This window comes from Bidens hawaiensis, unplaced genomic scaffold (assembly GCF_021521415.1).
Source record: "Bidens hawaiensis isolate Kalapana, Puna unplaced genomic scaffold, B.hawaiensis_p1.1 tig00063714_1, whole genome shotgun sequence".
Lineage (NCBI taxonomy): Eukaryota > Viridiplantae > Streptophyta > Magnoliopsida > Asterales > Asteraceae > Bidens > Bidens hawaiensis.
In genome coordinates, this window is record NW_027506539.1 from 1 (window position 1) to 68,575 (window position 68,575).

Here is a 68,575-nt window from a genome sequence, read left to right on the forward strand (position 1 = left end):
AGTAATTATGTAATTACATCATAGATAATTACTCTACTTGTATACATAATTACTCTACTTGATTATCACGTTTAGCACGTTAATTTCATTTGTACGTTAACCTCCCCCCCTAATACATAACGGTAAAGTTTATATCATTGTTTTGAACATTTGAATATACAATATACTTTCCCAAGCTACACAAAATATCGTGCTAGTAATATATAGTTTCATTATTGAAGTCTAATTTTATGCTATTTGCCTATTATCCAATGTTAGAATCTTGCATAATCTAAAACCTACATAAAAAAATCTAATATGTCAAAACTTAAGCAGTTTTACTTGGTTTTGATGTGGCAATGGCTGAAAGTCAAACACATGACTTCCCATGTGTGCATATGGTGGATGAGATTGAGATTGTCAAACAATATGATGTTTTAAGTTTTAACTACACAAGCAAATAAAGTTCGATATAATTCACAAATTAAATATGTCGGGCTGCATTGCCATGAAGCCATGAAGACAATTCCCCACCCCCCCCCCCCCCCCCCTCTTCTCCTGATGCAGCCAAATGAACTAGAATGCTACCCGGGAAAATGACACGTGAAATAAACAATTAAAATTTTTAAACATGTAGAGAGGCTTTTTAAGAGGGTCAAACGGTTAAGTAGCGGGCCATAGTCGGTATTTTGGTATGGCTGGTGAAAAATATTGAGATTAAAGATATTGTCCATATATTGAAATATCGAGTCTGGTGAATATTGAGATCAAACATCCAAATTACATATTAACTGGTCGATGTCATATACATCATGCAATTATTATATCCAAGAAACTTTGAGAAAAGCTTAAAATATTTTTATTGATAAAATAAATAAATTTAAAATGTTTAACCAACGTAAACTTTTTGTATGCATTCTTGAATTCTGCCTCTATACATTTATTTTTCAACCTCGAAATTTCATTAAAATATGTTTGATTTTTAACCACAGGCGTCGCTACCATCTTGACGTCGGAGTGCGGCTTTTCATGAAACCAAAAACATGAAGTTATCATGAGTCAAACATCATTTTACAGGAACAATGAAGATGAAGTTAAAAATAAAATGAACAACTTACATTCAAGACATCCAATTACATCCATAATCAATTAATCTTCAAATATTTTATCAAAGATTTGAGTGTTGATGTCTACAAGCGAAATCGAGTATAAATCAAATGTAAAGTGAGTGTAAAATCTATGAATTATGCTAATGAGATTGCTTTTGCCGTCAATAGTAAAAATTTCATTTTTATCAGTTAAACTATTATTGTCCCGTATGTCATAGTTTGAATTATTAATATCAAATTTATCCATTTATATATTATGAAGAGGTTAAAGGTAAATAAAATAAGCGAGAAAAATGTAAGTTAGACTTACATAAATATAACAAGTGACATTGAATAGTTATATATTAGGTTGGGATGTATAATTTTATGAGTTATCCTCACATATTAGCAATGACAATTTAATTAGATTATCTTCTCAAAAACTTTGTTTGTAATTAAATAATAAGACATCACACATTTCACACATGGGGTGTAAATAAACATCCAAAATACTATCATTAACCGTACATAATTTATTTTTAAATATATATCATGTGATATTTTAATACAATGTCTCCTAGTAAATTTATTAAAAACATATATATTATTTAATGTTACCCACCCTAGATAATAGCCATTGATGAACTACATAAAACAATTTTTACCAAAGTCGTATCCCACAATGGTTATCATTGGAGTTTGGTATTTTGTAAATAATCAAACAATTACGCATGGTATGACTTGTTAACTGGTCATCTCAAGTTTAATTAAACTTGGTTTCCTTGTCTTAGGAGGGTATTCAAACTAAAAAGAAAGTCAAAGTAAATATATAATACGAATAAATTCAAATTATTTTATTTTGGTTTAGTATAAAGGTAAAATCAATCAAATTTTAACAATTTACCTTAACGATTTCATCAAGTTAAAAAAATTAAAGTAGAAAAAAGTCAAAAAACAATCAACTTCTTCGTCTCTATAACTTAACTTGGCTAAAAACATTTTAATTTTTAAAATTTAACTATCGTTTAAAAGTTTTCCTCATTTTATTCTTCATATTAACATAATAATTTTTCCTAATTTCTTTTTAATTATTTTTTCTCCTCACTACAATCAAATCAACTTACAAAAAAGTATTATTTTCCTAATTCTTTTTAATTATTTTTTCTCCTCATTACAATCAAATCAACTTACAAAAGTATTAAAAAGATTTAGAGAAAATGAATAGTATATCGTTATAGCTTCTCTATAATTATCTATTATATAGATTATGATATAGTTGTAATTTTACAGTTTTACTAAATACTTCTTTAAAATCGAGGCATGATAGATATATAGAGTCTATTGCGAATACTCTTAGGTACCTACAAGTATTAACAAAACTATCTAAATGTTAAAATAGAATTGACTGTTACAGATTTGAAATAGTTGAGTTTTCATTCTAACAATATTAGAGTCTAAAGTTGACATTCGTTATAAACATAAATAGATTTGTAGAGCCCAATCGACGAAGGGAGACAAGTGACCTAGTTAGGGATGGCAATGGGTCGGATTTGGTACGGGTTTATGTATTCCCAAACCAAACACGTCCCAAACCCGTCGGGTTTTTATCAGGTAATTACCCCGTCGGGTTTCGGGTTTCCTATCGGGTTTTGTCAAAAAAAACCCGTCGGGTATACCCGGCCAAATCTCGTCATAGCTAAACAATGCTTGCCATAAAAAGTAAATATTTCAAATAATTGACATAACCAAGTTTCGACAAATAAGTATTTCTCAAAAGTTCCATGAAAGGAAACACAATTCAACTAAAAAAAAGTAGCATGCTAGCTACTATCAAAAAATTTATGGCGTAACTTCATTCATCATTTGGGCTTTAAGTGCACTCATTCCTTCATACTCTTTTCTTATAATTAATTAAAAAATATATATACATTAATTAAAAAATATATACATAAAGAATTGTACCCGATTTTTGATAGACACAGAAGATCGGAGCCAGCGTGATTTTTGAGAGACACAAGTTTTGATAATGGAAACTTAAAAGTCTTCCTTTTTTTATTAATTTGAATAAGTATGGTAATTACAAATTGCAATATAAGTAATTATATAACTTACGTGTGTGTGTGTGTGTGTATATAATACATATATAAAAAATTTATGTCGGGTATATAATCGGGTAAACGGGTAAATGCTATCGGGTAATCGGGTCGGGTAATCGGGAATTTTGGAATTTCCAAACCCGTTCCAAACCCGCGAAAAATTTAAAACTAATACGAAACCCGTCCCAAACCTTAATGGGTCAGGTATTACCCGTCCCAATTATGTCGGGTTTCGGGTTTTCCCAACGAATTCGGGTTTCACTGCCATCCCTAGACCTAGTGTTATTGAGGTCCACACCATTGAACCCTCCTGAATCGCCCCCACACAAATACTGGCCACTTCCCTTCATAGCCACTCGTAGTATGTGATATGCAAATTAGCCCAACTTCGTCATTGAAATTGGCCAATACTTCCCTTGATGTTTTCACTAATGCATCCAAGTTCTCTTTCTAGAAACTCCCCTTGTAGCCTCCTCAACCAAAAATCCCTTAAAAATTATTATCAAACACCTATCTAAGTCCTACTTGTTATGACCTTCAACTATCAGGTAATTGCAACCTCAATAACGATCTACCACCTCTCCTAGTTGATAGGCCAACACTAGTTTGTTAGGATTCCCCTCGAAAAATTCGATATGTTAAACGATTTCTATGTTAAGGATGATTCATCACATGGTTTCAATTTTTATGTTTTCCATATCCGACTCGCGTTTGTTTGGCATTTTTGTATGAAATTGAGCACACCTAGAATTTGACACTTCTAATATGAATCAAGATCTAAATATCTAACTTTAGAATTGTCACAATTGTTCATTGTCTTCCAGTAATACCATATCTTGACTAAATTCATCATCATAATCTTAAATTCTTAACGAATGACGCCTCTGAACAAGTATCATTGTTGAATAAGTAAAATTTTGAGTAAGAGATTTTGCTGATCGCTTTTCATAAACTAAACATAAGATATTTCTGTACCATTGTTCTTATATGATTTCAGATGTGAAGGTCTTTATGTAAGCAACAATTCCATAAGAGCTTTGTTATTTATGCGGTTTTACGGTATATGATTGTTGTTGTAACCTTACGTGTTTAATGTATTTTTTTACGTCTCACAACTCACACATTCCATAAAACATCGGATAAACTAGATAACCCGAGGTGTAATTAATTTAAAATTGAAATACAAAGTAATGAAGATTCTGACGTCAGCATCTAATTAATTTATCCCAATAATACCCCTATCATTATATGACCTTTTAATTAAATGCTGCCCCCATCTCTACCTGACCACAAATTATTCTTTTGAAAGAATCCACCGCACCCTTCACATATGAGGAAGCTCTACAACCACAATAAAGGCAAAATACACCCATCACCACCACCACCACCAACAACCACCACCACCGACCACCTATCTCTTCTGCCGCTAGCCATCGCCACCCTCGCCGCCTCCTTATCACCGGAGGACAAAGAAGTCTTAGCTTACCTTCTCTCATGCTCCTTAACCACCACCGGCGTTAAAAGATTCTCCGGTGACACCAAACCCACCACCGGCACCGCCGGAAGCCACCCTCCGAGGTTCAACTGCTACTGCTTTTCATGCTATACTAGTTACTGGGTCCGGTGGGATGGTTCGGTTAATCGACAGCTGATTCATGAAATCATTGATGCTTATGAAGATGAGTTAATTAACAATAATAATAATAATAATAATAATAGTAATAGTAATAAGAAGAATGGGAAGAATAAAAAGGATAGGAAGAAGAATAAAGTTTCTCCAACTCCAAATTCTCCACACGCGCCGCCGTGTGTAGCGGAGGAAGTGTTTCACGCGCCCCCGCAGGTTGAGGAAAATATGGTCAACAGTGATGACGATGACGATGACGGTGACGTTGACGGTCAAGATGGGTTGAATATTGCCACGTCATCATCGGAGAAAGGGTCGGTGAGAAAGTTTGTAAGTTTTATAGGGGATAGGATTTGGGGTGTTTGGGGGATTTGAAGTTTTATTGTTTTTTTTTTATTTTATAAAATTTAGATTTTGAAGAACAGGAGACAGATTTTCCATTTTGTAAATTCAAGAAATGGTTTTTTGTGTGTTGCTATTTTTGTATTATTTCTCCAAGCATGCTTACATTGGGAATAGGTACAAATATTTAGGTTGATGATTCTTCATTATCTTGTCGGTAAATTGGGGGATACGATAACATTTTTTAACCGTAATTGAAAAACTTATGTAACTTTTCACTATCTACCATGTTATAGGTTAGTATGTTAATCATATTATAGTTTGTAGCAGGTTAACGGGTTGAATTTTTCTATCATAACACATTTTAGCGTAACTTTATCAAGTTTATAAATGCGTTAACCAGAATAAAATCGGTTAAATGAGTTATAAACGGGTTAGCTGTTTTGTTGTTTGATTAAATAGGTTGACATGTTGAGATGAATAATTACATAGTTGCCTGGTAGACATAGGGTTAAACACACCCTTAGGCCATTACTTATTTTATCTTTAGAGAGAATACATATATAAAAATTTGATAGAAATTTGTGATTTTGTTGGGTTTTGGTAAAATTTGTGTAATTATTTTCTTATGTATATTTAAGTTGTAAAAATGAAAAGGTTTGAATATCATTGGTTTTTTTTATAAAGGAATAGTGTTTCCTCCAAGAATTTCTCTGACCAGAAAGCAGAAGTTGGTGGGTATTTTCCTCAATTTTATCCTCTTAAAGTCTTAACTATATTTATTTTTTATCTTCATATATAGAAAGAAAAAAGGTATCTTTCTAGAATATTCTTTTCTTTAAAATTTCTCATTATTAACCAAATATTACAAATTTGTTTTTTACTTTGCTAATTCATCTTTATATAACATTTAGTTTAAGATAATATGATAAGTTTAGATTTTAATAGTTTAAGCTATGATCAAGTGTTTGATAATAATAGGATGTGATGATGAGTTAACATTTACTTTTGGCAATGCAGTTTGAAGGAAAGGTAGCTTTTTGTGCAAATAATGCACAATTGATTTTTTTTAATCAAAATTTGATAAATTGTTGTGTGACTACTTATAATAAAATCAAACTAATGCGTAGTTACTTTTTCGTTAAAAGTGAAATTACTATTGGCAACGCAAGTGAAAAAACTAAGAGTGTTGTTCGTCATATTGTCGGGATTATTAACACTTTGTTTGACTTAATTTAATTAGATCTTTATTTTTCGATATAGTTATTTGTATAGCATTAACCATATCCAGTTTTTTTAAATCGAAGTAACTATTTTCCACGTAATAAAATTGATGGTTATCTATATAATTTAAAAGTCAAAATTGTGCTATGACTAGAACCGTCTAGCCTACGACACGGTTAGGTGCCAAGACTTTTGACCTTTTCAATATGACCACAAGTCCATTTTTTTAAAATGACCGATTGGATAAATTAAAACGAAAAACAGTCCTCAATTATTGATTCAAGAAAATGTTATTTTTATTTAATTCTTTACGGTCTAGTAGGATCTTAGAAGTGACCAACAATATTTTCTTGGTTTTATCTAGTTTCTGAACACGTTTTTCATGTGGTTATATGAAGTGTAAACCATTCATCAAAAGTATTCGAATAATAAGAAAAGAGAACATAACAAGAGATTCATAAATAGTCGATGAATTCAATACATAATGGATACAAGAATATATACAATTTGCTATAAAGAATTGAGTTAAATAACATCAAGCGTCATTGTTTATGTCATTAAACCTTGGAGGTAATCGTCGATTAAGATGCTTACTAATGTTGATGATACAAATGTAACTTAAATATTATTTTAATATTAACACACATTTAAATGTTTCTCTTTTGATAAATGAAATTCGAATTTTCAACTAAGATATCAAACTAATATGAAATTTTATCAAGCACGAACAATAAAAAATGTGCTATTGTATTTGTGATGCAAATGGTTTTCAAATCATTCTAGACAATAAACTTAGCTCATGAATGGGAGATAGCAACCATTGATTACACAAGCAAATCATTTATTTTTTTTTGTTATCTTTCGTAAAAATTTGTTTGAACTCACTTTGCAAATGCAATCTCATCATATCTGCCCTCTTCGTAAGATACAATTGTAAGGTAATAAATTATAAAGAGACAGGTATTCGAAATTCAAATAACTGGATACGAACACTAATAGGGGTTTCTACATCCTTTCGTGATTTCATCTTTTGATAAGTTAAAAATGTCGTATAACACTACTTGCATGGTTAGTTGGTCCATAGATACGAATCAACCACAAGTAATGATTGATCTTGTGATTCTGAATGCCTCTTGTATGCTTGAATCACCGTTATCGCAAAAAAAATAACCAGACAATTAAATTTGTTTAATTACGTGTTAGTGATTTTGTGACCTTGATTATCCAACGGAAGTGCGGTGTTGTCATTTTCATTCACAATATGTGTAGAAAAGGGTGTTGCGTCAAAAGTTGATACACAATATGTAAAGTTGAAATTATTGATTCAACTTACTTAAGAAGCAAGAAAAAGCCCATGCATAGTGGTGTCTTTTCTTTGGCATGCTTACTTCTATTAGTTACTCATAGTTATATGGTATATACACCCATAATGTTGTCCTATAATAAAATGCTTTCAAAATCCGACTTAAGGAAACATATTAACACCTAGATTTATATATGCACAATATATTTTTTCTTGTATTTGCTATATTACAACCACTCAAACACCATCCAAATTATATCTACAGTTAACCATACAAACTTTACATACCATAAAGAACACAATTAAAGTTAGTAGAGGTATTTATGTTCACCCTGGAAAGTTTAGGAACCAAAAAGAAACACTTTTAAAAATATGTTCATAGTTATATGTAAGACAATTGCACCTATCTTAGATGCAACAATAAATAAATAAACAAAATTTTCATAACCATCACTCATCTTTCAAATTTCAAGCAGGATTTGCTTCACTTGGATTATGAGCCATTGGAGTCGATACCTCCACAGTTTCGGATGCTTTGACCGTACCATTTGACTTTTTTAGTCACATTATCGGACGCTTCAAAAACTTCAGTTGCCACCTTTTCGGTCTAACTTGACCCAAAAGCTTCATCTGTTCCCTTTTGAATTTACGAGTTGTGTACCATCGACCGCCTCTCCAACCCAACCCGTATCTGCAAATTACATAAATACAAAACTAGAAATTTTGAAGATTATATACAATCAGGAATTCAGAATCATTTCATAACTTCCAAATAACTTAAAGACTCTTAACAACCAATCATTTTATATATTTATAATTTATATTATATATTTAGTATTATCTGAGAGTAGTCTTTTCATTCGTTTTATTTAAGTTTATGGTTACACATATGTAATCTGGTTATTACACATACGATTATATATACGTAATCACAAATTGCATATAATAAATGACAAAACTACCCTCAAATAATGTTAAATATACAGAATAAACTAATAAATAAAATGATTGGCTGTTAAGAATTCTAAGTTCTTAAATATTTTGAGTGACAATTTCAACACATTGATATGACAAGGGTGAATTCGGGTTGTGTCTGTTTGATCATGGTTAAAACTAGTCAACTATAAAGAAGCAGCCGAAACTGAAATGGGCTAAACGGGTCCAAGTCATCTGATGTTTATTTAAAAGAAAATATACTATTTTCATGATGTTAATTTTCCAATTACTTTAATAGATAAACTATTTACAAAATAAAAAAAAAAGAACAAAAACTGTTGACGGGTCAGCCCAACCCATTTGACCAGTTAGACAAGTCAACCCACCCATTTTGCATCATCTAGTAAATACGATTAAGGATCATGACTTTAATTAAGATAACTTGTAGAAATTTGATGTGCCATTGGGGGACTTTTATGCAATTAATAAAAGTTAAACAAGCAAAAATTTACAAACCCGACAATTAATGAAACCCCAGCGGTGGCAATACATGCTGCAGTGGTAGAATTACCGGTTCCAACCAACTTTTTAAACTCTTTACCTTCAATGTCATAATTTTTTTTCATCTGCACCAAAGTTAATAAATCACATCTTAAAATGCTACATATTTGAAAAATACATTAATGAAAACATCAAGATGAGTTCTTATGGTTTAGAAGAAGAGAAAATACTAACAGCGTTCTCAATTGACTCAAGCCTTCGTTCAACTTTTGTCTCGTGAAGGTGGCGTAACGTATAGCCTGCACGAGTTACAATTATTAATTTTCATTGAGATTATAAAAAATAAAAAACAAAGACAAAAAGGTACTTCTTTTCTTGTTTTTGCAAATGTTTATGCCGTAGTAGTCAAAGTGTGCACTCAAGACTCAAAAAAAGTACACAGTCGAAACAAAAAGGCACAATAAAAGAAAAACTATATAACTGTAAAAGGCAAATGAGATTAAAAAATATTATATTTTTATTTTCTAAGCGATTAAAAACGTGCAATATTCTCCTGACTGTCTCATGTGGTTCAGATTTATATTCCATGTTATGCTCTATGTTCAACTGAATTATGGTGAATTAACAATATGAGGATACTTGTTGTCCCATTTTCTGTAGTCACATAGAGCTGTTCAAAAAGCTTGCAGCTCGAGGCTCCCTCGAAACCGGCTCATTTGTAAACGAGCCAAGACAAGCTCAGTCGTTAGCTGGCTCGTTGGCTCAGTTGTTAGGTCGTTTAAACTAAAGCCCAAATTATAACCCCAAATTAAATTACAAACTTGGTAGCTAAATTCAGCTACACTTAAGCTTTAACACTTTGCTTTTATATGTATCAACAGATGTACAAAATACAAAATTAGAAAAAACTTTAAAAAAATAAACGAGCTGACTCGGCTCATATATAGCCCTAAACCAGACTGGATAAAGGCGACACACAAGATCCGAGCTCCTAGATTACAACTCTAGGGTATAGTCTCAGCCTATTTCAAATGCTTAAAAATAACAATTTTACAGCAAGCTATCTAGTAATCAGAAGCATGGTTGTAAAAATCCCGACTAGGCGCCGATTAATCCTAGTTAATCTCAATTATTCGCTAGTCCCGCCCCACCGACCCACTAGCGATTACTGGTAATGAGCAGAAGTAACTTGTGATTGTCTTAAAGATTCAAGACTACCATTATTATTCTATTTTATAACTTCACTTTAATACAAATGTAGTTTACTATTTGCCCCAGCATTAAAAAAATAAAAACCCTAATCACATAACATAACATAACATAACATACCAGCCCAAGCAGTGGCAACAGATGCGATTGATGTCAATATTGTAAAGACAACTTTATGCCTCTCAAATGTATCCTACAAATTCAAAATCATTCAATACGCGTACAAAACCCTAATTAATCAGATATTAAGAACAAATACAATGTAATACCTTGGTTGATAGGAAAGTGTCTTCAACGGCAGACCATGAATTGGAAACTTTGTTTCTGATGTGAGGGACTGAGAAGGCAGATGAGCCCCTCTTCAAACTCTGCATACTGATTCGCACCATACATACAGGAAGGAAATTGATATAATATATTTAGGTTATTATGGATTTTGATCTATATTCGTATTTGTTGGCCTAGAAACAAAGAGGAACTGCGTTGAGGTTACTTCGATTTTTAGCTTCCGGGATTTTCTTTTTTTCTGATTAAATTTGTTATTAAATCCAAAATACCTTTTTTTTGTTTGAATAATTTATAAGTGAATTGTTATTTTGGTTAAACTTCTCCAACTCATTCGACCCAAAATTAAAATTTTGGATGAATAAACCCTTAGGTAAATTTTTGTTAACGGTTTTGACCCCGAGGTTGTAAGTTTGTTATTATCTTTTGATGTTTGTTTTAGAATATGTTTAGGTTTGAGGTGTTTTGATCATGGTTTTAAAAAAGCTCGACTTCGCACCATTTAATCCCTGATTATCGTTAGTCGCTGCCTCACCGACTTGTCACTGATGCCCAAAATCGGCCAAAACTGACACTTTATATATAAAATTTGGAATATATATGTGTATATTTGAGTATTTACATATAAATTCTAATCCGATTAATCCCTATTAATCTTAATTAATTATTAGTCCCTAACCCACATCTCGACTAGCGCCAAACGATTTCTACAACCGTGGTTTTGATAAATGTTCGGGTTTGTGAATTGTTATTTGTTTGGGTTAAAGTTGGATTAACAATGTTTTTTTTTCAATCAAGTGTTAAAGCATATGACCATGAGCATAAACCTATTTTTAGAGGCAAATTGGATGGTAACAAATTGCGACTTCATGTACTTTGAAATGTCCTTCGATTTTATTAATAGACAAGCGACACTAGTAAGCAGAAGCTAGGAGCAACCCACATAAAGAAAGGAAGGATTACCCCGAAACAAAAGAAGAAAAATTACACCATCTAACGAACTTCAAAGTACACATTTTTTACCAAAGAAGTGACACGGTCTTCACATCTTCTAGGACTTTGTCTCATGTGATGGATTTTCTTCAAAAAAAAAATTAATTCATTCCTCGCGTTTCAAAAACACTAACTTAAACTAAAAATTGTGTGATCTCTTCTTGTAACGTTCATCACCCAAAGGGTGACTATGGTAGTCCAAGATATCTTGGCAGGGAAAAGGCAAAGGTAGGCTGGTGGGATCTAACACTAACAACCTATAAATACCTAACTTCTTGAGCAAACGCCCTCCAACTATAGGCATTTATCTTTAACGATATTCATTTACTCTATCGTCGATTCTTTTCTAGATTGATTTGGCAGAGAAAATTTGCGATAAATCTGCGGACCATACCTAAGAGTTATCTTCACGAAAAAACACCAGTTGATCAAAATATAAACAAAATTGATTAAAGCGTTAACTCATTTAGTTCATCCAAATTGGATGGTTCATGGTTCTCTCTTCCAACCCCACCACACCTTATTACCAACCCATATATATTTTATCCTCCATAAGGCCCATTTTGCTTGCTTGTCTCTAAATTAGTAGATTTTAATATTGTATAGGCAATGGAGCATTTTTAATAATTCTTCCATTTCTCACTTTACCAACAAATGAATTATGCAGATCAAAATTAGAAGTACTCAAGACAAAACTAATCCTGGCTATAATATTCTAAGTACCTGGTATTGCAAATGATAGTATAATGATCGTTACATATACATGCCCATGGCCCTTTAGTTTAGAACATAGCTAGCTCAATATAGTTTTTTTAACATAACAAGCAGATTATACCAAATGGCATTATAGGCTTCTTAAGCTGACACCATTTTAGTTCTATATTTCGTAAAAATGTTACATTTTTTATGATAAAACGCAGGGCCGGCTCCGAAAAGACGAAAAAAGTTTTGGGCCAAAGACGAACATTTTTTTTTTGCCTTAAGTAAAAGAAACATTTTGTTGGGTTTAAACAATTTAATTATAAATGGGCTTATTTGATTATGATTTAAGTTATGTAAAAAACTTTTGTATAAAAATAAGCTTAAAATTGTCTCAAATAAGACTTAAACCTACAACCTTTTGGTTAGATGTCATACCCCTTTACCATTAGACCAAGCTAGTGGTTATGTAATTGTGTTGAAATATTGATTATACACATGTTTTTTTATAAAAACACATAATTTTTTTTTGAAAAAAAAAATTTCGAGCCTAGCGGGGTGTCGGGCCTGTGGCCGTCGAATACCCTGCCATGCCTCAAAGACGGCCCTGATAAAACGTTCTCAGTGTTAAGATTGTAAACCATATATATTGTTTTAGATGCAACTAGACACTACGGATACTCGACACCAAATACTGGTTATGGTCTCTTTAGAACATTGATGCTGTTACGTTATCGCTTATGCTATGACCAAATTTAGTTTTAATTTTTAAACTAATTATGACGGTTTCTGTAACTGGTTATCAACGATACCAAAAGATTAACCGCTAAGATCTTGTATAGTAAACCACATTTATCAACATATCCGGATCATCCAGATACAAACAGGACCAATAAGATTTCATTATTGAACAAAAATTCATTATTTTTATGGTTTATTTCGTCATGAATTTCAAATCAAACTATATCAAAGAACCCTAAAAACAATGAATTAAACAAGAAAAACAACAATTCAAATCAATCATCTTCCAATTCTTTAAATAAGTTTTAATTTCCCACCACTCATACAACAATTTCATGCTGAAATTCAACATCAACATGATACACTAATCTACAACCATCACAATTAATCCAAACAAATTCATATTATTCAACACAAACTCATAACCGAAGGGTTGTGATTATATCATCCTGGTCAACGTCTGACCAACCACCAATCTCATCAACCGGTGGAGGCAGATTCAGATCAAACGGCAACGGTTTCCGATTACAATTCAACGACACAACCTCGCCGGAACACTCATCCACAACCGTGGAAGACGAATCGCAATTACTCCGGCAATCGGAACTAGCCTCCGGCAGCTTTACCGGCATGTCCGGTGCCGGATTCGAAAGCCTTGACCAGCTGGCCGACTCAACGGTGCTGCTGAGACTGCTAGTCGTCGGCCGGATTTGACAAACGGTGGCACGATCGTAATCATCCTGCACCGGTAAGGGTAAAATCGGAAAATTGGTTTTGGCTTTAGCGCCTGTGAAGGCACGTGCGGCGGTGTCGTAGGCACGTGCGGCGTCTTCTGCGGTGTTGAACGTACCTAACCAAACCCTAGCTTTTTTAACCGGATCTGTGATCTCCGCGGCGAACCGGCCCCACGGCCGCTTACGCACGCCGCGGTAGCGTGGCTCGTGGGTGTCTTGCGGCGGAGCGGTTGATTCTCCGGCGGTGGGTTTGGGTTTGGTTCTTTGACGCATGATGGTGATGGTGATAATAATATTATTCCGGTGGAGGATGAAATAGGTTATAACGACGTCGTTTGTTGGATTAATATTTAGGGGGTGATCTAATCTGATCTTCTTGGGACTCCATATTATTATTTTTCAAGATTTGTTGAATTTCCGAAATGAAATATAATCTGTATTGTATCTCTCTGTTGTATATTAGCTTTACGTGTTTTGTTTATTGTTTTCTCTCTCTAAAATGTATTCTTTCTTCTTATCATTAATTATTTCACTTTTATTTTTATATTGAAATTCATTTTTTTAAGTAATTGGAAAGTTTTGAAATATAGTAATTAGTTTTATTAGCAGCCAAGTTATTTAATTGGAAACTTTAATAACATGTTTGAAATATATTATTGTTCTATATAATAAACAAACAAAATTTCAATATATTATTATTTGGAGAAAGGGTAACTTAGGTGAACGGTAAATGTGAGGGGGTGATGGTATGATTTTTGTTTCAAGTTTTGAATATATAGTTTTGATTATTAAAGGGTTAAAGTTAGTCGGCTTCAACATATTAGGTCATGTTCACGTACACATCGACACCCACCACTATCATCTCCTTTGAAAAATTTATTGGAATGTTTGAAACCAGTCAAGGGGTTTCTCCTTGCAATCGACCGATTTGGATAATGATGGTTCTATGATGAATAGTCGTAGTCCAAGATTTTATTGTTATAAATTTATTTAATGAAACGATTTTTATGTATATGAATAGGCGGTGTTTGAAGCAAATCATTCAGATTTAAATATGTTCATATTTACATCTCAGAGCTCAGGTAGCACAAACGATTAGATGTCATTAGATGTCTTCAATGATTGTATCACCATGTTCTTTATTTAATGTTGTTTTACTTCATTAAATATGCATGGAAGTCGACAATGTCATGAAACTAATAGGTCGTGATGTTGTTTCCCTTGGATCAAGTTATATATGTTTCAGAAGTTATCATTTGGCTAAACGTTGATCACTTCAAAAAAGCAAATGTTTTACGTTGTAAATAACATCGAAGAATATTAGAGTAATATCTAAAATTTTATGCTCAGACTATATTATGATCTTACTAAAGGGACTAGGACTGTTTGTTTAACTAACTCTTGAAGGAAAACTAAATTAGGTATTTATTAAGATATATTATATACTCTTAAAATTGTTAGAAGGTATTAATTAATGAATTATCATTCTTTTTTTTTCTTTTTTGAATCGCAGATAATATAATCATGAGAGAGGAATGAGCAAACAGTAATAGTACCGATATCGAACAAATACCATATCATATTGGGTAACTTGGGTATTAATACGGTACCAACTTTTTATAGTATACTGGGATAAGCTCTTTCAGCACCGTATCTATATATTTAGTTGATTAGTCTTAGATTACCGTACCACATTGAGCACTTTTGATACCAAAACCTGATGATTTTCATACTCGAATTGTTCGATACTAGTATTTTGGTATTGTACCAGACTACCAATCATCTCTGGCATGAGATACATCAATCCACGATTATGTATTCACCTTTTCTTAAATAATAATAATAAAATAAATAAATAAACCATTGCTAAGGAAGAAATTTTTTTTCTTTACATACAAAAAGAAATTGTTAACAAACCTAAAACGATACTATATTTTTACACAAAAATACATTAGTATATAAAGTTGTTTATTTGAATTATCAAACTTACAATTAAATAAGCCACAAAGATTAATGCATTGAGTAAACGCATATTATTGAAATATTTAGTCCATAAAAAGATTATAAAATGAAGTTTTTCATGGTAAACGAATCCTTTAAAAAGGCAACTGATTAACAACACACCTAGACGTGCACAAATCGGGTTCAACTGAAAAACCCGAACCGGTTCGAAACCGGTTTTTTCACACCGGGTTGTAAAATGGAACCGGTTCCAATCAAGAACCGGTTCGGTTCCCGACCCAAACCGATGCCCAATATGCTAACTTTTAAGAACCGGGTAGGGTATAAACCGGAACCGGTTTTTACGTAAAAACCGGTTCCACCGGTTTTTTTTGAAATTTAAATATTATAGCCGTTAGGAACCAGTTCCAACGGCTATATAGTCGTTTTTGACCGTTGGAACCGGTTTTTTAACTACAAATAGGTTATTTTCTTACTATAAATAGCAAGGTTTGTTTGTGTACTTGTTAAACCAATTCCAAAACTATAAAACACACTCCAAACCACAATTAACCTTAAACCGACAACAAATGGCAACTAATGATGACGTTGTTATGGTGATCGAAACAACAAGATGCCCCGATGTTTGGGTTCATTACGATTTGTGTCTCATGACCGACTCACATGAGTTGGCACGTTGCAAATATTGCTCGAAGTTTCTTAAAGCAAGGTCCAACTCGACATTACGAAAACATACGATTAAGTATTGTCGAGAGAAAAGAAGGTTGGAAGCTAAAAAAACGGAAGTGGGAGAGTCGTCCGGCTCTACAACCCAAAAATAAGTATTCCCGGATTAAAACGACGGACTTTGTTTTTTATGTTTTAGTTGTTATGTTTAGTATCGTTTATGTTTTAATAATGTTTGTAATAGTTATTTTTTAAATAAATAAAATGTTCGTCGTTATTAAAAAAGTAACAAAAATTAATCATGAGTAACAAAAGTAATTATAATAAAACAAATCAAAACTAAATATTAGTTGAACAAGTTACAAATAATTTTACCAAAACAAATAATTACAACTCTTCTTCGTCTTCATTCTCGTCTTCACCCTCGTCTTCGTTATCGGAAGAAACCCCGTACTCCGCCTCCTCATCATGAATATGACGCTCTATTGGTATTTTGTCTTCAAAGTTCGCCTTGTGTTGTAGATGATCCACCGCATCCAAATGGTCCTTTAGGCAAATGCAAACCTCTAGAGACTCGGGAGTTAGTTTTGTTCTTCACATAGATAACACCCTCCCACTAAGAGAAAAAACCGATTCGGAAGCAACCGTTGAGGCTTGTACGGCAAGCAAATCATGAGCCATGGCGGATAGAATGGGAAATTCGTTTTGTTTACCTTTCCACCAAGCCAACAAATCAATATTGCGAATTTCGTCGACCGTTGCACCCTCAACATAGTTTGCTCCACTATATCGACCAAGTTCGCTACTTGGTGTGTTTCCTTTTTGCCTCTTAGATGCCGATTCACGAATCCCATTCATCAAGTTTATAAGTGGTCATTGCACGGCCTACTAGTTGTTTTTTTTTCACAAAAGACGATCTCATGCTTGGACCATACATTTGAAAATAATGGTCATAAAGGTCTTGAAGGTTTTTGTTGAACTTGTCCTTCGCTTCCATCGACAACTTCGGGTCAATCTCGTGCATACCTAAGTTGTCGAATATTTCCTCAATCGTTGTTTCAACCCCATTAACATTCCAATAGGGGTTTAATGCGACGGCACAAGTAAAGACCGGCGGTATGTTTTCAAAATATTTTATGAACTTTTCTTTCATCACCGCAACAATATTTTCGAAGAGTTTGTTCTTCTCCGTAAAGCTTTTAAAAACACAAGACATATAGTACAATTCTTGCAAAACCCAACAACTAGTAGGGTAATAGACTCCCGATAATTTTGTTGTTGACTTTTTGAACATGTCAAGATACTCCAACAAATAACCGACTTGGACCCAAACACTTTCCGGAAACATATCGGCCTCGGGTTCTTCAACAAGATTGTTATGAAAACCTTGTAAAGTTTGGCGTTGGGCAAAAGCACACTTTAACATATGACAAGTTGAGTTCCAACGGGTTGGAACGTCCCAATTCGGCCCCAAATACTTTCTTTCAACCGACTTGCAATAGTTCTTATATTCAAGATGTCTTCTTTTACCACTTTTAAAGACATCTTGTAACATAAGTCTAAAGTATTTTAAATCATCACAAATGTTTTCATTGTCAAGACCTATTTGAACAACCAAGTTGATGATACGTGCAACACATCGGACATGAAAAAAATCCCCGAAACAAGGTGGTGAATATTTAATGATAAATTTTTCAGCCGCCTTAGTATTGTTTGAAGCGTTGTCAAACGAAATCGAAAATATTTTATTTCTCAAGTTGTAAGTCGTTATAACCTTATCAAGTAATTCAAACAATTTTTCGGCGGTATGTGGGAACGGGAAGTTTTCAAAAGCGATGGTGCGTTTCATCAATTGCCATGTCACCGGATCAACCCAATGAGCGGTGACACATATGTATGATTCGGGCAACCCGTGTGGTGCCGACCAAACATCGGTAGTTAAACTAACCATGGCTTCTAAAGAATGAAAAGACTCGATTAACTCTTTTTTAGCACACTCCCACAACCTGATACAATGACGTCTTAAGGTAGTACGACTTACATGTGTGTATCTCGGTTGTAGAGTTTCGCGAATCAACGACGTCAACTCCGGGTCATCAAAGTGGTTAAATGGCAAACCTCGTTGAATAACGAACTTTGCCATTCTATCTTGAACTTGAGTCGTGTTGTAACGAAATAGTGTACCATCTTTACCTAAGTCAATTTGATCGATCATGCCAATCGCTTTCAGTGCCTTGCAATATGGCTTCTCGATGTGCTTTCTCAAAGTAGAGTTGGAATCGTGCTTTAATATTGAACCACATAGTTTGCAACGAGCCTTTTGATAACCTTCGTCATCCACAATCAAATCCCAATTCTTCCATATGTCTTGGTTGCGGTTATGGTTGACTACCGTAACAACCCTTGGGTCCTCCGTAACAGGAACGGGGGCAATAAAAGCACTCTTCTTAGCCTTCTTGTTAGTTTTTTTGATGGGTGCCATAATAATATTTAGTTGGATGGTCGGGTAAAGGAACGGGTTTGCTAAAGGAGTAGTATTTTAGTTTGTTTTTGAGTTTGGTGGTGAAACAAGTGGTGGAAACAAATTATATATAGGTTTGGGCATCAAAAACCGGTTCCAACGGCTATATTACCGTTTGAACCGGTTCCAACGGATCTATTGTCTCAAAAACCGGTTCCAACGGCTATATTACCGTTGGAACCGGTTCCAACGGCTAATTGGTGTCTAAAAAACCGGTTCCAACGGCTATATTACCGTTGGAACCGGTTCCAACGGCTAGTTTGACTTTTGTTTGACCCTTCAAAAAAAACCCGTACGAACCGGTTTTTCCAGGTACGAACCGACCCGGTTCCAATTAAGAACCGGGTAGGAACCGGGTTGGAACTGATACTGACATACAAATAGGATAACCGGGTACGATTTTCGGGTACAAAAATACCCAAACCGGGTATTGTACCAACCGGGTTGGAACTGGAACCGGTTCCGGTTCGGTTCCACCAGTTAGTTTCCGGAACCGGTTTTTTTGTGCACGTCTAAACACACCGATACACTCGTCTTTTGATCCGGAGAAAACCCCTCACATAAGCCCAACAATCGTGAACACTCATTTGAAGGCATGATAGTGTGTGAGATAAAACTCATTTGGTTAAGACTTAAGAGATCCACTTGGCGAACAACACAACCTCGCTTGGGCTCGACAAAACTAAATGACAGGGGCATTAATTAAACCCGGGTCACATGAAACACCAACTCTTTCAACTATCACTTAGTTATGATGTGAAATTATTCAGAATTGGATAAATGCACATTTTAGGTGATATTAATTTTAAATTATATCCACAAAACTGGATGGTCTAGTTTAATTAACTTTTCATTAACTTTATAAAACAATTTAAACCATCCACTTTAATTATCATTTTTTGAATTAAAAAATATTTTTCCTTGTTTGTTTTTAGTTTAAAGGGTATTGCTTTATATGTACTTTAAAAAAAATCAATCATTTTATTGTGTGTGTGTTTGCATGCGGTTGTTTTATTCAATGTTTATGCAATTTTAGATTATAGAAACAAAAAATAAGATAAAATATAGAATTGGGTGATTATTTGGAATACAAAGATGTTTAAAAGTGAATTTTTATGTATGAAAGCGAATGAATGAAAGTCTGATTTGACAAAAAAGTATCTTACATTTAGTTTTTTTTACTCATCTACTATTTGGTCATTAATAGTTAAAACAAAAGGCTTTCAGTTCACACTATTTGAGTATGAATATATGCACGGGTGCATAGATGACAGTGGTATGACATGGGTTGAAAGGTCCCCTAGGACCCCAACCCCTTTAAAGAGGCTAATGTTACGAAATAAAAGTTTGGGCAAACAAACATTTGGCAAAGGAAGACACATAAGACCAAAATACAAACTCTAAGTAGTGCAATTAGTTGGTCCAAAAATAAGCAGAATAACACTAAATATCCGCGGAATACATGCCATGGGATAAAGAGTGAAAGAAAAGTGATGAATAAAATTCAATTTTACATCCTCCTCTTTTAACCAAATTCTTGACTCAATGAACTTTGAACCAATAAATCCATAAATTACATGTTCGATTGTTTATCTTGTAACAATTTTTACCTAACAACCAAAACATAACGTCAACTCTCATTCCGGTTTATTTGTCCCAAAATCATGTTTGTTTCTATTATTTAGATAAACGGGCAGCAAATAACACGTCTTACAAGTTCATCGCAAATTACATTTGCGTCTTCGGTAACTCATCTATGAAGTGACAACTAAAAACTCAAACTAATTGTCCGGTGAATCTCTCATCAAAATACACAAACGCATCACCTCGTCAATAATGCTTCACGATACCAATCCAACATATCCAACTAACACTGCCTATACAGTATATTATAAACAACATAATACGTAGTGTCTTCATTCAAGCATTATGTTTTTAGTTGTAAATAAGCTTCGTAAAACAATTCATAAAAGTAATACAAAATTTACACCATACATAAGTATGCATAGAAAATATGCCAGAGGAAGGCTTAGCCTAGACTAGTAACAGTCACAAAATCAAGGCATTTTAACACCCTCACAATGAACCTATTTATGCCTCTAGAACAAAGCCAGCAAGAATTAACTTGATAATTAAACCAATCAACTTGCAGCCGAAAGAGGAGGCAAATTAGCTAATTCAATTATTTCAACATTCAATAAGTATTAACAACAAATTATTATTATTATAAATTTTTGCAAAATAAGAGTAGTTATAAAATAGCCTCAGATAGTCGATCTGTCATCAATACGATATCAGTCGGTAATTCCAACATTTAAATTAAATCATCATAGGCTAAAAAAACCAAATCGAATTAACATATTAAAAGCAAAAAATGTAATCGCATAAAACGGCTCTGTGAATGAACGGAATAAAAGCAGTTCACAGGTTCCTATAAAATGCGAAACACACAAAAGTTTGTTATGGGTTCAATCATAGCATCGTCGGTCAATACACTTTTGGCTACCGTCGACGTGGCATCGAACCTAATAATAATAATAATAATAATAATAATATGAAATTATAATTGAAGAGACCTCAGAGACCCGTTCCAAATCACACACACAGCGGAAGAGGCTAAACAACGAGTCCAGGCCAACGAACAGAGCACGGAGATCGTGTTAATTGGGGGGTGGAAACGCGCCGCCGTGGTACGCTGCGGTTTAAAGTGTCATACGGCACTTCCTATACTTATTGGGGATTTCTACCTCATTGGAAACTTCACTATTCATTAACGAAATAGAAATAAATGGAACAAAATGAAAATGAACAGAAATCTAGAAGATGAGATTGATGAAGCTGTGAGAATGAATAATGGAGTAGCAGATAATAGGTTATATAGAACAGAGACTGCTGTGTAAACCCTAATTTATGTGGAGTTAGGGATAACGTGGCCCATGAATGGCTGTTCTTAGCCCAATTTTTATTTAGCTTGCATTATGAACTTGGGCTTGGGCTAACAAGTGGAGTGACTAATACACGTGTAAACTTGCTTGAGTTAATTAATTAGTTGTACAAAGTAAAAACATGAGGGTGAAATGGTGAATATATTGTTTTAAATGTTTTAAAAATTAATTACTAATGTTTGTTTAATTTTTATCAATTTTAAATATCATTGTTAATAGTATTATAGTTTTGGAATTTGTATTGTAGAGGATGAAATAAAATAGAAATCGAAAAAAAACACGATAGTGGTTTGGATAGATGTTAACAAACTCACAATACACCTCGGTATACACGATTATAACTCTACTTGAAAACTTCTTGCTAAGCAAGGTGATTACCACATTTATATGGGTGGCAAAAGTGATGCGGCATGATAACATGCTTAACATCGCATCGGGGTGTTAAGGTTTCAGCGGTAAACAAGGAAATGGTAATAGGGCAGCAAGACATTTAACAAGGAAATGGTAACATGAAAAAATCCCATGCTTACGTGGTAGTGACGTGACGTGACGCTTTAGTTTGACGTTTAAAACCCCACCACAACAAGTTGCCTAATGACTTAAACTTCTCACCAAATTGATAGTGACCACCCTTACAAAAGTATCCCTAAGATGGGCAATGTTGCCATGAAAACTCTTGCAATCTATCTATGATGCACCCCTCCTTTATATAAATGTTGTGTATGATAATACAAATATTGGTACAATAACTCAGAGAATTATAAAAATATTTAAATTTCTAAATGTGTTGTTAAGTCAGAATGTTAAGAGCCAAGCAACGAGCAAAGGTCTGCTTGGTTCGGTTCGGCTCGAATATTTTTAATTTATTTTATATATAATTATATATTAACAAATATATAAATATATAGACAAAACACATAAATATAAGCTTACAATTTTTTAACCCCTTTAAATTTTTCTTATTCGGTCAATTTTATAATTTTATTTGTTCGTTTCAAGTTTTTAAGACTCGTGAACAACCCTACTTACAATATTCATCAAGGTTGGGCCTCAAGCCACACATGGGCCCTTAAGTTCGTAACCCAAATACTGAACATGGATCATTGATTGGAGTACATATAATGAAATGTTTTATGTAGCCCACAACAATAACAATGTAAGCCATAGCCACGTAGAGTAGATCAAATAAAATCGATATTCGATGTAACTACTAACTAGCCGATACTAAATCGAGTTTCAGATCAGTCATGTTTATCAATTACTAGAATATTCAAATCTCGGCCCACAACAAAAATAATGTAAGCCGGAGCCTTAGCCACGTACTCTACCGAATAAAATCGATATTTGATGTAACTAGCTGACACTGAACCGAGTTTCAGATCAGTCATGTTTATCAATTACTAGAATATTCAAATCTCGGTCTCGACCTGGTCCTCGGGTATGGGTTGATGAAAAGTGAGAAAAAACTACCATGAAAGTTTTGAGCGACTTTTAATAACTAGTGGCCTAATAATTTTAAACCTACTCATCCAATTCCCACATAATATAAAATAATGACTTACACCAAGGATCATGCACCTCACGAATTCATACTCAAGAACCAACCGAAAGTACAACTACCATGAATCATACATCTCATGAATTCATATGGTAGCAAGGATCATGCATCATCAAGAATTCATGCACCACATGAATTTATTAAGCTGCATCACATCTATATGTCATGATCGATCAAAGAGACTAAAGATCAGACACAACACGTATTGAGGAATTTACAATACAAATTTCAAAATCTATTTATCAACATTGCAATATGGTTCTGCGAAAGAATGTAGTTTGCATTGAGGGAATGATAATCCTCTTTAGCCTCGGTCTTTGAGTAATACCCGAAGTGGTGAGAACCGATCATACCCAAAACATGCATCGCCTTCCTTAGAGCGGTCTTTGGTCATGTTTTATGTAATTGATGGTTTAGGTTAATATTGGGTTTGATCTGAATAAATGGTGCCTTAAAAAATCTGGTTATAAGATAACCATGATTTGGAAAACTATAAACACTTCTTTGGTTTCCATCAAATGGTTTTATTGGTTCACTTCTTCCGGTTAACATGTTATTTGCATTATGTAATAGAATCATAACCCTTTAATGACTCTCATCACAAATTCCTTAATAACCTTACTGGTATCATATCGTAAAATCATAAATTCCTTAAGGACCTCACAGATTACATGCAGGATGATATTCGAAAGAACACCTATAAGATAAAAATATACTTCTTTAATGTGTCAACATGATACAATATAAGCTGTCATTTATCACATAACCTAATTAGTACAATATAAGACTATTGTTAGGCCATGCTTCACGGATTCCACTCTCGGCACTTTCCCCTCTATGTCCATGGTTTATCTACCACATAGGAAAACAATGTAGTTAAGCCAAAATGCAACAAGAACACAATAATCTGATCATATCATATGTCAAACTTTTTAATTTTTTTGCTTTCTCACATATAAAAATCGATTACTGTTTCTACTTTCTTTATTAATTTATTATTGTTGTTGTTACATGATAATATTTTATTTATCTAATTATTGTTTAGTGTATTAGGACCATATATCCTTATTCAAATATAACTACTTGTATGTTCAAATCTAATGGTATCAACTAGAGACAAGAAAAGACAAAAAATATCCAAAAGCAAAACAAAGTAAAAGGGAACTTCAAGGAATATAACAAGAGAATCTGGTAAGGGCCAAGTAATCATATGATTTCTAGTTAATTTCGCTTTATGTTCGAATAATAAGGTCAAAAGGTTATTTATCAAAAAAAAAATTAATAATTTATATTTAAAAGTTTTAATAAACAATTACCAAAAAACAAATGCCCCCTAACCACAAGCAAGAGAATTAGATATTTGGCTATTTTTCCTTAGCTACTTAAAGAATAAAACCAAATATTATTCAAGTTTATATGGCCAAACTCATCTAAATTGGATATGTATAAAAAGACAAAAAAATAAATAAATAAATACCCTTGTGTTTTCCTCTTAGAAAACCCAACTGCTAGTGATGCTGTTTCCACAATTCATGGAGAATGTGATCAAGATTTGGTTTCACATGTGAAGCCAAAAGCGGATTTTGTTCTCGGGATTCGCGTGCATATGCATATGGTGCTTGTGGTTCTGGGCTTGTGTGTAGCAAGTGTAGGGATTGTTAGTTTGTGGAAGTGTTTTTAACATATTATGGAGTTTTGTAGGTTGATAATGTGACTGATTATTGTGAATTAGTAGGCTTTGTTATACGCCTTGCTTGCGGTGCGCGCATATAATGTATATATGTGTGAACCCTCGGGTGGGCAAAAGTAAAAGTGCACTAATTTTGACGTTATTTTACTAATCTCGTGAAAATAACGTTAAAAGTGGCGGAAGGTTAATCAGGCATCATGTGGTGGCGTTGATAGCCGAAAGACAAGGGCACATGCACCAATCAGCTGGTGTCCCTGATGATTGAGTGCTATGTGCCTTATGTCCAAGGCTTGATGCAAAACTACTATCGAGCCGGGGGTCTCACCGGAAGCAGCCTCTCTATCCCTATGGAATAGAGGTAAGACTGTCTACATCTTACCCTCCTCAGACCCTACCATAGCATTGCTATTGGTGGGATATACTGAGTACGATGATGATGATGATGATGATGTGTTTTCCTCTTAGAACATGAACATGGAGATGCTGGTACATCTTTAAAACCAGAAGCATCAAACACCTCCATAAACCTTTGATCTGAAATTCTAGCCTTTGCAGCTGCAAATCTTTGATACTCATCAAAAATTGATGTCAAACACCATCTTTCAATCTTTCTTAAACATCCCACTAGACAACCGGTTCGATGCTGAATCAATCAACAATATCATGTCAAATTTAGAAATGCATATATAGTGGGACCCATTCATGCTTAAATAATCATGTTACCTTGCCTCTTTTGCAATGAATCAACAAGGGGTGATTTGTCACATCTGGTAAACAACAAGTGTTAAATGTTTAATTAGAAAAAAGGCCTAAAAATATTAATACAAATAGCTAATAATTTTGCTTAAATCAATATGATAAGGTTAGAACAGTCATTAAAAGATTAATTAATACTCATATATATATATGTTTGTTTTATAGTCAATCATTTTCCTTAAATCCATACCATAAGAAACTATTATGTTTAGGTTTTGGTTTTTTTCATTTGAGCTTGAAAATTTTAGGTCGAAAAAACAGTTGGCGAAAAATAATAAATTTAGGTATGATTAATTTGTTAATTGTAAGATAATAGACTATTATATATTTGATAAAAAAATATTGGAGTTACATATTTATTAAATTCTTATAATATACTTAATATAAAATATAAAAAAGAACAAAAATTTAGGAATTCGGTTCGGTATTTTCGATTTCGGATTGATTTTTTCGGTTTCTTGCACACCCTACGATAAAATTAGAAAAGTCATTAAAAAATGTTTTAACGGACAAACATTGCTATTCATCATGTTCGTTCATTTATTTATCTAATTGAACAAAATTAATTATTCATGTTCGTTCATTCAACACGAATGAACATAAAGTAAGTTACGGCCGAACAGTTTGCCGCACAGATTGCGTACCTAGAACAACTTTTAATGCTTCACGAATTGTGGTTTCAGGTATGTTCACAAACGGTTCCTGCATAGATATTAAAAATTAAAACTATTACATACTTTTTATATATTCAATTGAATACTTATATAGAATTTATCAACTAAATACCGTAACCGGAAGCTAGAATCTGTACCTTAGTTCCTTCAATTCCAAATTGAAACAGATGAATCCGATTAGCCTTCAGAAACTCAACGTTATGCTCCGGATACGGTTCCGGACACAAATATCTAAAACAATTAACACAAACTGGATTAATTAACTGATTAATCTCACAATTGATGCTAAATTAGACGCAGAAAGTGACGTACACAATAGATCGTAGACCTAGGGTTTTAATGAACGGGAAATTGGCGGTATCAGGGAATCCGGAACGGAATATGCCATTGTCGACCATGGAGAAGTTGAGAGGTGGCGTGTAGAGGTCCTCATCGCCGTTGGATTCGAAGTTATCGGATTGGACGGTTGCGATGGATGGATGAATGTCATGTTGATGTTGATCGAGTTTCATTGCGGTGAGTGTATTTGGCGGTTAATAGTTGCAGTTGCAGTTGCAGTTGCAGGTATGAAGTTTTGTTTTATAGGGTGTGGGGGTCAGTGACGATGCAGAGCATAGGTGTCGTGTGATAAGAGGTTGGTCAAAAATAGCATAGAGGTGACGCTTTTCGACTACCTTTTTTGAGTTTTTTCTACTTCTCTAAATAATTTTTAAAACAACCAAAGAACGAATAAAGTTCGATTATCCGGAGGAAGAGGCAAATGAGCTGAGCCGTTCATGAATTATTTGAGATTGGTTTGTAAAAAAATTTGATCGACTCGAGCTTCAACAAACCCGAGCTTGAGCCTAAATGAAAACACGTTTAATACACGAGCTCGTGCTCGAGCCAGCTCACGAGCCTAAACGACTGTGTCATTAATATTATTTTTATAATGTATATTTGTATATATTTAATAATTACCAATTAATCTATAAAATGTTAAGAAAAAATATCTAAATAATATATATTAGGTTATATATAAAAATATAATTGAACAATATATGTGTGTGTATATATATTAATTAAGAAATAGTAAATGAGTCGAGCCTCCAGCCGAACACAAACTTTATAAATAGAGATCAAATCAAGTCAAGCTATGTGAAAATAAAATGAGCCGAGCTTGAGCCTAGACGAGCTTGGGCTCGGCTCGGCTCATTTGCACCTCTACCCGGAGTAACCCAATAACAAAATGAGAATCCATACGACCATAATCACAAGTAGCGCTGAGTTACCTAGGTAACACCGAACCCCCATCTCTTGTTCCGGAGAAAGCTCGTCACTTGAAGGCCACTGTAGTAACCCGAGAACTTGTCATTCATTTCAAATCTTAACTTTTACTCCGGTTTCGTTTGAGCTAAGGCTTTTTATTATTCAAAAAAGAAACTGCATTACATATCTATCTTTAGAATATCATAAGTTACTTGCTCAACAATAAAATTCACTAATCATCAATCTATCTATATAAATATCTACCAAAAATTATACGTGTCACTTGCTGGTTGCTTCCCACCTATATCAAGTCACCAAATTTCTTGATTCATGATTTGAGACTTCTCTTGCGTTTGACCCGAAATCGCGGGTATATGCCTTACCAAACCTGAATAGTCCTTAAATGTGCTATAATATCTCATTTATTTGTGAAACTCTTTCATAATCAAACAGTAATTTACGCCGGTCATGAGTCACACCAAACCCGGATAGCCCTTAAATGAGATATAATATCTCTCTCTCTCTCTCTCTCTTTTTAAAAATAACATCTTAAAAATCAAACAATAATTTTTGCAGGTCATGAGTTTCACCAAATTCAGATAGCCTTAAACGGGTTATAACATCTCATTTATCTGTTAAATAACTCCTTAATCATCAAACAATAATTTTAGCAGATCATGGGTCTCACAAAAGCCAGATAGCCTTTAAACGAGTTATAAAATCTCATTTATCTATGAAACTCTTTTATCATCAAACTCTAATTTATTTTTTCTCCTCTACATATTCCCTGTCGCTGTTTTATCCTCTTCATTACCGGTTAACCTTCAATTCCCAACCACCATCGTCACCTACATGAGCCGCCCCTTTTACCTAACACAAATATTTGTGTTCATGTTAGTTCACTTAAAAAATCAACATGGTAGTGTTTGTTTATGTTCAGTCGTTTGTTCGCTAAAAACTAAAAAACTACACATCTCAATTGAAAGAGTCAAAACGTTAAAAAGTATAATGAGCGTAACAAACTAATATATACGTATTACATCAAAATAAAACTACGCTAAAAAATAAAACAAATCATTACAAAATATAAAATACTAAAACAATAAAAAAACCAATAACCTAAATAAATCCATGTAACACATGAGGCTCAAACTATTTTATTATAAATACATAAAATTATATTTTTTTATAGATAAGTGTATGTAGAAGTTAATTACTTTAATTTGATTCATTGAATGAAGAAAGTACGTTTACACATGTATCATCGTCTTCCAATTTAGATTCTTGCAATTTAAGCAAGCATAAAGCTCTTCCGTATTTTACGTAGTAGAGTCACCTCTAGAATCAAGTTCATGTATCCTTAATTTGCTAGTATGTTTCTTTTTGCTACTATCATAGTATCATATGTGAATAATGATTTAAACGACAATGTGTTTGAAATTGTTGTTACACACATTAAGATGTAGACGTTGGGATTTTGTTTAAACCATTTGTAATAATTTATGTGTTATTAACATCTTCATATTATAATAACTAGCTTTAGAGCCCGTGTGACACACGTGACGCTTAAAAGAAATACATTAAGCTATAAAATTAAATGATTAAATTTAAACAAATAAAACTATATTTTATCAAGTTAAATGGTTTTATAAGTTAAAATTATATTTTCTAATTGAATATTCATACGAATACGTGGTGGATTGTTACACAGCTCATTCGTAATCACAAAAAAATACGCATCTAATGATTTTATAAGTTGTAATTATATTATTTTTAATGAAATAGCAAATTCTAACAAAAGATGATACAATGTTTCATTAATAATGACATAAAAAACATCATATATAAAATTAACATGAATAAAACATGTTGTACTATAGTTTCGAAAGAGATAGATGAAAACTCCATGGATTCATGGATGTTGAATTAGAGTTGTCATTTTTACTTGAAACCCGACCCGAGAAAACCCGAGCCCGAGCCAAAACTAACCTAACCCGAAAAACCCGAACCCGAGAAAAGGCCAACCAAACCGGAACCTAAGTACTCCGGGTTGGTTCTTGGGTTTGATGTCTAGGTTTTGGGTCATCCTAAAACAACCCGAATAAATTATTTGTTTAAAAACATAATATTATTATTAGGTATGTACACGTATAGGGAACACTCTACGCATTCCCCTTGTTCTTATTCCATCTTTAATAGTTGATCGACTATTTATTGTTTAAAAACATAATGTTTATTTTACCGGGTTATGCTTATTTATTATTTGGTTATTTACATAAGGAATAAAAAAGTGTACGTTGCTTTAGTTTTCACGTTGTAACTTTTATTTACTTTTTTATTTACATTTTGTTTTGTTAGACACCCCAAACTCAAGTAACCAACTTGAAAAACACAAACTGAAACAACCCGAACCAGAAAAACTGTGACAGATTTGGGTTGGGTTTCGGTTCTAAATTTACAACTTTGAAACCCGAATAACCCGACCCGAGAAACCATAAACCCAAAAGGCACACTCAAAGCACCCCTAGATTGAATAAATATTTGAGAATAAAATTTTTATTCATTCAAAATTTATTTCCTATCATTTTAGACATATATTTGATTTCATTAAAGATATAAATAATTTAATTATATTTACATAAATACCTGCATATTTGTAATTTCTATAATTTAGGTAATTAGTTATTTAATTAAAGGATGAACTGATACGTTTTGATTACACTGACATAAATATAATTTTATTAAAAATAGAAATTAATTTGAGCGGGAAATTGTGGCTAGGAATGAATCTTCATGTGACACGTGTCCCAGTTATTTTACTTTATTAGAATATATGTAGATAATAACTTTAGCACGAGATAGATCACTCTTTGAAGCATATATGATCTTTATATATGTTAATACTTAACTTAATTGTCTGAATAACATGAACCCGTGAGGCCGTGAAGCTCTTAGTTTTTCATTTTTGTAACCCCTGTACGATGGAAGATTAAACGATGAAGTAAACAATGTATTCTTACAAATGTCTTACATTATTTTTAATGAGATACCTTCACGATATTGTTCATGATGTTTGATTATGGTTGTTCACAATATTCATTATAGTTGATTAGCTAATGTTCTTGGATGCAAGTATGTTACTATATGCTTCAATATATTGACTTGAGTACACTATGTGCCTCTTTATCGAGTACACTTTGTACCTCTTTACATAATGGTACATAATATTATTTCATGAAATTCTACATCATGGGAGTTTATACTATGTAATTTGACATCTTGATATCTCTAAGTATTACATTACTCATTAGGATTGAAATAACAATGATACATATAACGATTGCTCATGATATAACAAGAAGTACGCGTTCACAACCAAACATCTCATACAATAACATACAAAAAAAACTAACCATAATTTACTTGATAAATTCATGGGGTAAACTATAAACCGAACTTTTGAGTGAAAACAAATTAGAATACATTTATTTAAATAGGAAGCACATGGCATACGCTCATATAGTACATCCATGTTCAGCCTATGATGCATTGAATTGAGTTTTTCACAAATAACCACATGGGTATGTGAATAGTTGCTTCTTTCTTTGTCTTCGTAAAGAATCTATGATTTGAAAAGTGTGGCACGGTTTTGAACTTTGAAGTATAGGAAATAGTTACATGGCCATGTGCTAGTGTTTTTAGTTAGTGTGAATATAAACCACATGACTATGTGCTCGCGCTGTCTATGTATGAAATGCTATACCATAAAACTGAACATTTTATTTTCTTTAATTTAAGTATCAATTAGCTGTTCTTTTTAAATTTGTATGTTTCTTAAAACCCAGTTATTTGTGCGTATAATGTGTATGATTGCTTATAAAAGTTATGTATACACGTAATTATGAAAATAAGGTGCATGATTATCTTATAAGTTGTGTTATTATTTGTATAAGTTGCATAAGTATATATGTGCACAATTATAAAAAAAGGTTGTGTAATTATCAAATAAGTTGTGTGAGTTTTTAACTTTATGCGTGATTATGGTGCATACGAACTTACATCTCTCCCCAAAGACATGTGTCCAATACTTGTGGCTTCTTTCGTTTTGTACATTAACACCCTGTTATACAAGAATTTGCCTGATAAAGACTGAGTCATAAAGATAATCATGTTATTCTTGTTTCATATATACATGTAACTATAACATATCCAACAAAACTCGGTATAAAAAGGCCATAACTTGAATATTCAGTTTTCTAATTTATTAAATTATTTTGATTATAACTTTATTTTTTGTACTCAAATTTTCCTTTTTCTCCAAACTAGTGCTTGTTTAGTTAGTACACTAGGTTTTGTCAGAAGTCAGAACAATATCTTATCTAAACGATAGGGTAAGTTTAATATTTACTATCATTGGTTCATATGTCGTTAGGTCGGTCCTAGCAGGATAATGCATCATCATCCTTGTTAGTCATCTCCACGTCTCTTCTATTACTTTTATTTGTCGTTTCTTATACGTTAAACCCACTTTATCGTTTTTCATACGTTTAACCAACTTTATCTAATTTAAGCAACTTCAAACATTATTGTACACCAACAATTAACAATTATTATGCTATAAAGTCAAACTTTTGCAACCAACATAACTTAGGTTCATGTATTACTATATTAGAAACAAGTTTTATGTATTATAGTTGTTGGTATTGAAAAGGGGATAAATGAGGACATTCCAATAATATGCTCTTTTAAAAAGGTAGGTGCTTTGTTGTAAATTGTAAGAGCTGCCCGCCACGTAATTCGGGTGGTTCTTGTATCCCGGTGACTAAGCAAAGAAAGTGCTACTTTATATAAAAGGAAAAGAAAGCGACCCGCATATTCGACCGAATCAACTTGCATCATCCGGTTCACAAAATTAAACCAAGTGGGCAGTGAATCAGAATAAAGAACTACATGTGTGATCACTTTTTGTTTGCTACACTTGTTAAGCCTTTTCACCAATCAACATCTTTTCGTTTATTTAAAAGAAAACGAAATAAAATTATAAGACGACTGCAGTTGAAATAAAGAAGTGAACAAACTAGTAAAAGTAGAGATGTTGATTGCCGAGACAACGTGTTAAACACAGTTCCTTGAAAACATTTTGTCAAAATATAGCGGTTCGAAAGAAAGAAAATATTTTCTCTTTTCTAAAAACGTTTTGTGTCGTTTGTTGTGGAGATACTTTAATTAATTTCAAAACTCTCGTCAAGAGAAACATGAACCCATCATATAATAATTATACCAATAATTGCATATATTTTATATATGTCCAAATGTAGTTGAATAATAAGTTTTCACTATCTTGTCCATCTACACTTGTTTCAACTTTCAAACACTATCTTAAAAAATTGATTTTGTACACATTTTAGGTCATTTCGAAGCTCTTATCAAGGAGAAAACAAACCCATCAATTAATAATTAAACTAGTTATGGTTATATGTATTTAAAATTTAGTGAAAAGTGAAAATACATTTTCAACTTTTTTCCAATAGAACTTGACTCGTTTCAAGATGTGTCTAAAACTTGATCTTGACTTGTTAATAGTTGTTCAAATTTGGCATCTTAGCTTTATTTTTTACGTACCTTAGTTCATTCCGAGACTTTCATCAAGGATAACACAAACCCATCAATTTATAATCATACTAGTTATAATGCGCAAACCCATTAGTTATTAATTACACCAGTTATAATTGCATGTGATTATTTGTGTTTAAAGGAGGCTTGATATTGTTCGCCAACAGTCCAACACTCCTCTCTATGCATACTAGGTTTCTCCACCCCAAGGTTTGACCAACTCATTGACCACTCTCACTCATGTCCAAACTTCTTCGAATTTCACATGCCACTTTAGTATATGCCCTTTTGGCCCTGGACATCTTCTTTAGTCGAAACAAGGATTGTGCTTATCGCCTAATTCGGCTACTTCATTATATGCTGTATTGCTTATCACAAGGGAGGGAAGTCATTTTACCTTACCTAGTCATTAGTAATAAGAGCATTCACATCACTTCCATCATTTTCTACTTTTAATTTAACTAAGAATCAAAGTTTTCAAAATTTATGCCGTATTTTAAAAAACCTTCGGCATCCAATTCACCGTTGTTTTATTATATTTCTTGTTTTTACGCATTTAAAATAGTTTGATGGAGGATGAATTGTAGCTTTTCAAATACTAAAAGCCACCGTAGCAATTTTTTATAATTTAGAATTGAAAAAGTGAAATTGTGAAATAAAGGAAAATTGGACTTCAATAATCTCAACTATTAAGTATTGACCACCAATAATCCCTACTAACAATGTCACCGGTGGCAATCCCAACTTTCACACTTTGTTCTTGAGTTTTTTAACCAAGGAAATGAGAGGGAAGGATAAGAAAGGGAAAGGAAAGGAAGAAAATTTTTTTTAATTAGACGTGTTCTTGAGTTGAAAGGAAATTAGAGGAAATGAAAGGATAACTATGTTATCCTTAGTAATCATCCCATTTTTGGGAGGATAATTTATTAGGAAAAAACATAAATTTAATCTCTCATAACTCCTCCTATTCATTTCCTTTCCATCCTAAAAAAACTCAAGAACACTTATTTTTTAACTATCCTTAGTTTTCCTTTCCTTTCCCTCCTTTAAAAAATCTAAGAATGAAGGTGGCCGGAAAACCCTTACTCCGGTTGACGAGGAAGAAGGGTGGATGGTTCTGGTTTTATCAAACTATATCTTTTATTTACCATTAAGGGTATTTTGGTTATTTCATACCAACTTAAAAGAAAATAACTAACGGAGTTAATGAATTACTAAACTGGGATTGCTATTGGTAACAACATGCGCCCTGTTCTTGTGTTTTTTTAAAGAATGGAAAGGAAAGAAAAACTAAGGATATGTAAAAAATGGGTGTTTTTGAGTGTTTTTTTATGATGGAAATGAAATGAGTAAGAGGAGTTAGGAGGGATTAAATTTATGTTTTTTCCCAATAAATTATCCTCCAAAAAATGGGATGATTACTAAGGATAACATAGTTATCCGTTCCTTTCCTCTAATTTCCTTCCAACTCAAAAACACACCTAATTAAAAAAAAAAAAAATCCTTCCCTTCCCTTTTTTATCCTTCCCTCTCCTTTCCTTGGTTAAAAAACTCAAGAACAAGAGTTGGATTGTTACCGGTCACATTGTTAGTAAGAATTATTGGTGGCAAATACTTAATAATTGAGATTATTGAAGTCCAATTTTGTAACATCCTAATTTCGGTTTTATTAATAGAATAAATATCGTCTATTTTATAGTGGGTCGTTATCGGTTTAGAGAAATAGAATACGAGTTGGGCTAGTGTTGGGTTAAATGGATATGGATTATGGACTTGGATTATAAAAGAAAGAGGAAAGGACCATGGGCTTAAGCCCATGATCCATAATTATATAAACCATTAATGTAAGGCCCCGAACCCGGTAGCCCTACTTTAGCGTCGGATTTACTCATAAACAAAGTTCTTGCAATCAGAGTTAATTAAAACTTTCGCGGAAACGTTTACTTGAAGCATTCGTTACAAAACATTCAATCTCTTCTCTGATACTATAAAACAAATCATTATATTTAAAACATCTTTTCTTCCATCTTAAGATTCCAGCCGTTCAATCCATGCCATGTGCCATCCTCATGCTAGCTCTTTGGTCTGATCACCTGCGTGCATACTAAAAGTCAGCTACGCTGAGTGAGTTCTAGTTAATCAAGCAACTTATCATACAACCACTACATACATCATATACGTATCCGAAGACACATAATCCACTATCTAACCTGCTCACATTACCACTTAGCCTCTTATTTACGCCTACCACTTTGCCACCTTGCCACTTTAATAACGTATAACGTTATGCCACTTTGCCACTTTAATAACGTATAACGTTATGCCACTTTGCCGCTTTAATAACGTAGTCACGTATAGGCTTACCCTACCACGTACTATCGTCGTGCCACTAACACTCTTACTAGACTCTTGCCACTTCTAACACGCTCTACCTCTACTTGTCTACAACACGCTTCATATCATTTACATAATAAGCAAGTCACATCAACAATCATACACACATAATAACGATGGCACGTACAGGCTTTCCCTATCACGCGCTCACGTTATGCTACTAACACCCTTACTAGACTCTTGCCACTTCTAACACACTCTACCTCTACCTGCCTATATCACACTTCATATCAGTTCAGTTTTTACATAATAAACAAGTCACATCATAACATTCATACACACTATCAACCACTTGGAATTTACTATCCTTGGCGATACGTGCAATATCCGAAGATCGTTCACGTACCGACAAGCATTATAAAATATATACCTCGTATAACATCTATAGCATACACTTACCACTTAAGGTAAGTGTATTCACACTTCACATCGAGTATGCACACAGCCCCGAAAACATAACAAGGAAATGGGGCTAGAAACTCACCTGAACTCTGCTTCTTCCTTCGATAGTTGTAAATCCCCTATTTAACTGAGCTCGGCTGACTGTATAAGTTACACGTATCAATACTCACCTGATTTAATCTGGTGGCCTAGTATTAGCTTACTTTTACTTATCGTTTTTAATTTATTTTCTAATCGAACTTGACTTTAGGCGAAGTTAAACCTTAGACAAACTTAGCTTTAGGCGAAGTTAAACCTTAGGCGAACTTAGCTTTAGGCGAAGTTAAACCTTAGGCGAACTTAGCTTTGCAGGCGAACTTAAACCTTAGGCGAACTTAGCTTTAGGCGAAATTGTCATCAGGCGAACTTAGCTTTGCAGGCGAAGTTCATCAGGCGAACTTAGCTTGCATGCGAAGTTGTCGGCTGCAGCTACTGTTCGTCCTTAATCATCTTCGTTTCTTAACCAAATAACTCGATTTAGGTATCCACGGAATCGTCTGACCAGCGCCTACAAGCCCCAACCATCAAATCGACCTAACATCGATGTTTAAAGGGTGCGATTTAGGCATATAGGTTACGGGTTCTTTTATCAATCGATTAACCCATCAAATCGTAACCATTTTCAGTAAGTTTAGCTTTGTTGGATTCGTTTTTACCATACAAACACAGATCTATCATTTCTATACTAATCCAACCTAAACGAACAAGTTCTCGATATAAACGTACCGTAAATGAGTCGAACTACGAACACGAGCTGGTCTTGTTGCTTTGGTTCGTTACGACGATCTAGCACCAACGAGCTCGGGTCCTCGCCTTTGGATCTTGGTTCGGGTTGTGTGTTTTGGGGTGTGTAGAGATTAGGATGGATAAATGGATGGAATGGAAATGATTGGGGTTTAAGGGGGTATTTATACTCCCTTAAGCCCATGGACCGAAGGCCCATATTTCCTTTTGGTCCCTATCTAATCCCATCTAACTATCCTACTAAGTCTTCATATTTTGCTATTATTATTATCGTTCCACTAACTCGTTTATTTCACCCGACAAAATAATATATTAAATATTACTTTAGAAATTTCGGGATGTTACAATTAATCCCTCATTTAATTCATTCTCACACATTCCATACACCACCCAAAACACACACTTAAGATTTCTCTCTAGTTCTTCCTTATCTCTAGCCGAAATCAAGAAGGAAACCGAGCACCGGTCCGAGGTAACGATAGTTTAATATTGTATGAGCTTAACCCGTTAGATAAAGTTGCGAAACAACGAGCCGACACCGTTAAACCGTTTAAATCACGAGATCCGGGTGGAATCGGGTATAAACCGAACCTATGATGAGCTTAAGGATCACCCTAGCTCAGATCTGGATCGAATGGGGCGAAAAACGGTGAAAAACGAGTTAAAAATCGTTTTTCCGGTGAGTTCGCGTTTTCCGGCGGCCTTCCGGCAATGACGGCGCCGGAAAAGTAGTATGAGGTTAAGGGTATGTCAGGGAATGTTCTGACATTCCCTGACCTAACCCTAGTTCGCTAACGGGAATTTAGCGAATTAAGGGTGATTCGTTAAGTAGATTTGCTGAGGAAAGATAACGAACTAGCCTTAGTTCGTGTCCTGATTCGTTAAGGAAAAGATAACGAATTAACCCCCCTTTCGTTATAGCCATTCGTTAAAGGAGATAACGAATTAGAAGGTCCAATTCGTTACTTGAACTGATTCGCTATGTGGACTGGTTCGTACAAGGACGGATTCGTCAGAGGTCCAGTTTGCTAGAGGGCTCAGTTCGTTACAAATGACCAGTTCGCTAAGATAAGTCAATTCGTTAAAGATTGAATAACGAACTAGAAAGTTTAATAAAATGACAGAACAGTCCCTGGACTTAGAAAAAGAATGAATTAATTACAATTCACCCCTTGAACTTTTGAGTTAGCAAACTAATTAATGATTCGAAATTATAATGGAAAATGTGTTACGACAGCTCGACCCCAGCCAGGGGCTCTGCCCCTTGGGCCCTGCTAGGGGCTGCCGCCCCTAGACCCCGCTGCCAGGGGCGCTGCCCCTGGACCCCCGTTCGTTGTAGGTAGTAGCTAAGACTAGAAAGATGATATGAGTAGTGGTAGTTAATTGATACATGTAAATATTATACAGTTAGCCGTGCACAGCTCAAGAAGGGAATAACGATTAACGGAGAGCGTAACAGGATTCATGTGAGTTTCTAGCCCCATTTATGTGCTATGTTTTCGGGGCTGTGTGCATACTCAATATGTTTGTTAATACGCTTATCCTAAGAGATAAGTATATGCCTTATGTGAATAATGTGAAATATATGAATGATTGCATGATGGTACGTGAACGATCTTCGGATATTACACGTACTGTCAGGTTGTAACGCTATGTATAAGGTAAGTATGATATGTATGCTTATGTGTATGAACGTGATAAAGTTAACAAAAGAAGGAAAGGATGGTTGTATGGTTACGAAAAGGGTACCGAGCCCTAATAATACTCGAGGTATGATGTATGGTTGTATGGTAACTAAGAGAGAATCGAACCCTACTAATATTCGAGAACTAGGGAACCGAACCCTACTAATATTCGAGGAAAGAGGGTACCGAGCCCTAATAATACTCGAGGAAGGAGGGTACTGAGCCCTAATAATACTCGAGGAAGGAGGGTACCGAGCCCTAATAATACTCGAGGAAGGAGGGTACCGAGCCCTAATAATACTCGAGGTATGTAGGGCGTAATGCTCTTTATAACGTAAGATATGAAAGCAAGTTAGTACAAAAGAAAGTAAGAAAGTAAGAAAGTATGAAAGTATGAAAGTAAGAAAGTATGAAAGTACGAATGAAAGAATATAAGTTTGTGTGTATTGTACAATGTATGATTAACTAGAACTCACTCAGCGTAGCTGACTTTTAGTATGCACGCAGGTGAGTAGGATGAGGCAGCTCGCTTGAGGAGACACGTGGCACTGAATAAGAAGCTGGCATCGGAAGACTCAAGATGTTTAAGTCTAATGTTTTGTTTATTTTGAAAAACAAGATGACGTTTTAAGACAAGATGTGTTTTGTTATGAAATGTTTTATGAAAGCTTTTATATTCCGCGAATGTTTTAATTAACTCTGATATTTAGAACTGCGTTATGAGTAAATCCAACAGGAAAGTAGGGCTACCAGCAACGGGGCCTTACAAATTTTTCAGAAATAAATGAGTGTATTTTTAGAAGAAATTTTTATATAGATGATTTGATAAAAGGGTTGTAAATACTTTAATAAGTAGTACCAAGTGAAACTCAGCCCCAAACCTGACTTGAAAAACCCAAGTTACTAACCTTCTTTTTTTTCGAACGACAAATTCCATTAAAAACCCAACCAGCCCGCTAACAAGTAGCTAGCGAGCGGGGCAAAACTACAACCACAAAACAAAACAAACTATATATCAAATATCCTCCACTTATCCCAATCAAGTGTGACGCTCCTTGATCGATTTTTTATCCAAAGAAACATTATAGACTTGATTTCGCCAATGATGTTTTCGATCCTAATGGGAACCAGGGCTGTCTCCGAGAATACAACAAAAAAACTAAGGCCTGGGACATGATAAACAAAATGCCCTAAAATAAAAACTTAAAAATGCTTATATAATTTTGACAAATGTGATAATAATAATCAAACAAAAGTTTTTTTTATAGCAAAATAATCTAACTAAAATACTTAAACGAATTGTGATGCTCTTCTATCATTTTTAAAGCAAAGCCCTCGATTAACTCTTTGTAATCCATGATCTATAAACATTGTTCTCAATAGCAATAATATATTGTCAATTCGTTAAGTCTTTCTTGGGACATTAGGGTTTTGAGAAAACGTATCTTCACATTCTTTTTTATTTGTTTCTTTCTTAACTCGTCTTCTAATTTTCTCTTTTCACGTTTTTGACTATCGGATAAGTGTTTAGACTTAGAAGGCATACTATCTAAAAAAACAAATATAAACATAGCTAATTAACTATCAAGTATCAATTCAAAACAGTTAACAAATAATAAAACTAACATTAACAAAATAGCAAATATGAAAGTATTTAACATTAAATGCCTGTTACTTAAATAATGGAGATTAAGACTTAAGATAATAATAATTAACTATTAACATTAATCATTTGTTCATCACTTCAATTCATCGTATATTGAAATACATACTTACTAAAGGAAACTAAAATAAGTTATAAAGTTAAAAACCTGTAATAGCATGTGGGACGCCGATCATCCCGCTAGTACGCCGTCTGCCGGAATGTTGTCGGACGTTGAAAGTCCGATGGTCGTATACCATGGAATGTAGATGGTCACTTGATGATGAGTGCTTACATTCAAAACCCTAACATGTTATTATTTTTGTTAACTGTTAATTTGAATAGGCTTTATGTTAAAATTAATGGGCCTAGATATATATATGTATGCAAAAATAATAAAAAATTACATGGGTCCTCAAAGGGGAGTGGGCCTAGGGCCTGAGCCCTCCCTGCCCTCCCTTTGGGCTGGGCCTGATGGGAACATCCAAGAATAAAAAAATATTTACGAGCTCGCCATATACTTCAAAAAGTGACCAGAACTATTGATTGTACCGTTTTTATCTTGGTTGCATGGCCCGGAATAAGCTCGTGTAAACTTATCTTGTTTTTTCAATCACTACAATTTAGGTAGGGGTCTATTTAGGACTAAGTGCCGTCAAAATTAAAACCTTCGTGAAAGCGTAAAATTATTGAAAAATGATACGCCCGATAATGAATTAAGGAAGCCACCTTTTTGTCAAATGATTTTGTTCAAAATTGACTTCGCAATCCTAGATTCGTTGTTTGCTTATTTCTATTTGCTGCTATTATTTATTCCATTTCAAAACATAACTTTTTATTGGTTGTAACAACAATCATTAATTGTGACGTCATTGTTGACGATCAAAGTGAGTTTCGATTTTTGACCCTCGATTTATCTGGAAACAATTAGATTTTTAGTTAAATTCGTTAGAATTATTACCGAACCGCCCGTAATTATTTATGGTTTGCGGGTATAAAAAAGAAGTCTTTGAGTGCAAGTAAAGTTAGTTAAAGATCAGAGATAATTATCAAGTTTGGAGTAATTATCTGAATTTATTGTTTTATAGCAATCCTAGTTATAGTAGGTTAGGTTATATATACCGAGTCATGGTATGGATTGTAATCTAAGTTTTTGAGTTATTTTTCTTGGATTAATAAAAACATTGGAGAGTTATTCTAAAACCACGATCGTTTATTTTTGTTAATATCAATTCACCTACGTGAATTTTTTTCTAGGGTAGAAAATAAAACCCAAAGAGCGTGAAGGTATTTGAAATATGAAACATTTAGATCCGGTATTTGCTTATGAGACAGGAAAAATAAAATATTTCATGGGTATGAGATCAATCAACTAGGTTAGCTAAATCCGTATAAGTGAATTCTGGGCACACTTCTGACTTTAGGTAAATGTTTGATTAAGTGAATTACTCATTTGATTGTTAGTTTATTGTTTTAATTTATTTGATTAGAGAATATGGATTGAGGTTTGATAAATTATACAAGTTATAAACTTTAAATTTAAAACATTGTTTGTATGAGTAGACACGTTTAGACATATTAGATTTTAATTTTTCATTATGTTTTTGTAATGACGTTTGACATATATCTGTTGATTTTATAATATTTATTTTTATTATTTTCTTGCGGTGCGCATATAATGTATATATGTGTGAACCCTCGGATGGGCAAAAGTAAAATTGCACTAATTTTGACGTTATTTTACTAATCTCGTGAAAATAACGTTAAAAGTGATGGAAGGTTAATCAGGCATCATGTGGTGGCGTTGATAGCCGAAAGACAAAGGTACATGCACCAATCAGCCAGCGTCCCGATGATTGAGTGCTATGTGCCTAATGTCCAAGGCTTGATGCAAAACTAGTATAGAGCTGGGGTCTCACCGGAAGCAGCCTCTCTATCCCCATGGGGTAGAGGTAAGGCTGTCTACATCTTACCCTCCTCAGACCCTACCATAGTTTTACTATTGGTGGGATATACTGAATACGATAATGATGATGATTTTTATTATTTTTTTTAATGTGACCCAACTGGATCCTTGAACCAAAGAGAAATACTATATGGCAATAAACAAACAACCCTATAAACTACCAAACACCCCCTCCAAAAAAATGCAAAAAAAGTTTTATGTCCACCACGGGGTGAGTAAAGAAAACAAGGTATACGTTAGGTTGGGTCAACTTCACTAATTGTGAAGTGCAAGACCGATACCAAAAACTATGTTACGTATATGAACCTTAATACGACCCGTTATTTATAGGTTGACACAAACATAATCTGAATAAGATAAAAAAAATATTTTTACATTTTGCATCTTAGTAAGTTAATAATTGTAATAATATATATATATATATATATATATATATATATATATATATATATATATATATATATATTGTTAATTCTTTGAAGTATTTTATGTTTAAACTATGTCATCTCATTTTCAAACTTTTAACATAAAAAAGTACCAAAATAGTTAAAATTATTTTCACGTAAAACACATCGAATTCGGCCACTATAAATATGGCGAGTCCAATGGGCCGGGTTCGAACCACACCTTTGTCAAACCTTTGATTTGTTCCTGACCAGCGATTGGGCCACCAGTGGCGCTGTCAACCAACAGAATGACAGATCATGAACTTTTTAGTGCAACTTTATTAGTAAGAAGCCCAGCTCGTTAGTTATACAAGCCCATCAGAAACCAATTGCTTGTATTATCTAAGATGTGGGAGTCACATGGAGATGTATAGACCGGATGGATCAGGATAAGAAGTTTGGCAATTTGAAAATATTGGAAAGATTAAAAGCAAAGATTGGTATTGGTAGTAAAACCTTTTTCCGGCTTTTGGCTTGATTGTGGCTAGTGCTCAACCTTTAAAATAGTTGTTCCCTTCTTTATTTTTATTAAAATGTAGAAAATATGTGAAGCTTGTAGAGTGTTATGTTCAGACCAGTATGAATGTCAATGGATCTGACGGTGGCGGAGGCAACCAACCTCGACTTAGCATAGGGATGAATTGTGCATGTGCCTTAATTTGATACTTAAAATTTGGTTTACACATGGTCTAGATAAATGGTTATGGTATGGTGTTGATGGTGAGTTATCTCCTTTCTCAGTTAAAATGTTGAGGTGGGAAATAGATAATTTGGACTATCAGGTTGTTGGATCTTCTTTTTGGTTATAATAGGTTCTTATTAAAATTAATATCTTTATTCGGAAACTATTAATGGATCGCATTGCAACGAAAACTGCATTGTCACATAGGGGCGTTGTTTTCGGAGATTGTAATTGTAGCTTTTGTGGATTAGTTGCGGAATCATCCGAGCATCTCTTTGTTCATTGTAGGGCGGCTAAATGGGTATGGTCGATCATATATAATTGGGTTAAAATACCAAACTTGACTAACTTGGATTCAATAAAGGGGTTGCTTGAATTCCCGAGCAAGCATAAACTAAATAAAGCGGAGTGTCTGGTAGTGTAATCCATCTCGGGCGGTTACGTGTTGGATGATTTGGAGATCAAGGAATAATCTCATTTTTATAATGTCCCATTTTTTTTATCTAAAGTGGTGAAAGATATAAAAACGACTTTCTATTTATGGGTAAAGTATAAAGCAAAAGTTTCACCCTTGGGTAGAAGAAGTGATGCAAGTTTAATTTAGTTAATTTTAATTTCCTATTGTAATTGTTTGTATGTCCTTTATTTACATTTTTTGTATGTCTTCGGTCTTTACTTCTTGTAATGGCCATTTGTTTTTTGTTTTTTTTGTTGTTTTTTTGGCATTTAAAAAAAAACTGAATTAAATGCCTTTCAACAAAAGAGAGAAAAAAAACTGAATTAATTGAAGTTTACAATAAAAGACAACTTTATAAACTGTGCTTTATGAGAAAGAAAGTTGGTTTAAGTTTAGTATAACAGAAATACACCCACGGTTAAGTTAAATAATTCATTCTAATTTTAGTTTTGTGATAACGGTATCATGTGATTTTAAGTTTTTAACACTCAACGACCTTAAAAAGAACACATTTTCAGATACAACCAGAGACGGATAACAAAAGATTTTTGCATATCATGTGATTTTAACTCTAGCGACATTAAGAACAACACATTTTTAAAATACCCTGATACCATTATATTGATGGGATATTTCCCCTCTCAATTCTTAAAGTTTTACCCTCTAACATGAGATAAACCAAAACTTCTTAACACTTTCTATTTTTATGTCACATTCTATTACTTGATACCGCATTCATATAGCTCAAATTCAAACATGTCTGGTCTGTCCATGGATCTAGTTAATAAGAACAAAAGCCTATATCGTATAACAAATATTACTTTATTATAAGTTAAACTAAATACATCAGCATCAACATCATCATGTGGTAACAATAATTGAAATACAATAATACATGTATCAATCGGCTGATGATTAAGTGTTACGTGTCTTATGTCCAAGTTTTATGCAAAACTATTATCGAACCGGAGGTCTAATCGAAAAAAACCTCTCTTTCTCTGTGAGATAGAACTAGGACTAACCATATCTTACACTACTAAAATCATACCATAAATTTGCTATTAGTAAAATTTATAGATGATGATGATGATGAAACTAAATAACACATACTAAAAAATGTGGTATATGAAACTAAATAACACATACTTAAAATTAAATATTTATGATTGAAAATTAGATAAAATGTTTGTGGTGTGACATAACAACAAAAGGTAATGATGATAGTTTATGAAATTTGGATTGTGACTTGAACCATCAATCCATCATCAAGTGTACAAACCAATAAAAGACAAATTATGCATAATTTTGGGGATTTGCTTTTATTTTGAAAGAAATCACCATTTCATTTCATTTCATTTCATTCTTTCTCTACTCAAATCATTATTTTTGTTCTCTAAAGGCAATCCACTTTTAAAATATGATAATCATAACTTACTATTACCATATTTTAATCTTAATCACTCCTATTACAAACACAAAAGTTTCAAGTATACATGATCAAAATTCAAAGTTCAAAACAATATTATACCGATATGAAGTTATATTAGCTATACCAATCTTAAAGTCATCGTTAACCATCGTTCGGCTAAATTTAGTTATAGACAACACTTTTCAAAGTAAACCTAGGCCTAAACTCGTCTTTATTGCTACACAAGAACGGGTCATGAGATATGTTCAACATAACCTCCAGGTCTTGTTCCCGCCACATGAAAGAACTCGTGAAGAAGAAGATAATGCATGCCGAATATGCATAAACTTCAAAAGAATACATAAAATAGGTTAAAAGTATAGTAAAAAAAACAAAGATGTGAAGTATAATCTCGTTGCAAGTGGTGAAATGGTAAATTGATGAGATGGTAATACGGATAGGGGCATTGATTGGTGAAGGGCCATATGAGATTGACATAACATGAGCAATAAATAGAAGGATTGCATGAAATGGGAAACTGCAAAGGGAGGGACAAATGGGGGAGAAAAAAAAGGATAGACATACCATGTGGAACACCCATTTGGAGTTTTCTACCCATGAGTGCTCTTTCTTACTAAAAACAAGTTTTTTTTAATAAATATGTATGGCCAAAATAAATTATATATATACTAGTTGTATTTAAGTATAAACAAATTGGATGACTACATCATGAGAACTTTCATGATACTAACGATTATAAGTGGTGACAAGGGTCGATTTAGTTCATCGTACCGAAAACATTGTATGCTGCACTTGCAATAACACTGCCACTAGGCACATTCCGTCGGCCATCCTAACTCCTAACTTGTCACATACCATCAACAATGTGTACTAAACCAACTACCAAATTTATGGCTAACTTTGTCTCTTCATTTCTTGCCCCCTTCGCTTTGGAAACAACCACATTATACGTGATGTGACGAGTATGACTCATCCTTAATCATATCATGGCAATGAAGGGTTTTATGTTGGTTCATAAACAAAATACACTAAAAAAAATTAAATCATGACCATCATGCCTCTTTTGAATTCAATTTTTTTTATTGTAAAGGTTAAGTCTGCACACACTATCTTTCTCACGAGCCTGAATGGTTGAGGTCTATGCTTCAATTTCCTCAACTCATGTGTGTCACTTAAGTAATTTTCGATTGTTTGCGTATCTTTTACCAACTAATAAATGGCTCGGGCAGCATAATGTTTTCGTGGTTACTCTTGGTAAAACACAACTTGTCACCAAAGGATTCAGACACAAATTCTCACGAGATCTTTAACTGATACCGATGATAACATGTGCACATAGAACAATTGGTACTTCCATTATATCGAATTGGTATGTGAGGTATTTATTAAAATACTTTTAAGGATGGTGTGTAAGAGGTATACATTTTTATCGCCAACACTCGACAATAACTTACAGGATTATAACTCATAAGATTTGTGAAGAAAAAAATGAAAAAGAAATATATTTGTTCAAGATGAAAGTTGGTCTCTGATTTAAGACGTGAAGACTGTAGGTGGTACCAATTTGACTTGAATATGAATCTTTTAATTATGTAAGGTTGGTATGATAATTGGTTGAAGGAGTATATGCAATCAGAATTTTGTCAGAAACCAAAGAATACGCCTTTGAATTTCATCCCCCCTCCCTCTTGTCACTTTGTTTTCTTTTTAGCAATCGAGTGCAACTGCCAACCCAAGAGAAGGGTCCCCATAATTATTATTACCATTTGTCAATATATATACTCTACAAGTACTCGCACGATGCGGTGGGTAACACACACGGGTATGAACGGCCAAAAAACCTAAAACTCGACGATTATACTAGAAACATAATGACAATATAAAAAATGACATGTTAACCCATCCAATTTTGTGAATATTTTGTTTTATATGAGCATAGTTTTGCATGACGATAAATATATTTGCATTCTCAAACTTTTAAAAATTACCAAGATTACCCACTTTTGACTCATAACAAATTTTGAGCAAGATGTAATTAACTTGTAACAAACAATCTATTTACCATCTTTTAACCCGTAACAATCAAGTTTAAGGTCCACAAAAAAACCTGAAAGAATCATTAATAAAAAACCAATAATTAAATTATGATAAACTTTGTTATATATAAAAGTGATTGTTATATAATATCCTTACATTTTAACATATATATGTATACTAAGTTAACCGAAAAAAATAAAAGGAAATATATAAATCATATATTTATAATTTATAAATTTATATGAGAATTTACATAATAATAATAGATAAATTGATTGATTTAAAAAAAAAGAATCGAATTTTAAGCATATATTTACAAATTATTGATTAGAAAATTGTTTCTTAAAATGAAAGCATATTCGAGTTTTGTTTTTATTTATAATTTTCAACAATATACATAATAATATAATATGTTAATGTGAAACTTTGAAATTTTATTCTTTTCGGTCTTTAACAAATGTAGTTTGTTATTGATTTTTGGATTTCACAAAATATATTTTGGAATATATAATAATATAATATGTTAATATTTATTTTTATAAAAATGTATAGACATAATAAAAATAGGGTGTAAAAGAAAAGTTAATAATTATTTATCTAAGACATATATTAGGGTCAATTGAGATATTAGTTTAAGAGAGAAAAGAATTATGAGGTTTAACCATACAGCGACACGTGTCACAATTATTTTCTTTTATTAGAAGTTTATGATATATTAATTTCTAAATTTTAAGTAATGATAATCATGTAAATATATTTTTTTATAAGAATATTAAAATTATTAAATATAATTTTTAGTTAAAACATTAGAAAAAGATATTAAATATAATTTATATAAAAAATTAAGAAATGAGAAATAGAGAAACAAAGTAATGAACCATATAATGAATTGATTTGTGAAACTGAATGATAGACAAAAAAAAATTACGTGCACTAACATAACAAATTATAAATAATGAATAAAGTGAATCATAACACATAGTCTAAGGATTATATGATAATCATTTTCTTTAAAATTTGTGAAGCAACTCTACACATATTAATGATACATGAAAATATATCAATGTATATTTTTTTTAGAAATTAAACTATTAATTTAAGTTTATTTATTGGGCAAATTTTCAAAATAAGCTAGAGTAGGAGTGAAACTTAAAATAGGCTATATTTTAAAAAAAAATCCAATAATAAATCAACCAAAACTCACAACGCCGAATCCATTTGGTTTCCCGTTGATGGATTTCGGCTACCACTAAAAATCTGACACGTGTAAAGAGGTTGACACATTATGATATTTTTGCATGCAGATTTATTGGTCCTGTTATTTTTTGTATGAAAAACGTCTCCACAAAAACCATCTCCTTCGTGATGTTTGGTCATATTTTCATCTCCTCTGTGAGTTTTCAAAAAAACATTGAAAATCGTGTTTTTTTTAAATTCTTCTGACCAGACGAATTTCTAGTGAGTTTTGTATTCGGAGATGAATTTAAATCAAACATGGAAAAAAAACAACATTATTTCTCTATTATTTCAATAAACATGCAAAAAAACACCATCATAACACGTGAGTTATGTTATAACAGGTTCGGGGGTGACACATCGGTGGTGCGTGGTTTTTGGCAGTGATGGTTTTGATTCTTGGTTCGAGCCGAGAGAGAGTGTTGAGAAAGAACGGTCGGGAAAGTGTGAATTATCATGATGGAGGAGGCTATGGGTGGCGGTGTATGGTGACGAGCTACAACCAAGAACCAAGGGGAATGGTGGCGGCCAATCGGTGATGAAGAGGATTATGAAGAGGTGGAGGGAGAGAGTGAGTGAGGTGAGAGAGGAGACAGATGCATGTTTGATTGAAATTCGCCTTCAAATACGAAACTCACGTGAAATTCATCTGGTCAGATGAATTAAAAAAAAACACGATTTTCGACATTTTTTGAAAACTCACGGAGGAGATGAAAAAAGAAACAAACATCATGGAGGTGATGGTTTTCGCGGAGACATTTTTCATACAAAAAGTAACGAGACCGATAGATTTATATGCAAAAATATCGGATTATGTCAGTCTCTTTACACGTGTCAGACTTTTAGTGGTGGCAAAACCATCAGCGAGAAATCAAATATGACGCCTTCTTGAGATTTGAATGGGTCATTAATGGGAAGTTTTATAAATTTGGACTAAAATAGGTTTCTCTCCTATTTTGTTCTATTTTATAAAGTTTACTAGTTTAATCAATTTTTAAAAAACTATTTTGCAATGTCAAACTATTTATAAAAAAAACCCACATAACCTGCCACCAGGGTAAAATATTTATGATTATAACACAAAAAAAACTTTAGTGAACTGATTGAAACAAAATTTTTATGAATAACTTAATTAAAACAATTTTAAATATTGGTTAACTATGATATAGAGTAATATCTTTATAAGATATATAATATCACTACACGAAAATTAGAAAGCATACATTTATTTTTATTATGATAAAAGTTATAAAGTATACAAAGATAATAAAGATTCAAATTACTAAAAATAATATATGTTTAAAAGAATAGTCTAACTTGTCGTCTCTCTTTCTTTTCAATAACATGTATTTGACAATCCAATCGTCAATCAATACTAATCATTGTAACAACGTGATAATGGTTTATATGGATGAATAAATGGTAATGGTATCGAACCTGTACCGATAGCAGTATCGGTACAAAATTTTTAAGAAAGTCATGATCAATACAACTATTAGTATTTATCGAATTTTAGTCTACCATACGATCATACAGGGTACTATATCAAGTTTATGAAAGATTTATGATTTGTACAGGTTCGGTTCGAATCTCATTCCTACTTGTTAATGATTTATTTGACCATTCATAAGGATTTTTTTAAAATCATTTTATCTAATCATTCATGCCCATGTAACTTTTAACTGGTTCAGAACATATTGATAGAAAAAGTTACAAATAGAAATAATTTTTTTATGAAAAGGGTCATTGATTTTAGCTATATGAGCCCGTAGATGACCAACCTTTTTGCTAGTTAAACCACGACATACATTCTCATTACCAACCTCTTTTATGTTGGAAGGGACGTTCACCTATCATTTGAACCGTTGCATTCCAACCTTTACCCGCGTTCACCTTCCCTCATCTTCGAACAGGTTCACGAACCTGTGAATCCCCATCTATAGGAAATTGCGGCGTTGATCCCTTATTATCTTGTTAGCAACGACTTTCATCTAGAAGATGCCCTGGTGCCTTTATAACCTTCGTAGGAGCCTTTCTATGTTATCTCTACCTCTAAATTATAGAGTATTATATATTTTACGTCTACATTGCTTTTTAAATTGTCTATTATTTTCTTGAGCTTTATCATCGTATATGTTTTTGTTAAATAGCTTGATTCCAAAAAGTAGTCTTGAGCATGATATTATTGATGTCGCCTCGGCTTCAGGCGGGAAGAATGAGGTGGGCAAAGAGCAGGTCGGGAAGATCGATCTAGGGTCTCAACTTTGGCTGGGGTGATAAAAAAATTAAAAAAAAATAAGATAAAGAGAGGAAAGAAAAAGAATTAAAAACTTACAATTTATAACCCCACTAGCCATCACTGCAACCAAAATTAAATGTTAAAGGCTAATTCTCATAACAACTTAATTTTATATAAATATATTTTTTTTATATACATTTTGATATAAATTTTTAAAACCAGATCCACCATAACGCACGGACAAACTTTTTAAACTTTATGTTTTCTCAACGTCTCATTACAACGTTTGGCTTGACATGTATCGATATTCTCGTCACAATGCGTGGGCCATAGACCATCCCATGGTGGGGGCATCGAAGCCCCTTCACAGTGCTACGTCAGCGCCACGTAAGCATCGGGGGGCATCGAAGTCCCAACTAATAACGTCCCGCTATGGTTTATTATCCAAGGGCGCCCGTTATATATGTATATGTGCGTGTATGTGTGTGAGAGATGGCCCACCAAAATGCCCCCATTGGCGTCCGGCATTCCAACGATCTTTCCCCCCCTTCGACGCCCGCAGGGGCATCGAAACCTCAAGGCCGCCTCTAAGGGCGCCCATAGCATGTGGTCTTTGCAGTAGTTATTATTTGGGTGGGGGTAGAAAAGAAAAGTCAAAGCAAAAAAATTTGATGGTACCAAATTCTCATAAACTAAGAAAACAAACTCTCATTATGCTTCCTGTCCCTGTCCTTATATGTAGATAATGACACCTCAGTAACCTCTTTTATTACCATACACTCAATTATACCCAACCCTTTTTAACCAACAACCCACCCTCACCCCATATATAAATTGCTTGCACCCATCATCCATTCATACACCAAATGAATGTTCAACCTTACAGACTTTCTTCTCCACCCCATGCACCATTTGGGTCCTAGCCATGGCTAATCACACTATCTTGTTTCTAACACTCATAGCTAATCTGGCTAGAAATGATGACTATATGAAGCAAGAGACAACAATTTTTTGATAACAATATTGGTGGTATCCCTCCTGAGCTTATTCTTCTTATATTATTTATTTATGTTTTCTAACTTCATAAAGGTTGTTAGAGTTTTCTTGACCTTGCAAGCCCGTATCATGAGGTTCAAGACACTCCTCTATAATCAACTCTGATGTTGTGACGCAAGTTCTACGCGTTATTACAACTATCCCTCCCGAGCTAGATACTTTATGTATAATGTTTATATAACCTTGTAAACTTGAATTTTTTCCTTGAATTGCATCTCTTACTATCTATTATGCTATTTTTTTTTCATGTAATGATTCTTCATGGTTTTATTATTTCAATAAAACTGAAAGAAGACACTTTTATGTCGATGTATAGATTTTATTTCATGGAAATAGAAACGTTAGTTTCTTATCGATCTTTAAATAAAACAATTAAATAATTAAAAGTAAAAGAATCAACTTTTGTTACATCAAATATACTCAGTTTGTTACTATTTAACGTAATGATGATGCTTTAGTACAATTCTACTAAAAACAATGTAAGCACGTTTATATGATGGTAAATTTAAAATAAGTTTATATATAATAAAAAAACGTAGGAAAAATAATAAATCCGCCCACTTACCAATTGCACAAAAGAAATGAAAGAAAAGATTGAGATGAAAGAACGTGTAAGCCTTGTCATAGCAATTTATTTTGAATAACAAATTTTTTTACCTAAATTTTTCTTAACCTTGCATTTGCTAGGTTTTGAACCATCTATACCGCTAGGACATGATTAGCCTTGTCTTGTAATAAGAGATTGATTTCCTTGTTATATCGTTGACGAGAAATGATGATAAGACCATCTCTAGTAATATGTTATTGGTTATTGGGGTTATTTTTATAAATGTCACTCATACCTCATTTATTTGTTCTTACATGATCTTATCTTTTCTAAATTCTACTTTCACACTAATATATATAACTAAGTTATTTGAAGTAGATTAGCCGATCATAATAAATTAATAAACCATTAGATTTATAAGTTAACAAATTCTATGGTTAAATTGAACGGGCCATGTAAAAAATAAAATTCTTGAAAGACGTTTTAACAAACAATAAAGACCTAATACATGCCTGAAAGATCAGAGATGAAGAACCGGGAAGGGCACTTGGGCAGTTGGGCATGCAATGATCTACCTAGGTCCATTTCAGGCCCAATTACTTGTAGCCAGTTTTTTTTTATATATAATTTATGTGTTTTTCAAAATACAATCTTACATAAATGTATATAATTCTTGAAGCGTTATATAAACACATAAGTTCTAAACACGGTTTATATATTGCTGTTTTAGTTACGATTATAATTTTGGAGGAGAATGAAGATAATGTATCAACTAAAACCACATTATGAGCTACATTAATAATTCATAATGTAGTAATTACCTGGACTTTTAAAAATTATGTAAAATTATTTTGTTAGTTTTCTCATGTGCGTTATAGTATTGTATAGATTAACTAGATGATAGTTTTAGAAAATGATGAAATTTTATAAGAGAATCATAGAAACAACTAATCGTGTGTTTAAAATTTATTTTAAACAAGTGAATTATAATTAAACCTTACACATGCCCTAATTTAGTGGCATACTGGCATATGCCCAACTGGATGATAACATTGTAATTTTGTTTAACTGTACTGAAAAGTTTCAAACATTAATTTCAACGGTTGAAAGGTAACTAAATCTTGACATGGGTCGTAGACGAGGAGACTTAAGCATCATCTAGCCGAATCAGGTTGGGCACTAACAAGTTAAGATTTAATTCAAAATGAGCCAGCGAGCGAGCTTATGTTGGCTCGGGACGATTTCAAACGAGTCCTCTTTTCAATTTAGCCTCGAGTTGCAAACATTTGAGAATTCAGATGATCATAATTTGGATCTGGGATATAAGGCCATCACCAAACTTTAATGATACCCAATGACAAAGAAAAAACAATTTTCACACGAACCATAACCTGTGTATGTAAAATGCCATTTGCAAAACATATCAAAGACATGCTGAAATAGTTTTGATCGGTAAGACGTAACATGAAACCGTAACAAAAGATAAGATACCTTCAAAATAAGTTAACACTATATATTTAATATAATGTGCAAATTCAACTTTGGCATAACTTTATTTTCGTTTCTTAGATATTTATAAATATCATTAAAAAAATTAGACTTTTAATTCGCAAACTCATTTATCATCTGCTATTGCCTATTAGTTTATAATAATAACAGATTTAATAAATGTTAATTTCAAATTAATTTAATTAAATACATAGGTGTTGGCCTCGTTCCCTCTCTACACCTTTTCATTATTGAACATGTGTCACGTTATCTCTATAGTAATAAAAGAAAAGCCTTTTTAAACACGTGTCTTCTTTATACCAAGCCTCTGCTTTTATCTTCACTTCATATCTGTCTGACACGTGGCTTCATCACAATTAAGAATTTTACGTAACACTCCGACTCCCCCGCACTATCCAAGCCACAACCTGTAACTGAATGATTAATCAGTTATTTGAAACCCTAAATTATGTCAGTCGTTTCTATACATCGCCACCATCGATTGTGCCAGATATCTTTAATTTCTGCTTTGTTTATTCCTCGCCATCTATTACAGATAACCCACCTGTTTAATTGGTTCCAATCATAGATCTACAGTTTCATATATGTTTTAGTGTTGGAACACCGAATAGAATATATTTGTGTACTACTTATGTTGTATGTTGACCGATGCTGATTCAATTATCACCTCAGATAATCAACCTCCTCTTAATCTCTCATTTTACTTTCAATTATATATTTACACTTTAATTTATGTTATTATTGTTCAATAGATGCTAATCATGTATAACTTTTTAACACGTTTGTGGTTTAAGGCTTCAGGGACTATTGAATCCCCTTTTCACCCCAACTAACTCAACATGCTTCACTGAAGGTAAGGTAGTCGATATATATTTTTTGGTTTATAAAATTTTGCTTTTTTGTTTAGATGTTGGCATCATTGTTTATGATGAAAGTCATTTTTTTTATAATTGCTATATATAATTTCCCTTTTTCAGTTTACCGGATTTTTTTTAATAATATGGTTTGTGGAGTACATGGTTATTATTATATCATGAAAAGGTTATATTTTTGACATAATGTTTCAGAAACCTTGGATTTTTTATTCAGTGAACTAGTTTGAGGCCCGTGTATTACACGGGTAATTGTTGAAAATTTTTCACTTTAACCTTTAAGTGAAATATAGTTAACAAAATGATCATATATTTTATGTTGTTACAATTTACATTAAAATTATAAAAATTATATAACTAAGATTACACAAACATGTTACAAATAAGTAAAACAGTCTTTGTACACTACATTTGTGATTGTATTGGTTGAGGTACATTGTTTATCACAAATCAATTCTTTAGTCCATGCCTGTTTGTAACTCTTGATAAGGTAACATATAGGTATGTTTATAACTCCTGATATAGCCACGTATAATTATCCGTGTGATAAATAAGATTTTTCTACTGCATACCAACCCTAGATAAATGATAATATATCTATGAAACTAACAAAAAAAATTCATACACGTAAAATATCATACCTATTAATCAATTAATATATACAATGTCATTTGAGATCATGTACTCATGTTTATCCCAAAAACATGATTATTCAATAAAACAGATTACCTGAACTTTGATGATATAGTCATCCCTATAAGTTTTAGAATCTGAAATTGATTGATCATGATAAATTTGGTTTCATTAATATTCTGTGTATGACAAATTATTACTTGATTTTATATATTACAATTAACAATTGTATAATCAAGCCACATATAAAACTGGAAATTAAAATATAACAAAATGACTTTTTTCATTTCATATTAATGGAAAATAACAATAACATACTAACATTAGAGTCATGTTTAAATAAAAGTGATTATTCTGAGTTAGTAGAATAATAGAAGATTTAAATTTGTATACAGTAAAGGTGGTGATTATTATTTATAAAAGTTGAAAGTATTTGATAAGAAATGTTTAGATTTTGAATATTAATACCCTGTTATTTGTTAATATTATGGAAGTTGTTGGAATATTTAATTAATCGATATATATTTATATATATAATAAAAACTTATAGAAAAAAGTACAAAAATTTCGGATTTGTTAGAAGCATGGTAAATGACTTTTAACCAGATTAACTACTTTTTTTAAAAAAAATTAACGTGAAAATATATGTTCTGAAGCATTTTGATCTGAATTATAAAAAAAATATTGAAAACTAAATATTTATTTTTTTTTATTGTGAAAACCCTTTATACTACACAATAAAATCATATAAATAAATGATATATACTTTATATAGTAAATCGGTATACATATAGATTATAAATATATAATTCAACTTCAATAATATAATGCTAAACACCAAGATATATAATAGGTATTCTCTATTTTTGCAATATTTATACAACACGTTTGGAGAAAATTAAGAAAATACACATTTTCCCGTGTTCAAATGCATATGAGAAGATTTTAAATCCAAATTTGAAACCAAGCTTATATAAAAAAATTATGCACTTTTGCTCGAATCCCAGTTTAAAAAACAAATTTTAGTTTACCATACAAATCCAAATTCTTCGACAATAATGCACCTTTATTTGCTTTAATTTGCAATTACTTGTGACTTTAAAATTATATTTTAACAAACCTGTAACGATAAATTGATGAAACAATAGCGAGTCTAATAGCGGCTTCCGCAGCTGCAGTAGCTATAACAAAAATAGAGAAAAATAGATCCTTTAGTTGTCGACTATCAAAAAAATCAGAAAATGTTACAAAATTGAGATTAACCGCATTTAATATAAGTTCAAGACACATAAGAGCCCTAACCATATTTCGACTTGTAATCAATCCATATAGACCAATAGAAAATAAATAAGCACTCAAAAAAAGTACATGATCCAATTTTAATATTTCCTTATTTTTTTATTTCACCATTAATGTTAATGAATGAATTGATTAGGATTTACATATAACAAAACAAACTTGAATTCATATATTGACATGGCTTAAAAGATAAGGACCATATATTGAAACAAGTGAAAAAAATATGAGGAGGGCTATGAGGATGACAAATGGCAAAAATAGGTAGTCTTTTATTAAAATATATAGATTAGTTCAAGTTTGTTTGATGAGTTAATACTATCTCTATTCCAAACGAAATTAAAACAAAATTACATTTGTTAAATTGCTGTATGGTATTTATGTGCAGGGCATTTGGAGTTCTATAACTCTAACATGCTTCGTAGTATACAATCGTGGTTAGTGCAGGCAATCTTAATCTTGAATATTAATATTAACCATGCTTTAAATTAACCAATTAAAGATATTTAACACATTGTAAAAAAGTTTCAGGTTTATATCTAAATTAGAACAACTAAGTTCTCTAAAAACACTTCAAGGTATAATTTTGTGTGTTTTATGTCATATGTTAGTTTATATATAATGATCGTGTTTATTTGGTGTTATTTAATAGGGATTAAAAGGGATATGATGGTGCTAACCTAGAAGGCGCATTGCAACACATAAACCAGGGGTTATCCTTGATAGTAGTACATCAGAACCCTTGCCTTTGCAGGCAATATTTGACCTTCTACCAAATAAGGCAAACTTCTTTAAATGTTAACTTGTAGCTGCAACCGCCTTCATAAGTTGCTCTGATAGTAATTAATAATAGTATAATAGAAGCTTGATCTTTCGATCTTTTTTACATTAAAAAAAAGTTCAGTACCCACCTTGAGTGAGAGCTTTTGTCAATTTTAGTAAGTGGTGGCTAGCTAGGTGGAGAACTTTCACTCCAAACAATGATATTCATCTCTGATTTATGAACTGTGAGATACATGCTGTGATTGATATCATAGGTATTTGATTTGAATGAAAATGCTCCAGATAAGGTGTTATGCCAACTATATTTCAATATATAGAAACTCAAGCATGATGGAGATTCTTTTATCCTTGAAATCCAAATGTGGTTAAGAATCATAGTAAGTTTGTTTAATATCATTTTCTTTATTGTTATATATCTTCTCATTTTTCTCTATGTTACATGAGTTAAGTTCATTTATTGTTTTATTAGAAATCTTCATCCCTTTTCATGAACTTCTGTTGCTCTTTTTAAAAATTTGACTTTGAAATGAGGCAGAAATAAAAAAAAAATACTTGGGAGAAATTATTGCGAGTAAGTCGTTTATGTCATAAAATTACGTATGTAATCAATCAAAGAGATCCTTTGACTGAAGAATTAGTCAAACGCATGTCGTGTTCAAAATAGATATATAGAACAAATGAACTCAGTTAAGATAGTTTCAATGATTTTGAAATATTATTGAGGCCTCAAGACAACTACGGAGTACTGACTTGAATTTAATGTTTTTGAAATCTGCAGAAATTTGAGGTAAATGGAATACCGTTTCTTCTTTAGTTAATTGGTAGTTTGGCGGAAAAAGAATTAGAAAAATCAAACTTGATAGCAAACCAGAACAGGTATGAGAGGCTGAGTTATGTCCACCCAGAGTTAAAAACCGATATGATGGAAAAGTGAATGAAATAATAAGAAAAGGGTGGCCTATTCTACAAGTAGTGTTACTTATCGGGTTAATATATTTTTAGTTTTGAATTTTTGGATACTTTTGATAACTATCAATGGCTTTGGTCAAGTACTCCGTACTTGTGTTTCAAGTAGACAGTTGGAATATTCACAAATATGTAATGTTTACAATTCAGAACCTAATAATTATTTGATGACAGACTATTCTTTGATTATGGAACTTTTGATAGATGGTTTAGACTTTGCAAAACGACATGATATTGTTTTAAAGGGAATGCAAAATGTTTATGTTTGGTTCATTACTAATTGAAATAGATAATCTGGGACCAACTCAAACTTTTTTTACTTTAAATTTATCCTTGACCCTCTCTACTTGGAACACCAATTCCAGTCACATTTAATTAATTTACTAAAAAACAACAATATATTCACAAAACACAAATTAATCAGGCGATAGTGTAGCATATCAATTTCTGAATGCTTTTTTGGAAGCTGCTAATATCAATTTTGTTTATGCAACATCATTATGTAAATTGAAAATGCGAAATATTCAAACATATTCATAAGTTTTAGTTAGCCAATCCCGTGGCAAAATAGCTAGGTTAGGCCCATTAGGTTAGTGATCAAAATGTGTTTTTTTAATTATAAATGAAACATTATTAAATATATTTGGTATTATTTATTATTAATTATTTTTAATTTTAAAATTTTTAATACTCATTCTCGTTGTAGTACACGGGTTATAACCTACTTATTATTAATATTATTAAAGCATAATTAAACCCAAAATACATTTTCCCACGTCATGTTTGTACCCATAATCTTAACGGCCAGGATCCTTTCCCTTGTCCTCCACGCTACATCCCATCTCACCTTTTTAACGGCCACGATGATCCCACAACATTTTATTTTTACAGGAAAATCTAGTATTCCGGATACTAAAAATAAAAACATATTTTCCGCCCACGTATTTTCATCCTGTTCATTATGAAATTACCAAACACCCCTTGACTCACGCCTTCCAGTCCTGGATATCAGGGACCGTTTCGTCAATTACTAGTCGACAATATTTCAGTATTTACGTGAAAACCAAACTTTACTTGATTGCACTTGAATTCTATGATCAAACAAATCACACATTTGTAAACTTCTAACATGTTTCAATTTCTTTTCAATTCTATTTAGATTAATGGAATAAATATAAATATTTACATTGATATATAGATCATTCATGAATTAAGCGTGGCGATCCAGATTTTATTCCCTTTTATTATTCGATTTCATCTTCCATATTTGATCATCTTCATCATCAATCGGAATCCAGTTTTAATTGCTTAATTTCGAGGTAATTAATTAATAATTATATGTCTAAATTTTGTTGAAATTGGTCTTTGATTTATGATTTTGAAGGTATGAGGAGTTTGGGTATTCGTACGGATGGGAAGACGGGTTCAATGGTGTATCAGGATCGTCCGGGTGAACCCGATTGTGTGTATTATTTGAGGACTGGAATGTGTGGGTATGGTGATAATTGTAAGTTTAATCATCCAACCTTCAATGGCCAGGTAAAGGTAAATGTTGTTTTTTTAATTTCAAGTTTCGATTCAACAACATAAGCTGTTTATTATTTATTATTTTTCCTAAATTAGTCTGCCTTTTTTTAATGTGTTTTACCTTTATTTTTGTATTTTGTTTATTAAGTTACAGGATATTAATAATAATAATAATCAACATGGAGGTAGTCTTCCTGAAAGAGCTGGAGAACCAGATTGTGTTGTAAGTTTTATTTTTCTTTATGTTTATAGTTTCAACATCCATTAATCCCGGTTGGGTTGGCGGGTTGGTAGGTTGAATTGTTCAACCGAACATGATCCCTCGTGTCTTTATTCATGTCAAAAGCATTAACTCTAACCCGTACACACTTAAAAATTTGTGTAATGCGAAACATGATTCATTTAACCCGTTTATCTAAACGTGTCAAATGGGTTGTAAAAAATGGGTTAAACATAACGGGTTAGTGGGTCGATATTTTAGCAAAGCAGGTTGGTGAGTTGACGAGTTATAATCAAGTTGTAAATGTATTAATCAACTCGGTGGGTTGTGAAAAAATGTGTTCAAACTTCAACGTGTCATAAAAATATTGGTGGGTTGACTTGTATAACTAAACAGGTTGGCATGTCGACCTGTTTTACTAAGCAGGTCACCCGAGCACAACTTGTTTAAATAATCAGGATTGATATGCCCATCCAAGACCCAATTATTTTCATATTGTGTCCAGGTCGTGTCGTAAATTGTCACCTCCTATTCGAGGTGGTTGGGTCCTGTGAGGTTTTTACTTTTTAATGATAAGTTCTCACGGTTAAATAAATAAAACTAAATTGAAAGGAGTGAGGCTTTTGTAAAGGTTGAATTGGGCTAGCCCAATAGGCCTAACACATGTGGACCTAAGCCTAAATGCTGACCCAAGTAAAATGCACATTAATATAACCATCATTTTATTAAAACTTTCAAATCTTTCAATATTGTTTCAGTATTTTTTGAAAACGGGTGCTTGCAAATACGGGTCATCATGCAAATACAATCATCCAAAAGATAGAAACGGTGCGCCTCCGGTGGTGTTAAACGCAATCGGTTTCCCTATGCGACAGGTATTTAATGTATTACTTCAATGTTAGTTATCTATATACATTTGTTTCTTAACACATTATGGTACTGCTTTAGGAACAAAAGTCATGTCCTCATTATTTACGAACCGGGTCGTGTAAATTTGGACTTGCATGCAAGTTCCATCACCCACAGCCAGTATTAGATGGACTGAAGCCACCGGTTTGTGGACCTATGCCTTATGGACCAGCTGGTGCACCGCCCTATGTTGGCAGTGCGGTTCCATGGCCATACTCGACTCCTCAAACTTACCTGCCGGTTATGCTCCCGCCATCGGGCCCCGCACGAGGGTGGGGCCCATACTATGTAAGTAACTGTTTCTACCAGGGTGTGAACGAAACCGAAATGTAACAAAATTAACTAATGTAACTGAACTGCAATAAGCGATTCCAAATAATAAAACCGGACCAAACCCGTTGTGAAAAACAAAATTTGAGACTAAACGGTTTTTAAAAATCCACCGAATTTTCGTTTTTTGTTATTCGTTTTGAGCCCAAAACCGACACAAACGGGCTCTCATGCTCACCCGTCAAGTAGAGCATATAACTATATAAGCGCTAGCAGGAACCTTTAAATCTTTGTATTAGTGGTGAATTTTAGAAATGACATGTTGGTGTTGCTATCTTTAGGGAAATATGAGCCTGATACTCTCGACCAATGGTTTGACTTCGGTTGACCATGTTTACCAATCAACACCAAGTTCAAATCTACCTGTGAGGCCCGGTGAACCAAAGTGTCGCCATTTCATGAACACTGGAGCCTGCAAGTATGGGTCAGACTGCAAGTACCATCATCCACAGGAGAAGATGGTTCTATCGGGTGCTGGTTCCTTGGGCCTGTTTGGGCTTCCTTTAAGACCTGTAAGTTAAAACCCATTTCATGAACGGGCCTTGTGAATTATTTGGTAGTGAATTTCAGGAAATTCGCTGGTTTGGGTTTAGTATAAACGGGTTGAACACGCGAATCTGTTTAGTTAAACGGGCTGTGTTCATGTCAACCCGACGGATTGGTTGATCCATTTAACCCATTTTATTTTAAACGGTCATGTTTATGTCAATCCGACGGGTTCACGGATTGTCCCATTTATTTTTTTAAACGTGTTTTATGTCTTAATAAAATTGTGTTTTGTCAAATATCTGGGCTCGGGTCGGTTTGGACCAGTCAACCCGTGAACACGGCCGGTTTAGCAACCCGAGAATTATGCTTGTGAAGTGACTCTTTGGTATGTTGAAAATGCAGGGTCAACCTATATGTGTGTATCATAGTCTCTATGGAATGTGCAAATACGGGTCGGGTTGTAAATATGATCACCCTTTTGTGGTATACTCGTACAATTACGTCAATGGGTTGACTAGCCAACCACTAGATGGCTCATCACTGCTTACTTATGGTGGGATGACCTCACCTGATTCATCCCCTTCAAAAACATTGAAGAATCTCCGCTTGACAAGTGAACCGCATAGCAATGGGAAGGTATGTACGGATGAGTCTTCGGGCGAACATGAACATGCGGGTTCTTCTCATTCGTCTTCTTCACATAATCAATCTGATTGAAGCTCGATTCATTTGACATTTTTCGCTCTTGTTTTTGTTTTGTTTTGTACAAATGATGAATGCAACGAACTTACAAACCCTCTTTTGATGGGGTTGGTTTTGGTTGTGAATAATAGGAAAAAGTGTGAACTTTATAATTGTTGTTTTGGTGTGGTGATTTGCTCTACTGATCTTTAATGCCGCTTAGGGCCTGACGAGATGGAGTATAAGAGTAAGAAAATCGTCACGTAATAGGAACAATGGGGAAGGGCCAGACGACTGGGGTGTAAGTGAGCCAAGCTGAAATGTGAGTCACTCGAGATCAGCTAGTTGAAAGCTCGAATCTAGCTGAGCTTAAATGAGTTCAAGCTCCTTAATATAGGTTTGTTTAATAAACGAGCATGAACTTCATTTTTCGAGCTTGAGCTGTTTGTGAGCCTGAACAAATCTATATTTTATCTGTATCATATTAATAGAATGTATTAGTTATAAGTTACGATACAAGTTACTAAATAATATATATAAATTAACAAATAAACAAGCCGAATGAGGGTCGAGCCAGGCTTGAACAAACGACACACAACCTGAGCTCGAGCTGGACTCGTTAACACGCATACCAGCAACTAAACCAACCGAGATCTGATGGGCTTAGCGTTGGAGAGAGACATGAGCAAGATAATAAAAACTTTGTTAACTATTGTGTTCGACTGTTAAGGATAATTTTAAAAGAAAATAGAAAATATAATCCTTTTTAATGTTTTTTTTTTGTTTTTTTACTTTTGCCATCATAGTGATTTGATCCTTCATCATTTGAAAAGATAAACTCTTATCCAATATATTGATAAATGTCATTTGGTAAAAGAAAACACAATCTAAATATAACTTTTAGTTGTAATAAAAGCAATTATGATGAAGCTTGTCTATAAACAAAAACTAACTAATATAAAATGTGTAACTCTAAATAATATATCCTATTTAACGCGTAAAAAGTAATCTTGTCTTTTATGAGACATGTGTACAACATAACATTTGATGTATCACAAGAGAAGTATATCTTTATTATTTTGAAGAAGTAGACATGACATATTTCACCATTTACTTAAAAATTCCATAGTGTCTAGGTTATTTAAATCTCAACGGCTTCAACTAAAATATTTGACTAAAAAAGGAACGTGTCCAATGATTAGCTAAAGAGATCAAAGTATCAAACGGTTAATGTTATCTCAATGCGTTTATGTTTGGCTTAACCTTTAAATTGTTTTATTCAAAGGGGTTGAGTTGAGTGTGTTTGGGATTAGCTTTTGCTTCTTTTAGCCTTTTTCAATAAAGGCTGACAAACATGGGAACAGTACAAAGCTCCTGCAGTAAGTTTGAAAGAATGGATTCTTTATGTTTTTCACAGAACTAGTAAATTACCCAAATATTCTTCATAATAAATTTCTGATTCCTCCCATATGATTTTCACATTCACATCATTTCAAGAACGAATAAAATAGACAATGCATGGATTTTAGACTAGTAAAAAAGTCTACTACATTGATTGACGTCTTTAATTTATGTTACATAATTGAATTTGTGGAAGCAACCATATAACCGATCAGTTAGGCGAGATAAAACAATCAAGTCATCCGTCCTCGGTTGTTCCAAGCTAGGACTGTGCAACAACCGTCAAAGGAGGACCCATTAGAAAGGAACTTGAGGCGGAGTGACGGTGAAGTCAGTATTATGCTAAAGATATAAAATGCATATTGATAATGTATAGTACGCTAAATAAGAGATGTATATGTGTGCTTATAGTATGGAGAGATGATGATCGTTTCTTTCAAAACTGTAAGCCCAAACATAGTGGGGGTTGTGCTATGGGAAAAAGCCCCAAAACACCCAGGTACACGGTACACAGCCCCCGGAGTGTTTTGAGGCGTTTTGGGCTTCAAAATAACATTTTGTACAAAAACGACTTGATGGAGAAGGTGGGGCCAAGGATTTACATTGTCCAACCAATGGAGAAGAAGGTGAGAGGCGGTTCCTCCCTCCACTACTATGCATGGTCTAATAGATGGTTGAATGATCGGCTATTATATAGAATTGTATGAAAAATCTAGTTGGTGATTTAGGTTTAGAGTGTTATCACATTCTTTTTTAGTGTAATTTGTTATATGAACTTCTTCTAACAACACAATTTTAGTTAAATTTTAGAGATTTTGTACAACATCTTTATTGTGTCCTCTGTCAAACGCTACAAAACACATAAACTCAACTACTCATCAGAACAAATACTTATCCTTAAAAAATACTCATTTTCTCTTCAATATGTGACGTCCCATTTCAAACATCTCTTTAAAAAATATCATCTACATAGGATTGTCTCATGAGCGACTCAAATCGTTTCCGGACTATTTAGGATGCTGTCATGAGCGACTCATATCATTTGCAACCCCAGTGATCAAATTAGGACCCATTATAGAGTTGATCGAAGTAAATGAATGGACAAGTACAGAAGTTATGGGTGCACCTAACATCATCTTCATAATTCTTTACCCCCATAACTCCATAGGCATCATCAATGGGCTTCTGGCCTCATGTAGGCCACCCCTTATTCAACCTCATATCTAACAATGAATCTTAATATGCATATAAATATTAACTTATTTTGCTAGTTTTCATATATTTCGAAAATATGTCACTTACAATTATGTGTCGTTTTGTTTTGCCACATGCATAGCTCAATTGTTAACTAGGACATATAATTTCATTATATGAATAGGCAAACGGGCCACCAAGATGATGTGATATTTTGTGGTGCAAAATGCACCGTTAACAAGGGATATATGAAACATGTGAGATGTATCGACATTGCTTTCATCACGGCTCTAATATGACTGAGATATTTGGTACATTTTGTTTCCAACTATTTGTAAAAGAGAGAAAAACGATACATATTCATTTGAGACTCTGGAGCTACTTAGCCGAATTCAACGGGTTATGAATAGTAATGTTGTGACCTCAAAATCAATCAATGTAGTTTATATAGCGAATGCTTAAACATTAATGGTAAATTTATAATCCATATTTATTTAAAGTATACTAACCTGTTACTTTGTATAATTTTGCAACATTTTGATGTGAGGCAAAGTTATTGTTCAAAATTTACAGATATTTAGGCTTTATTTGGCATGTTTAAACAAAATTAAATTTTTAGATGTGGACTGAAAAAATTTATCTTATTGCCCAAAAGTCAAAAAAGAAATAATTACTTTTGCTTTAACTGTGTATTATGTTATCGAGTCAAAGAATAATAGAAAAAACGCACACGCATTTTTAAATGTGCATTTTGCGTTAAATAATCATAATGAATTGTGCCAAAATGACAAAATTACTCCCGATTTGCCGAAATCTTTTTAACGAAAAGTTGCAAGAATAATTATTATACTATAGGTTGTTTCCATGTGTAGTATATAATTTCATATTACGCCAAACATATAAAAAAATGTTAAAGACGTTTGAAAATTGATTTTGCACTTCTTTTATCCGTTAAAACCTCTTATGTGAAAAATCATGCAACCCGCCAACACTAACAAACGAGATTAGAAATATAGTAAATTACACCAGATATATGGCATTTAAAGGTTACGATAGAAAACTATGTGAAAGTTGAAAACTTAAGTCAAAATGAAGGCTTTACACAAAAAGAAAAAGCAATTACCTTGTCACAGTAAAACTGTGGGCGTTAAACCCATCGGGCCAAAGCCACATCATCACCTTTAGGCGTCAAATAACCGAAACAAGCATGCTAAAGCTAGGCGCGAATCCATAACCCCCATAAAGAAACAATGAGATGGTCTTAACTTTTTAGTTAACTTAATTTTTAGTTTAACCACAACAAAATAGATAGACAATGAGTTAGTTATATTGTCTACGTGACGGTACCATGTAATAGAATGTTGTATTGTTGTACACTTTTTCGTTAAATCATAAAGAATAGTACAAATGCATGCTCTTATTTTTTAGTTTCATTTGGCTCGTAAAAGATGGTCAAATAACATAGCAAGTTAACACATTAAAAACAAGAAAAAGGTAATTTAGGTAACATATGGTTTACTGTTTACTGTGGAGTTGAATTTTGACTTATTGTCGGCGGGAAACACAAGAGGCCCACCGGTCCTCAACCTTATTTGGAGGAGTGAGTTCCAAAAGAAAAGAAAAGAAAAGAAAAGAAAAGAAGAAAAGAAATCTCAGCAAATCTCACCTCCTCCTGGCTGCCCCACCGCACTACTGCCATTTCACTTAATTCCGCCACCGACGCCCTTAATCCTATGATTATGTGTCTATCTATGTCACTTTCCCTCCAAAAAATAAGGTTGCCATTTTTATAAATTTGATTTCATAAAATAAGCAGTTTTATGATAACTTTGTTTTTCAGTTGGATCAGATTTGTTGTTCAAAAAGGAGTGATGACGTAGTTTATTTCCCGCTTACCTGGCTCTCTATTGTAATTAAATCATTTTATTGTTGCCTAATAAGATCAAGCTGAAGCACTTTAAGAAAAAAACAAGCACAAATTAATGGGTAGAATGTTCGGTTATCAACTATAACTGAATCTATAAACGATGGTTAGGTTTTCATAATCGATTGATCTCAGTTAAAAGCAGTTCAATTAATTAGGTTATTCGAAAGGATGGTTCGATTGAACCACCGATTAACCATTGGTATGGGATTTGGGAAGATATAAATGAAAAGAAAATGTTTTCACAAATTAGAAAAAGAAAACATCTAACTATACTAATAAAAGAAAATAATGAGGATGATGTGGCAATCTCACATTCATTTTTGGCTTAATCTCTCTTCTCATTCATCCTACTTATCCATGGGTTATGAAGTAAAACCATATTAACAAATGGGTTATAATTTCATTTCTAATTCTCTAATCTCTCATTTAATTCATCTTAACAATCTATGGGTCATGGGTCAAGACAATTTTGACAAATGAGTTATAATTTCATTTATAATTATCTAATTTCTCATCTTATTTATCTTAACAAATCAATAGGTCATGGGACAAAACAATTTTAAGAATGTGTTATAATTTTCATTTAAATTCTCTAATCTCCAATCTCATTCATCATAGTTATCCGCTGGTAATTGGTCAAAACAATTTATGCAAATATTGTATATAAAAAAATTGATTTTGTAAATTTGAGATTTTCTATACTTCTTATTGTTTGTACTATATATTTTATTTTTACCTTTAATTTTGTTTATTTCTTTCAAATAATGGTTCTTTTTATTTTTATTATTGGAATATTGGATTTTAATAATCCCTATTGAATGGTATTGGCCGATAATAATCCTTATTCATTTTATTGCCACTGATGGTCCCAAATTCAAAAAAGTTGACCCCCAATGGTCCTCCGTTAAAAAGGACTTAACAACGTTATACTTTTTTTTCGAATTTCAAACTAATTTAATAGGGCTATTAATCGGAAGGAAGATACGAGTCGAATGATATAAAACTTAGTTTCAAACAATGATCCAAACGCCTTGATTTTGGTTGATTGTAATTTAAACACCCGAATTGAAGCATTTTTTCGTCATTCTGAAGCACTGTTTCGAACTAAGTTTTACACCAATCGACTCGTATCCTCCTAAATATCAAAAGCCCTAAAATATTGGTTTGAAATTCAGAAAAAACTATAACGCTGTTAAGTCATATTTAACGGAGGACCATTGGCGGCCAACTTTTTTAAATTTGGGACCGCCAGTAGCGATAAAATGAATAGGGATTATTAAAATCCAATATTCCTTTATTATTTGACAAATCCCGTGTAATACACGGGTTCGAAAGCTAGTGGGGTAATAAAAGAAAAGTTTTCACAACTAACCTAATCTAGGAATCAAAAATGTAATTTACTCTTAAATAAATTTGTATAAAGACATCAAACGCATTACACGATGAT

General features: G+C 33.0%; 5 protein-coding genes and 3 non-coding genes across 10 annotated transcripts; 2 read left to right on the top strand and 6 right to left on the bottom strand.

Moving 5' to 3' along the window:
* The first annotated feature begins 4,314 nt into the window (after nucleotides 1-4,314).
* LOC143618119 (uncharacterized) lies at nucleotides 4,315-5,372 on the top strand. The gene has a single exon (XM_077090442.1). The coding sequence runs from the start codon at nucleotides 4,494-4,496 to the stop codon at nucleotides 5,163-5,165; it is 672 nt and encodes a 223-aa protein (XP_076946557.1). The 5' UTR covers nucleotides 4,315-4,493; the 3' UTR covers nucleotides 5,166-5,372.
* Nucleotides 5,373-7,915: 2,543 nt separating this feature from the next.
* LOC143618120 (uncharacterized) lies at nucleotides 7,916-10,710 on the bottom strand. The gene is made up of 5 exons (XM_077090443.1): nucleotides 10,575-10,710; nucleotides 10,426-10,498; nucleotides 9,331-9,395; nucleotides 9,112-9,221; nucleotides 7,916-8,350 (listed from the first exon to the last, which is right to left on the bottom strand). The coding sequence occupies exons 1-5, from the start codon at nucleotides 10,692-10,694 to the stop codon at nucleotides 8,221-8,223; spliced, it is 498 nt and encodes a 165-aa protein (XP_076946558.1). The 5' UTR covers nucleotides 10,695-10,710; the 3' UTR covers nucleotides 7,916-8,220.
* Nucleotides 10,711-13,267: 2,557 nt separating this feature from the next.
* LOC143618118 (ethylene-responsive transcription factor 3-like) lies at nucleotides 13,268-14,272 on the bottom strand. The gene has a single exon (XM_077090441.1). The coding sequence runs from the start codon at nucleotides 14,028-14,030 to the stop codon at nucleotides 13,443-13,445; it is 588 nt and encodes a 195-aa protein (XP_076946556.1). The 5' UTR covers nucleotides 14,031-14,272; the 3' UTR covers nucleotides 13,268-13,442.
* A 6,890-nt stretch (nucleotides 14,273-21,162) lies between these two features.
* LOC143618123 (small nucleolar RNA snoR77Y) lies at nucleotides 21,163-21,243 on the bottom strand. Its single transcript, XR_013150955.1, has one exon. It is a non-coding gene; the product is annotated as a small nucleolar RNA snoR77Y (small nucleolar RNA).
* A 35-nt stretch (nucleotides 21,244-21,278) lies between these two features.
* Nucleotides 21,279-21,432, bottom strand: LOC143618124 (small nucleolar RNA snoR2/U65). The gene has a single exon (XR_013150956.1). It is a non-coding gene; the product is annotated as a small nucleolar RNA snoR2/U65 (small nucleolar RNA).
* Nucleotides 21,433-21,594: 162 nt separating this feature from the next.
* Nucleotides 21,595-21,663, bottom strand: LOC143618125 (small nucleolar RNA U49). Its single transcript, XR_013150957.1, has one exon. It is a non-coding gene; the product is annotated as a small nucleolar RNA U49 (small nucleolar RNA).
* A 3,827-nt stretch (nucleotides 21,664-25,490) lies between these two features.
* LOC143618122 (inositol diphosphatase DSP4-like) lies at nucleotides 25,491-27,154 on the bottom strand. Its single transcript, XM_077090444.1, has 5 exons — nucleotides 26,842-27,154; nucleotides 26,667-26,760; nucleotides 26,500-26,557; nucleotides 25,823-25,866; nucleotides 25,491-25,742 (listed from the first exon to the last, which is right to left on the bottom strand). Exons 1-5 carry the CDS (start codon nucleotides 27,039-27,041, stop codon nucleotides 25,491-25,493), a joined length of 648 nt encoding a protein of 215 aa, XP_076946559.1. The 5' UTR covers nucleotides 27,042-27,154.
* A 32,086-nt stretch (nucleotides 27,155-59,240) lies between these two features.
* Nucleotides 59,241-62,818, top strand: LOC143618117 (zinc finger CCCH domain-containing protein 3-like). 3 transcript variants are annotated; one of them, XM_077090439.1, is made up of 7 exons: nucleotides 59,241-59,769; nucleotides 59,835-60,004; nucleotides 60,132-60,200; nucleotides 60,956-61,072; nucleotides 61,146-61,394; nucleotides 61,718-61,948; nucleotides 62,328-62,818. In XM_077090439.1, the coding sequence occupies exons 2-7, from the start codon at nucleotides 59,837-59,839 to the stop codon at nucleotides 62,640-62,642; spliced, it is 1,149 nt and encodes a 382-aa protein (XP_076946554.1). In that variant the 5' UTR covers nucleotides 59,241-59,769; nucleotides 59,835-59,836; the 3' UTR covers nucleotides 62,643-62,818. The 3 variants fall into 3 exon arrangements, with proteins under 3 accessions (XP_076946554.1, XP_076946553.1, XP_076946555.1); XM_077090438.1 differs by having other exon boundaries at nucleotides 59,835-60,001; nucleotides 60,126-60,200; XM_077090440.1 differs by having other exon boundaries at nucleotides 59,835-60,001.
* The last annotated feature ends 5,757 nt before the right edge of the window (nucleotides 62,819-68,575 follow it).

Bases quoted from the DNA above. Each gene is read 5' to 3' on its own strand.
- LOC143618119 (XM_077090442.1), top strand. From the start codon at position 4,494: ATGAGGAAGCTCTACAACCACAATAAAGGCAAAATACACCCATCACCA.
- LOC143618120 (XM_077090443.1), bottom strand. From the start codon at position 10,694: ATGGTGCGAATCAGTATGCAGAGTTTGAAGAGGGGCTCATCTGCCTTC. The intron at 10,499-10,574 runs GTATTACATTGT...TTGAATTTGTAG, and splicing joins ACACTTTCCTATCAACCAAG to GATACATTTGAGAGGCATAA. The intron at 9,222-9,330 runs GTTAGTATTTTC...ACTTTGGTGCAG, and splicing joins TTGAGTCAATTGAGAACGCT to ATGAAAAAAAATTATGACAT.
- LOC143618118 (XM_077090441.1), bottom strand. From the start codon at position 14,030: ATGCGTCAAAGAACCAAACCCAAACCCACCGCCGGAGAATCAACCGCT.
- LOC143618122 (XM_077090444.1), bottom strand. From the start codon at position 27,041: ATGAAACTCGATCAACATCAACATGACATTCATCCATCCATCGCAACC. The intron at 26,558-26,666 runs GTACAGATTCTA...ATATCTATGCAG, and splicing joins TTGGAATTGAAGGAACTAAG to GAACCGTTTGTGAACATACC. The intron at 25,867-26,499 runs GTACGCAATCTG...GTTGTTTACCAG, and splicing joins AGCATTAAAAGTTGTTCTAG to ATGTGACAAATCACCCCTTG.
- LOC143618117 (XM_077090438.1), top strand. From the start codon at position 59,837: ATGAGGAGTTTGGGTATTCGTACGGATGGGAAGACGGGTTCAATGGTG. The intron at 60,002-60,125 runs GTTGTTTTTTTA...TTGTTTATTAAG, and splicing joins ATGGCCAGGTAAAGGTAAAT to TTACAGGATATTAATAATAA. The intron at 61,949-62,327 runs GTAAGTTAAAAC...TTGAAAATGCAG, and splicing joins TTGGGCTTCCTTTAAGACCT to GGTCAACCTATATGTGTGTA.